At 37.5% G+C, this 72,089-nt stretch overlaps 3 protein-coding genes across 9 annotated transcripts; all 3 read left to right on the plus strand.

The window, feature by feature from the left end:
* The first annotated feature begins 12,677 nt into the window (after positions 1–12,677).
* Positions 12,678–19,344, plus strand: LOC128218679 (mucin-2-like). 2 transcript variants are annotated; one of them, XM_052926336.1, is made up of 5 exons: positions 12,678–12,820; positions 13,077–13,155; positions 14,480–15,658; positions 16,495–16,734; positions 18,278–19,344. In XM_052926336.1, exons 2-5 carry the CDS (start codon positions 13,086–13,088, stop codon positions 18,289–18,291), a joined length of 1,503 nt encoding a protein of 500 aa, XP_052782296.1. In that variant the 5' UTR covers positions 12,678–12,820; positions 13,077–13,085; the 3' UTR covers positions 18,292–19,344. The 2 variants fall into 2 exon arrangements, with proteins under 2 accessions (XP_052782296.1, XP_052782295.1); XM_052926335.1 differs by having other exon boundaries at positions 18,292–19,344.
* Positions 19,345–29,891: 10,547 nt separating this feature from the next.
* LOC128219993 (transcription initiation factor TFIID subunit 11-like) lies at positions 29,892–45,735 on the plus strand. Of its 5 annotated transcripts, none has more exons than XM_052928217.1 (6): positions 29,892–29,960; positions 33,405–33,490; positions 34,164–34,760; positions 36,675–36,857; positions 36,890–37,033; positions 43,157–43,750. In XM_052928217.1, the coding sequence occupies exons 1-6, from the start codon at positions 29,893–29,895 to the stop codon at positions 43,735–43,737; spliced, it is 1,659 nt and encodes a 552-aa protein (XP_052784177.1). In that variant the 5' UTR covers position 29,892; the 3' UTR covers positions 43,738–43,750. The 5 variants fall into 5 exon arrangements, with proteins under 5 accessions (XP_052784177.1, XP_052784179.1, XP_052784180.1 ...); XM_052928221.1 differs by lacking the exon at positions 43,157–43,750 and adding an exon at positions 45,251–45,735 and having other exon boundaries at positions 29,896–29,960; XM_052928218.1 differs by having other exon boundaries at positions 29,920–30,060.
* A 15,812-nt stretch (positions 45,736–61,547) lies between these two features.
* LOC128220208 (sporozoite surface protein 2-like) lies at positions 61,548–70,765 on the plus strand. Of its 2 annotated transcripts, none has more exons than XM_052928496.1 (5): positions 61,548–61,745; positions 68,129–68,202; positions 68,909–69,448; positions 69,722–69,859; positions 70,027–70,765. In XM_052928496.1, exons 2-5 carry the CDS (start codon positions 68,130–68,132, stop codon positions 70,359–70,361), a joined length of 1,086 nt encoding a protein of 361 aa, XP_052784456.1. In that variant the 5' UTR covers positions 61,548–61,745; position 68,129; the 3' UTR covers positions 70,362–70,765. The 2 variants fall into 2 exon arrangements, with proteins under 2 accessions (XP_052784456.1, XP_052784457.1); XM_052928497.1 differs by lacking the exon at positions 61,548–61,745 and adding an exon at positions 61,754–61,936.
* Positions 70,766–72,089: the final 1,324 nt, after the last annotated feature.

The following is a 72,089-nucleotide window of genomic DNA, read 5'->3' on the forward strand; positions in this document are numbered from 1 at the left end:
TTCCATTCGCATAAAAGGTTCTCCTATACGCTAAAATGCCACCAAAATACCTTAAAATTGGGTACCTAGTGTCGAAGGTATTTCAGCATCCCAGCACGTGCGGAGGTTGGGACTAGTGTTGTCCTTTAGGGGACCCTATTCCCTACATGATGTAACCATCGGGGTGCCTGTGACTTTATTTGGTCATCGGTTTCTAACGCCTTAATTGATTCCCTAACTCTACTTTTCATACTTAACCACAGGCTTCGACAGAGCTTGTAATGGGAAGTTAATGTCGAGGATATCTCCGGAACAACGAATGCTAGGAGCTCGGGACCGGTCTTTTTATTTAGGTCTCTCGAATCCCTACGTTACGCGACCGTCCGTGCATCTCTGACGTCATTGCGTCACCGTTTCCATTCGCGTACGAGGTTCTGCTACACGCTAAAATGCCACCAAAATACCTTAAATTTGGGTACCTATTGTCGAAGATATCACCGCATTCCTGCACGTGCGGAGGTTGGGACTACTATTGTCATTTAGGGGAACCTATTCTCTATAATATGTAACCGGCGGGGTGCCTGGGACGTTATTTGGTCACCGGTTTCTAACGCCTCAAAACGTCACCAAAACGCTACTTTTCATACTTGTATACGGTTTCCGACAGAGCTTGTTATTTGAAGTTAATGTCGAAGATTTCTCCGGAACAACGAATGCTAGGAGGTCGGGTCCAGTCTTGTAATTTAGGTCTCTCGATTCTCTACGTTACTCGACGTCCGTGTATCTCTGACGTCATTGAGTCACCGGTTCCAAACGCGTACAAGGTTCTCATATACACTAAAATGCTGCCAAAAATACCTTAAAATGGGTTACCTAGTGTCGAAGATATCTCAGCATCCCTGAACGTGCGGAGGTTGGGACTACTTTTGTCCTTTAGGGGACCCTATTCTCAACAACATGCAACAGTCGAGGTGCCTTAGACGTTATTTGGTCACCGGTTTCTAACGCCTCAAATAATCCCTAAAACGCTACTAACTTGTCAAAGGGCTCCGACAGAGCTTGTAATGGGAAGTTAATGTCGAAGATATCTCCGGAACAACGAATGCTAGGAGCTCGGGACCGGTCTTGTAATTTAGGTTTCTTGATTTCCTACGTTACGCGACCATCCGTGCATTTCTGACGTCATTGCATCATCGTTTCCATTCGCGGACGAGGTTCTCCTACACGCTAAAATTCCGCCAAAATACCTTTAAATTGGGTACCTAGTGTCGAAGACATCTCAGCATCCTTGCGCGTGCGGAAGTTGGGACTACTATTGATCTTTAGGGGACCCTAATCCCTACAAGATGAATTCGGTGGGGTGCCTGCGACATTATTTGATCACCGGTTTCTAACGCCTCAAAATGTCACCAAAACTCTACTTTTCATATTTGTCAATGGGCTCCGACAGAGCTTGTAATAATTAGTAAATGTCGCAGATTTCTCCAGAACCACGGATGCTAGGAAGTCGGGAGGTCTCTTGATTCTCTACGTTAAGCGTCCGTCCGTGCATCCGTGATGTTATTAAGTCACCGTTTCAATTCGCTTACCAGGTTCTCCTATAAGCTAAAATGCCACCAAAAATACATTAAAATGGGGTACCCTGTATTGAAGATATCTCATTATTCCTGCACGTTCGGAGGTTGGGACTACTTTTGTCCTTTAGAGGACCCTATTCCCTACTAGATGCAACCGTCGGGGTGCCTGGGACGTTATTTGGTCACCGGTTTCAGGCACCGAAATGTGTCCCCAAAACGCTAGTTTTCATTCTTGTCAAGGGGCTCCAACAGAGCTTGTAATGGGAAGTTAATGTCGAAGATATCTCCGGAACCACGAATGCTAGGATGTCGGGATTGGTCTTGTATTTTAGGTATTTCAATTACCTACGTTACGCGACCTTCCGTGCATCTCTTACCTCATTCCGTCACCGTTTCCATTCGCGTACAAGGTTGTCCTATACGCTGAAATGCCGCCAAAAATACCTTAAAATGGGTTACCTAGTGCCGAAGATATCGCAGCATCTATGCATGTGCGGAGGTTGGGACCAGTTTTGTCCTTTAGGGGACCATATTCCCTACAAGATGCAACCGTCGGGGTGCCTGAGACGTTGTTATGTCACCGGTTTCCTACGCCTCAAAATGTCACCAACTTGTCAAAGGGCTCCGACAGAGCTTGCAATGGGAAGTTAATGTTAAGATATCTCCGGAACCACGAAAACTAGGAGGTCGGGATCGGTCATGTAATTTAGGTCTCTCGATTTCCTACGTTATGCGACCTTCCGTGCATCTCTGACGTCACTGCGTCACCGTTTCCATTCGCATACAGTGTTCTCCTATACGCTAAAATGCCGCCCAAAATACCGTAAAATGGGGGTACCTAGTGTCGATAATATCTCAGCATCCCTGCACGTGTGGAGGTTGGGACCAGTTTTGTCATTTAGGGACCCTATTCCCTACAGGTTGCAGCGGTCGGAGTGCCTGGGACGTTGTTTGGTCACCGGTTTCTAACGCCTAAACGTGTCCCCAAAACGCTACTTTTCATACTTGACAACCGGCTCCGACAGAGCTTGTAATGGGAAGTTAATGTCGAAGATATCACCGGAACCACGCATGCTAAGAAGTCGGGATCGGTCTAGTAATTTAGGTCTCTCGATTCCTTACGTTACGTGACCGTCCGTGCATCTCTGACATCAAACGTCACTTTTCAACGTGGCATCCCATACTTTATAATGTGAAGTTAATGTTGCAGATATCTCAGAAAGTTCGAAACGGTTTGTTTTTTTAGATTTCTCGATTCCAGACGGAAAGCGACCGTCGGGGCACCTCCGACGTAATTGCGTCACCGTTTTCATTCGTCTACAAGTTTCCCCTATACGTTGCAAATGGCGACAAAATAACAACTAAAGATGGTGTTACTCCCATGGTTTACCCAAGGCAAATAAAAACTGTGTCACACATATGGTTCACCCAAGGCAAATAAAGACAGTGTCACACATATGGTTCAACATAGTCAAATGAAGACAGTGTCACACATATGGTTCACCATAGGTAAATAAAGACAGCGTCACACATATGGTTCAACATAGACAACTGAAGACAGTGTCACACATATGGTTCAGCATGGACAAATGAAGCCAGTGTCACACATATGGTTCAACATAGACAAATGAAGACAGTGTCACACATATGATTCAACATACACAAATGAAGCCAGTGACACACATATAGTGTAATATAGACAAACGAAGACAGTGTCACACATATGGTTCGACAGACACAAATGAAGACGGTGTCACACATATGGTTCAACATACACAAATGAAAACAGTGTCACACATATGGTTCGACATACACAAATGAAGACAGTGTCACACATATGGTTCAACATACACAAATGAAGACAGTGTCACACATATGGTTCAACATACACAAATAAAGACACTGTCACACATATGGTTCAACATAGACAAATAAAGACAGTGTCACACATATGGTTCAGCATACACAAGTGAGGACAGTTTCACACATATGGTTCAACAAACACAAATGAAGCCAGTGTCACACATATGGTTCAACATACACAAATGAAGACAGTGTCACACATATGGTTCAACATAGACAAATGAAGCCAGTGTCACACATATGGTTCAACATAGACAAATGAAGACAGTGTCACACATATGGTTCAACATAGACAAATGGAGACAGTGTCACACATATGGTTCAACATACACAAATGAGGACAGTGCCACAAATAGGGTTCAACATAGACAAATGAAGCCAGTGTCACACATATGGTTCAACATAAACAAATAAAGACAGTGTCACACATATGGTTCAACATACACAAATGAGGACAGTGTCACACATATGGTTCAACATAGACAAATAATGACAGTGTCACAAATACGGTTCGGCATACACAAATAAGGACAGTGTCACACATATGGTTCAACATAAACAAATGAGGACAGTGTCACACATATGGTTCAACATAGACAGTGTCACACATATGGTTCAACATAGACAAATGAAGACACTGTCACACATATGGTTCAACATAGACAAATAAAGACAGTGTCACACATATGGTTCAACATAGACAGTGTCACACATATGGTTCAACATAGACAAATAAAGACAGTGTCACACATATGGTTCAACATAAACAAATGAGAACAGTGTCACACATATGGTTCAACATAGACAAATAAAGACAGTGTCACACATATGGTTCAACATAAACAAATAAAGACACTGTCACACATATGGTTCAACATAAACAAATGAGGACAGTGTCACACATATGGTTCAACATAGACAAATAAAGACAGTGACACACATATGGTTCAACATAAACAAATAAAGACACTGTCACACATATGGTTCAACATAAACAAATGAGGACAGTGTCACACATATGATTCAACATAAACAAATGAGGACAGTGTCACACATATGGTTCAGCATAGACAAATAAAGACAGTGACACACATATGGTTCAACATAAACAAATGAGGACAGTGTCACACATATGGTTCAACATAAACAAATGAGGACAGAGTCACACATATGGTTCAACAGAGACAGTGTCACAAATAGGGTTCAACATAGACAAATAAAGACAGTGTCACACATATGGTTCAACATAGACAGTGTCACACATATGGTTCAACATAGACAAATGGAGACAGTGTCACACATATGGTTCAACATAGACAAATAAAGCTAGTGTCACAAATATGGTTCAACATGGACAAATGAAGCCAGTGTCACACATATGGTTCAACATAGACAAATAATGACAGTGTCACAAATACGGTTCGGCATACACAAATGAGGACAGTGTCACACATATGGTTCAACATAAACAAATGAGGACAGTGTCACACATATGGTTCAACATAGACAGTGTCACACATATGGTTCAACATAGACAAATAAAGCCAGTGTCACAAATATGGTTCAACATGGACAAATGAAGCCAGTGTCACACATATGGTTCAACATAGACAAATGAAGACAGTGTCACACATATGGTTCAACATAGACAAATGAAGCCAGTGTCACAAATATGGTTCAACATAGACAAATAAAGACAGTGTCACACATATGGTTCAACATAGACAGTGTCACACATATGGTTCAACATAGACAAATGGAGACAGTGTCACACATATGGTTCAACATAGACAAATAAAGCCAGTGTCACAAATATGGTTCAACATGGACAAATGAAGCCAGTGTCACACATATGGTTCAACATAGACAAATGAAGACAGTGTCACACATATGGTTCAACATAGACAAATGAAGCCAGTGTCACACATATGGTTCAACATAGACAAATAAAGACAGTGTCACACATATGGTTCAACATAAACAAATGAGAACAGTGTCACACATATGGTTCAACATAGACAAATAAAGACAGTGTCACACATATGGTTCAACATAGACAGTGTCACACATATGGTTCAACATAGACAAATTGAGACAGTGTCACACATATGGTTCAACATAGACAAATGAAGCCAGTGTCACAAATATGGTTCAACATAGACAAATGAAGCCAGTGTCACACATATGGTTCAACATAGACAAATAAAGACAGTGTCACAAATAGGGTTCTGCATGCACAAATGAAGACAGTGTCACACATATGGTTCAACATAGACAGTGTCACACATATGGTTCAACATAGACAAATGGAGACAGTGTCACACATATGGTTCAACATAAACAAATGAGGACAGTGTCACACATATGGTTCAACATAAACAAATAAAGACAGTGTCACACATAGGGTTCAACATAGACAAATGAAGCCAGTGTCACAAATAAGGTTCGGCATACACAAATAAAGACAGTGTCACTCATATGGTTCAACATTAACAAATGAAGACGTTGTCACACCAATGATTCATCCTAGGTCGACGAAGAAGTTGTCACAACAAAAAGTTCACCCTATGCAAATGAAGACTGTGTCACATCTATTGTTTATTTGACGCCGGGGTGATTTCCGGTGCCCGGATGATGTCTGGAAAAAAACGGGAGGTTGAAAAAGTACTGTTTGTTGCTACTTTTTATATGAGACTGGATGAAACTTCCTGTTCTCAAAACACTTTCTTGCCAATGACCTGTCCGCGAGTCTTGTGCATCATTTAAAAATACCAAACTCACATTAGTTAAAGATTTTTAAGGCACGCTTGCTATCCAATTTCTAAATTACAATAAGTTAAGACCAAAGAAATAAAACCTTATCCAATAGGCAGAGCTGTGGGACCACTCAATATGTCATTCCTCGTAGGGCCCGCGGCATTTGGGGTTCAAACTTACTCGTTTGGCGAAAATACCACAAAACGGTGGTAATAAAACTCCCTCTTTGGCCTCAAAAATATGTTTCAGTCACACTTGGGGATGTGACGGGGTCAAGCCATAATGCAGCCACTATAGGGCGTGGGCAGACCTTTATAAACCCAACAACAACAACAACAACTACTACTACTTTTGACATTAAATAAAAATAAATGTCCCATTACAGTAAATCGTTAAAGGTGAAAATAGCAACACTTGTTTAGGACATTTTAGAACTTGTCAAAGATAAATTAAAATAAACATTATTGGAAGGACAATTTCACAAAATGATGTCATGTTAATGATCTCTTTGTATGTGATATCTTTGTATGTTTGCCACATAATTATGTACCTCACATCTTGCGTGTAGATTTTGTCTTTGTCTGTTACCTTAAAGGGACTAGAGACCAAACTTGTCAAAACATATAGATTAATATACGGTTGTTTATTATATGCCTTTCGATTTCCGTTTCGATTTCAGAAAGTAAAAATACAGCACACCGTATTGAAAATTCCGTATCACCATACTGTCGTTCTCTGATTCCGTGTCATGCTATTACGGTATGAAGTCTAGGAACTACTTTGGCGTGACAAAAAAAGTGGTGAAACCTGTCTTATTTTAGATACAAATTACAAACCTTATTTTACTAACACCACAAGTACCATGTACATATTACAAGCAGATATACAAAAAAAACACTTTTTTTAACATGGGTGACAACGGGGAAAATGCCATCACCGATTTCCGTTCTTTGGAATACTTTCCACCACTTGGATAGGACTTTTGATACGCTTATCATGACATATTTATAAAAATAAACCAGTTGAACGGAATTCTGTTGCAATTTGTGTGAGGTCATGTCATATAATGCTTGTACTATATCCAGGAGCATGGTTTTCAAAGAAGCATGAGGATAAGCACGAATCAGAGAATAGTTCTGATCAATGAAAACAACTAGTTGTTTGCCAATTCGAAGATCATAAATTGTCACGTCATTAACATGAGCCGGTCGCCAATACAAAACGGCAAATTCGCGTCATCGATAGTGAAAGCGATTGACTCAGGAAACTGCACTCAGTGCTGCATTATATTCATCGCCCAAAATCCTACGAACATTCCTTTTTGTTAAAATGGCCGCGTGATGTTCCCAGGAAGTAACGATTTCTTTACACTCGTAAAAAGGTACCGTTTATGGTTTTTTCTGCTGTGACATTTAATAATTGTTTTTGAAATATCATTTGTTTATTTTGCTGGGATAATAAACATTTTCCTTTTATTTTGCTGAATGAATTTAATTTTGTAACTACTGACTTGTTTTGCTAGAGTAGCCTCCCTTGACTTCAACTCGCGAAAGTACGTAACATATTCATACATATTCGTAACATTTACATATTTGCTAGCCATTCTTTGGACACTTGACAGATTAAAACCGAAAAATAAAAAGGAATAAATAGTTAGGTATATGATATATGGAACATGGCGTTTATCTAGTGATCCAGCTGCATCACGTCTCGTTCGGTGAGTAAACACGTGTCACTATAGGTATCATACTACGCTCCATATATAATTTCTATTGATATTACCACCAAAATCATTTGGTTTGTTATCATCTTACAACTATGCACTATGACTTTTTGAATCAATTTTTTTTCTTTTTTTCTTTACTAATTGTTTATTTAGTATATTTACAACAAAATATAAGATCAACGCTCGTTAAACAATGTACAAAACTCGTGAATACATAAATCAACTATATTATAAAACAAATTCTGCTTGAAATAAAGTAGTCCGCCGTGCTTACAGGTTTGCACATGGTCTGACCGAAAACATCTATCTTTTCATTCATGCACGCAGTTATGCTTAACAAAATCGATAAATTTATATCCGTAAATTTTCACGGTAAGATCTGTATTGCATCTATTTTTACACATGCTCGCCTCGTTAAAGATGCACTCTTACTCCCAAATTAGATTTACCACAATTAGTCATATTGTTTTAATATAAAAAAAGGATGAATAATTGTCGAAGGCAACGGTTCTTGTGAAGGATACCGAGTTTAATTTGAAATAAATGAGCATAAAACACGGTAATTCTACCTTATGAGACTATAGTATATCACAGTATATCTTTTAGCACTCACCAATCATTTAATATTTTTGTGCTTTCTGCTATTAAATAGACAGTAATAAATATTTTACTTAAATGCATTATATAGTAAGAAGTTTACTTAAAACTTATGTTTGTTATATATGTGTATGTATTGATTTTGAATAAGAGTGTCACTTTAAATAATAAAGTATCGTAGACTACATCTGGATATTAATTATCTTACAGTTTTTCATGATATGTTTGTTATAGTCTGTGTTTTTTTTAGATATCAAATATACCACACATAATCAGGTTGAAATCTGTGTCAAAAACATATTATTTTTTTATATAAATCATTTTAAATCCTTACACATAAACCTTCTGATTTTTGTTTAACAACCTGTTGGCGATGTTTAGAATACAACGTAGTTTTATTTATTTATTTAACTTGGTCTAAACAATCTGTCTTGTTTTCTTGGAGGCAAATCATCACAAATGTGTTAACAAGAAAAATGAATTCCATGAAATTTTGCTTCGATACCATGCCCAAGACGTTTAATTCGAAGTTTCAAAGTTTATTGGCAATCGAGATAATTTGCCTTACAAACACATATGTACATATTATCAAATATGTTAAATGAATATAATACTAAATTATGATAATGATATTGTAAATTGTGACAGTTACAAGTGTAAAGTATATATAAAGTATATATTATGTGCTACTATGCTTAGTAAAGTAGTCTATATATACTGTATATAAAGTATCAATGAAAACACGGTATATATTTAAACCAAATATGTTGACTGTACAGATGATTATTTCTAAGAAGCAGATAAAGTTTTTAATCTATCTTCTCTAAGTTTCATAGCATGGTACACAAATTTCGCGATGTTGTTAACAGTTTTCTCATTTTTAATGACAATCGTTTAATTTCAATAGTTTGACCTATAATTTGACCATTCGACGTACATGTACTTGCATCATTCGAAGTCTGTTATGAGGGTTGAACACTTCTGTCTTGGTCTTGTCGTTCTGTGTCGCTGTTTACCGTGGCGATGTCGGTTTGAGGTCCGGCGAGGTTCTCTGTGGTCTCGGACTCTTTAAGACGTTTAAGCAATGTTTCTTCAGTCGGGTGAGGGACTTAATTATCGGCCTGCTCCGTTGCGTATGTGAACTATAGCGGTTTGGTGTGGCAAAGTTCAAACGACCATGTACAGTGTGGACATACCACGTAGTTTATGACGTCACATTTTGTTATAACGTGAAGCAAAATACCGCTCGATCGGAAATGATTATCGCTGTAATTTGATATTTTCATATCAATTTTTATAAAACCTAGTGGACGGAGGCTAAGCGGAAAAATGTACACTATACTCGGTTAATGAGCGATATGTTGAGCAATTTTGTAGTTTTTTTTCAAAAATCGTGGGCAAATGCTGATAATGTACAAAATATTGTTTGTTACAGCGAAAAGCAAATTACGTGTCTGCTCCGAAAAGTTGTTTATCTATATAGTCTGCATGTTTGCCTTAAAACGGAAGTCTCGGAATGCATATTCTATCCCCAGGATATATTCATACCTACAAATGAGACACACACTACATAAAAATATTAAATGTTTTTATTTTGTTACAACGAAAAGCAAAAACTATTTGGTTATAACGAAAAGCAGTTTTTGGAGGAACAATTGCCAACCTTCCTCCTTCTTGCCATGAGCCCAATTAAAACCCGTTTTGCAATATCAGTTTACATAGACAGTAGTTCTGTGCATCGGTTATGTTTTACATCAATTAAAAGACATATATATGACAACTAAATGTCACCATCATACTGCTTAGTATGTCACTCAATCTATCTATCAGGAAACTTCATGATTCCACCAATACGGGTGTTTTTTGACAAAAATGGAGTTTATGCGTCGTCGGTAGGTATGTCCACACTGATACATATGCAGGGATGGGGCGCCATTTCTGATACTGTCAATTTGCTCCGGGCGCTTTGTTTTTACGCACAACAGTGCCCCGTGTCTGCGTGTTCCGTTGTATAGGGTACACAAGCGTCTCAGTTTTGGGGCGTCTACTTTTCTTCCAAATGTACAGGTTTCCTCGTACTAAACAGCACTGGGGAATTGCTTTCTGGTTTCTCGTCACTGGGAACAGCTGCCTATGGCGTTTTCGAACTCGGGAGGAAATTGTTCATTTATGTAATACTAAATGTTTCATATTCAGTTAGATGCCTGTTTCATGGATAAACTCGCGATCTCTGTATCGTTCGAATTGCCACCATCGGTCTGGTCTGTACACCTCCGGACGGTTTTCTTATTAATGTACCCGATGCACATTCGGAACTCCTCGGCCATTTTTTTTTTCAAAAACAACCTCGGATGTATGCCGGTACATCAGTTGAAGTAGTTCGTTTTTTAAAATATATCGTTAATTAAATTTAGTGTTTTAGAGTTGTATTAATTGATATAAGTTAAAATTGATTACCAGTGAAGTGTATTATTGCAAACATAATTAAGATTTTCAAGAGTAAAGACATAAAGTTTAACTGCTAACTGCTAAATAAAATTACTACGCGATCTACTTGCAGCGGACTTAAACGTACCTCTTTTTGTGTATGTAAGCCGTCCAAATACATCCGAGGTTTATGTTTATATCAATGTTCGTATCAATATCATATGTAAAGCTACAGTCACACCAAGGCGGGACCCAACACGGAACACCCCGATCAAGAGATATCTTGATCCGGGGTGATCCGAGGTGGTCCTCGTTGAAATTGAGTCGACCGTCTCAAAACATCGGATCAGCAAGGACCCAACACGGTACAACAACGGATGAACACGGTGCCACCACGGCAGCATAACGGATAGTCTCGGACCTTCCCGTATCAGCTACGAACAGTCCCGGACCCAACACGGACAGCCCCGGGATGATCCGTGTCCAACAAAACATGCCGGATCGCCAAGATCAACACGGTGTCACTACGGACCTTCATAGTGCCAACACGGTCGCTATATGGATCTTCCCGGATTACCCCGGATTGAAAAACACTCCCGGAATCACCACAACAGTTTTAAATTGCCGGGGTGTTCTCCCTCATCATTCAGGACCATCCCCTACTGTCCCCAGATCAGCCTGGACCCAACACTGATCTTATCAAAGAGCGGCTAAATTTTAGTCCGGGACAGTCCGGGAGGTCGGTAGGACTGGGGCTTAATGAATGAATTTACGGAGAGTTTGCTCAGTGATATTTGTGCTTGACTCAGGTTCAGAGTGGGTGAAATTATTTTCGCGAAAACCAACATATACAAACTTGTCATGCATACTCCTGCATTTTATATGACGGATTTCTTCAGCCTGGGGGATTTCATGCAACCAGTGTACGAATATCCGCACCCATAGTAGAATTCTGGGCTTGAATGTCCTTACTGTCACTGGCATTATGTTGTGTATGTCGGTCTCAATCATATATAAAATCACTTACAGAGTTTCTGAAGACTCAAAGCAGATTTCAAGGAATTGTCTTATTGTCTGATGTTAGCAACTTCCGTTTTGACGAGTCATTTCTTGCTCATTCCTGATTCAATGGGTTGCATTTTATTATCAAGTTGCGCGGGCATATACTCATTTTAGGGTTAACAGCTTATTATGACCTGCTATCCCTTTTGTGTTAAAGTCAATCGTTTTTGCGTTTCGCCTGGTATTTGCGAGTTGGGGTTTCAGCAAAAAAAAATAATGGATTTACCAAAATGTTTTCTGTATTCAATCTCTTGACATATCTGATTTTTTAACGGATGAAATATCAATTACCCGCTCGCAATCCATATATAAAAATGATCAGTTATCTAGTACGTACATGGTGATAATTGTTTCGCAAGTAATTTTCGATAACCAATCACTGAAGGTATTTCATTGTAAGCACTACTGTTTCTTCCCTTATACTTTCGAAAATTACGTAGATAATGACAGAAGGCAAAACGAATAACTTATAAAACAAACACATTTATAATGTTGATGTCATGCCAACCATTTTTGAGCTTGTTAAACCCGGCCTTTACCAGATAACACACATTTTATAGTAAAGTATTGAAGTTTTGTGTACTTTCAAACAGTCACATTACAGATACATACCATACTACCGTGTAGCGTGACTTCCACATTCAATTAATCATTTGTAAATAATGTCAACGTATACTGCCGTACCGCCGTTAACGCAAGTTTACGTCACGTGTGGTGTGAAAAACGTAAGGAGTGTTTTTACAGACGGTGATATAAGTACATGCGGAAATAAATGGCTGCAAGTCCATTGTACAGATAGTGTGTTAAGTCTTAACTTAAGGATATTTTGCATGTAAGAGTTTATTTATAATTTTAAACGCTAAAATCAACAAAATAAATACGTTTAATATATGAATGAACGCTAGATGTAATTTATATCTTTAAACAAATAAACGAACATCATAAACGATACGATTAAATGCAGTATAAATGTGGTATCTTATAATTTGCTAAAATGAAAAAGTTACTGATACTCGACTTTATTGTGCAGACTTATATGAGAACGAGATATATATTTGTTATAATTGCTGTTGGTTATACTTTTACAGACCCATAAAATGGCGTGTACGTTACGCAGCTGCCTGCTATTAGCCACAATTTGGAGTTCCTTCTCATTCGCTAATGCTGGTAAGTCAATAATATTCTGCAATAATATCAAAGGGCATGATAATAATCTGACAACATAACACTACAGTCATAGTTCATTATTAAGGTTACAAACAAAAAAACTTATCAGAGATTTCTGTTCCTGTAACTTATGGTGGCATATTGCTGCCGTTAGATAACATGTTAACGTTCGTATGGTGATATATTCCTGCCGTTAGATAACATCTTAACGTTCGTATAGTGGCATATTCCTGCCGTAAGACAACATGAAAACATTCGCGAATTGTTTTGTATTAACCATCTGTTTTTATATATATTTCTAGCTATTCAGTTAAAACTCGCGAGACCTTTTCGGTAAGATAAATATCACATGACTAAAACCAGGCTTGAAAGTGCCCAAAACTGCCATCTGTTAACTTGCTGTTTAACACTAACAGGTTAATATCTAGTTATGGTTTACGAATTCCACTTAATACGTAACATAATAACAGGTAAACTAATTGGATTCGTATTTATGGCTTCTTGCACTAACTGGTTATCTAGATATGATTTGCGAATCCCACATACAAATTAACATGATTAACTGGTTAACTAGATAGCTAGATGATTAACCCGAGAACGAAGTGCTTAACTAGAAACAATTCGCGAACGTTTCATCATCTTACGGCAGTAGCATGAAGAAGAAGAAGGAAAAAGATAATTCAAGGAAATATAACACAAACTATAAATAGGCCAACATGACCCGTCAGCAAATTCATAGAATAAAATGGCTTACGTATACAATTAGCAAACATGTAGACTATAAAATCTGTTCTGTTCTGTTCTGTTCTGTTGTATATATATATAACTATTGACGAGACTGTTGGGGAAGTGGATTCAATCACAGTGGCTTGATGACAAAGGCTCATTAAAGTCACAATAAATAATTTCAACTAGCCAAAATTATATTTTATACATACTTGAACATGTATATTATCAGTATAATACATTGCCATAAACATAAAATGATATTTGAAAAAAAAAATACCCTATACTGTAATATGTATAGGGTATTTTTTATTTTTTTTAAATCTCATTTTATGTTTATGGCAATTTATTATATTGATAATATACATGTTCAAGTATGTATAAAATATAATTTTGGCTAGTTGAAATTATTTATTGTGACTTTAATGAGCCTTTGTCATCAAGCCACTGTGGATTCAATGAAGGATACAACTTTCCATTGTATCCCCCGATGGGGGATGGGTGTAAATCGGTAGTACATCCTTAACCCCTTTTCGAAAGCTTTTGGACAATGCCGTTCTTGTATAACACTATTCTTTAACATCTTTTATTTTTTCAGGCCTTTTACAAAACTTTCAGGATTTCGCGTTCTTAAATCCAGTGGAACCGTGGGAGTTTCCTACAGATGATGCATTTCCATCCGACTCCTCGTTTCCGTCGGACATCGGTTTCCCGCCCGTGTCCCCCCAAGATAATGCTTCGTCTACCGACATGGCTTTTCCGCCCGTCGGCGGTATTCCTCCGGATTCCAATTTCCCGCCTAACAACGCCGTTCCGTCTGGTACCGCCTCCTTTCCAATTGTCGGGCCTCCGTCTGCTTCACAAACAGGAACCGGAGGCGATTCCAAAACAGAAACAGGAAGTGGTGTGTTGATTTCGCCAGTGGAGCCACCAACCGAAAACACGGGTACACAACTTGGCGGCGCAAACATTGATAGTGGTATGCCAATTGGGCAAAATGATGTACTCGTTGACCCGAATTTAAAAGTACCACGTTCGTCTGACCAAAACACAGATCGTCTGAATCCAACAAAAAACCAGAGCCAGATAACAAATAATCCAGGAAATACACCGGTAATAGGTGTTACAGGAAATGAACCCAATGCCCAGGGAAGGGGAGAGTCGACAAAAATTGACTGGTTTCTTCCACAGATGCCCAGTGGGGAATCGTTTGTGAATCTCCAAGACGGGACCGCAAATACCTTCTTTCCCACAGAAAACTGGCTAGGCAGAGGAGCAGCTGTGGGATCGTTAGGTCAGGTCGATCAACCACCACAAGAGCCTCCGGTAAACGAGATTGCGGCTGGTGGTGGTGAGGTTGTTGGACCTATCGATATCGGACCGGTAGGCCAACCTTCTACAGATTCAACAACAACGCCAACTACTAATACGTTTAGAGACGGAAGTGCCATTGGGTTTGCCGATTTGGTTCCATTTGGTGGCGGAATGGGCTTAGGGCCGATCGATTTAACCCCTGTTGACCTAAGGCCCGTGGACCCACTAGTACCGGTTTCAGAAACACCCACAACAACCACTACAACAACGACAGAATCAACAACGCCCAGTTCAACCACCATCCAAACAACAACTCCTCTCCGTACTACAACACCGTTGACGACCACCGTGCAAAGCACGACCCCCAAGCGTGGCGTGGTTGCGAGTATTGCTAGTTGGTTGGGATTTTCAGGTCGTAGTGTCCAGGGTCAGGGCCAGCCCAGAGGACCAGTCATTCAAAAATGTAAGTTTTGTTTGTCTTCATGTCTATTGCTAGGTCATCGTCTAAATTGGTCATCATACTCTTATGCAAATCTAAACTAAAAGGTTATGTCACTAATATACAATGCTCATAGTTTCTCGTAAGATTCCGACAAACGCGATAGTTATGTTTACGTCCATCTTAACCATACAAAAATGAATACTATTAAAGTGACACTCTTATTCAAAATCAATACATAACACATGTAAAACACACATACATTTTGAGTGATAAACCTTTAACTACTTACTAAATGCTAGCAATGCATTTGTTGAAACTATGAATTACTGACAACAAGGTTGTAATCGTGTAATTGACAGCTGAAAACACAAAAATATTAAATTGAGTGCTAAAACATTTACTGTGATCTATTATCGTGTCGTATGTTAAAAATACCGTTTTTTTTCGGCATATTTCTTTCAAATTTAACTCGGTATCCTTTGTAAGAACTATTGTTTCGACATTTATGTATATTTTTTGGTAGATTGAAACAATTCTTTTAATTGAGGTATGCCTTCTTTGGGAGTTAGAATACATCTTTAAAAATAGAGCATGGATGGGTAGTAAGCTTGGACACGGGTACACGTTCAGGAAACACCGATCTGTACATGTACTCGTATATGCACCAGCATACACGGTAATCAATAAACACGTACCATGCCCGCTGTTACCCGGGTAACCTTGCATGCTCTCAATAAAAATGCATGAAGAAACTAAAGAGAAAATCTTTTTGAGAAATGTTTTTAAAACAAGCAAAACATAAATGAACAATAACTGTAGTCTATATTCAATGAACCATATTTGTTTCCTTTCAACAGCCAACTCAGAAGCGGCCCGAACGGCAGCCAATATCGAGGCGGAACTGTCTCCCACTTGTCGCATCCTTGGGATGGCGTCCCTCACAAGCCTGGGCCGTGACAAGCAGCGCTACCGGTTGTTACGCCGGGAGTGCGCAGAGGAGCGACGGCGCGCGCGACAAAGGATACGCGAGCAGCAGAGGCAGACGAGTATTGACAGCCAGCGTGGACAGGCCTTGGGAAATCGCCAGGGGAATACTGGTGAGTTGTCATCTGATAATATAGCATTAGAAACAGAAACATTTAGATCGTACGCCATAAAGCATAATGTAGAACCTAACTGACAATGTGCGAATTTATTTAAGGCAGTTTGACAGCTGCAAAATTGAATTAATTAACAAGTGTATACAATGGTTTAATGCTCAATAAGATACACGTGATAGGAAAAAAAACTATTTAGGTGAATTCATTTAAGGATTTATCGCATTGTTTCGTTTGTTAATGCTTTGTGAACGCACGAGAACTCGTGAGCAAAAATTCAAATAAGCTTTTATCATGAGGGAAATGATCAAACTATTCTACAGCTGAGTATGCGTCGTTAACGAAGGGGTTTCAACAACACGCTTGTATAGAATAATAGTCAAATTTTGTAGTCTCGTAGCTCAAATCCACTCAGAGTGCAATATTGAAATAAGAAATGACGTCATAAACCCTTGAGCGTTATTAATACAACATATTTACACCTCGGCTTCCAGTCCTTAAATGAACTGCCTTTCGGCAATTGCGGTTATCATCCGATGAACGCAACATATACGGATATGTTCGGATCGCGAATCATATCATAACAATATACATGAAAACTGTTGATCTTGTTTTTGTTTGTATTGTGTCAGCAGGTCCCTTAAAACATAAATAGACATTTTAGAAAGTGTTAATTTATGATATGTTAAATGTATTGTTTCCATTAGTGTTTCAATTTTACGTTTAAAAGTGATTTTAAGTGATTGATGTTTTGCCGCGTTATTGTGACGTTATTTGACAAACTGTTACCGGTTACGGTCGGGTCGTTCTATTTACAGAATGGGTGAGAATGATTACTGTAAGGCATTTACGTTGAAGCATTTTTTCAATTCTTGAATGAAATAATGAACTATTGGTGTAAATATAATGAATGAATTGCGGGATTGATGTCATTATCGGGGATATGAACGCAGTTGGGCTCGTTAAAGTACGCGTGGAGTCCTTTGGACTCTACACACTTAAACATCCCCAATCAGATAATGACACCAATACCGCAATTCATGCCTTAAATAAACGTCAAGTTTTCTCTAAGCAATATAATAATACAAATAGTTATCACATGACGGCGCTTGTTTCGAGTGGTATCTAAAAAAAGTTGTAAGTCTTGCATTTAATACAAGAGGTTGTAATTTACTCCAAAAGGTTTTTGCAGATTTCACGAGAAAACACGAACAAACTTTAAATTATTTATATTAATTGTCTTAAAATATCGTAGAAGACAACTTAAGACGTCTCAAATTTTATTTTAATAAAATAATTATTTGTTATCTGACGTCATTTTACCAATGCGCAATAATTCTCGTTTCATTTGTATTTGTACTAAATAGCAACTCATGTTAAGTATTTAACATATACACGCTCGTAGGCTATCTTTTTCCTCACGTGTCAAAAATCATTTTCAGGAATATATATCACTAATTTTACATATACAACCATTGAAATTTTACTATATACATGTAATTGAAAAAAGGATCATATAATTATTTAGCTTTCTATGTTGCAGTTAATTTTTTCTAGATACCATGAGTCCAACTGTAGCGCGGATGGTGTTACCCCCACAAAACAGACGACTATCGGTTAGCAGAGGACGCGGGAGCGGTCCTCGCGGTTGAGGCAGACTACAAAAATGATGCAGACATTTTTTTTGTGCAACAATTAACATATACCACGTCATATTGGCGTTATAATCGCCAATGATAGTATAAAGCGTATTGGTATCCCATTAAGAAATATTTGTGGCTTAATCAAAGATATTAATAATGTGTTCGCATCAACAGTATGGTAGTGTTTTTTTTATACCAATCAATAAGTCGAAACGATTGGTTTCTATAATATTTGAGGTTTTATATACATCGTCCCAAATGATTATCAAATCATGATACTGCCTTTCAAATGCAAATAAATAATTTTATATTAAGAATTCTAATTTCCTCATGCATATCTTAACTACAATTTATCGCCTCAGTTAAATAAAACAGACGAGAACCTGCGTAATAAATGCGCATATATTATTGCCTTGCGGTTTTGACGGTTTGGATGTGAGATTGCCGATAACTAAGGACGCATAACGTATATATACGTAGCCGTTTTAGCTGAAGTTAGTAAACCGTCTAGAGTAACGATTAGTCAAACTCATCTGAAATGGTAAAATGAAAGACCAATATAAAATATTGTATTTCGTTTATTAAGAACATGTGAACCAAATTGTTTTGTCCTTTTCTGTGGTAAAATAAACCTATTAAGGTAATTTGTCCTAATAATTTTCATTTTTGTTTATTTTCGAAAGAATGAAAATTGTGGATTGGACGAAACTGAGCAGACATCATCATTTATTTTGATGTATGTGCGTGTTTGTTGGTATATGGTCATTAAAAATGCGTTAAGTTAAAGTTGCAAGAGATTTTGTCGTTCCACTTCAACACATTACCGTACAGTTTGTTATGTTTGATGTATTAGCATAATTCATTGTCTCGTATGTGATCTATATTTTGAAATCCCTTATTTATTCCGCGTGATTGTTTGTTACAATTTCAGACCTATGAGATGTGTAATTAAACGGAAACAATAAATTGACTTGTTTACTTTTCAATTAACCCGATTTTTTTGCAAACTGGTGTACAGTACCCGTACAAGGGAATATCTTTCCCCAGCACGCACCTGACGTAAGTCGCACGAAGGGTTCAGGACGCGACATCGCTGAACATAAAACAACGTTAAATGACGGCATTGTCTGATCTGACCAATATTGGCGTCCTATGGATGTCAGCGTGTAATTGACATTAAAGCTGCACTCTCACAGATTGAACCTTTTGACAACTTTTTTTGTTCTCGGAACGAGCCATTTTATGCGGAAATGCATGGAAACGAGTGATATAAAAATGCTGACAAAATATCAGATCGCAGATTTTCATATTTATGTTAAAAAATGATGTTTTATGCATTCTTCTTAAACCGTTAGAAATGGTTTAAGCCATAAAACATTAATTCTTTAGCCCAAATATGAAAATCTGCGATCTGATATTTGGTCAGCTGTCTTATATCATTGGTTTGCTGATATTTACGCAAAAAAATGGCTAATTCCAAGACAAAAAATAAAAAAAAGTTGTCAAAACGGTAAATCTGTGAGAGTGCAGCTTTAAGACTTACATATCATAAATGGAAATGTTGCCTACTCGTTTGTCTCAAGAAATATTTTAGAATTTGAGATTTGTGTAAAAGTTGGTAAAAGGGAGTTTGGCGTGATCTGAGGTGCCGAGGTATTTGTTAGATATGTCTCGGTACCGTCACCAATAACGGTGTTGAGAAAGTGTGCACGTGGCCTGGAAGCTCAGTCGGTAGAGCACCGACCCTGTCAGGAAGGGTTTCGCGTCCGAGCTACCGTCTGGATACACAGTTTTCACATCCCATTACATATATACATTTGTTTTACAAAATCCAGCTCTACCGGAAATGCAAAAGTTAAAAAATCAAATATTATTGACGCTTGATGGAACTTCACATGGCGGTGTAGCAGCTACTATTTGATGGCTTTAACTGCTGAAAACGACACAATCATACATAACTCCAGTTCAACCGAGTTAAAAATTATTACTTTTACATTTGGAATTGACAGTGACATATATTTTTAATAAATAGGGGTTATTTGTTGATTTCAGTGAAATATCGTATTCAATATCACGAGTGTCAATGAAAAATATATTTTAAAGAGTTGCGAGGCCACCGGTGAAAACATAAATCTTCTTTGATCATCATCGGATAAAATACGATCTTACACTGAAACCAACAATTTTCGTGTTTCTGCTATGCTTGTTTTCAGAGTCTAATCGGTATTTTAATCCATGTTTCTAAATACCACCTTTTTAGTATACCAGAGCACAAAGTGGTCAGCGTGAGCTATTGTGATAGGGTGATTGTCCGTTGTCCGCCATCAACATTTTCCTTTAAACAACTTCTCTTAAACCACGGAGACAATTTTAACATAACTTCACAGGAATGTTCCTTTGGTGGTACTCTTCTAGGTTCCTTCAATAAAAATGGTTCCATGCATTACTCTGGTTCCCGAAAGTAAAACACTTTTGTCAGAAGCCGCTTGCCCGATCTCAAATAATTTCACAGAAATGTTCCTAAGGTGACCTTTTATCAAATTCCTTCACCCTATGTTGATTCATAAAAATGGTCGCCAGGGGGCGGGGCTTCTTTTCACTATACGTCCATATGAACATCTTTGAAAATCTTCTCCTCAGAATCCGCTGTCCCGATTTGAAAATCATTTCACAGAAATGTTCCTTAGGTGATCCTTTATCCAATTCCTTTACCCCATTGTGATTAATATAAACATGGCCGCTATGGGACGGGGCTTCTTTTCACTAGTTGTCTATGCGGAAATCTTTAAAATCTTCTCCTCGGAATCCGCTGGCCCGATTTTAAAACAATTTTCATATAAATGTTCTAAAGTTGACCTTCTTAAAAAAAACATGGCCGACGGGGGCGGGGCAACATGTCACTATATGCCTATATGGAAAACTTTGATATTGTTTTCTTTCAGAAACTATTAGCCCAATTTCTGAATTATTTAAAAGCAATGTTCCTATTAAGGTGACCTTCTGTCAAATTCCTTCACCCCATGTTGAAAATATGGTAGCCAGAGGCGGGGCTAGTTTCCACTATAAAATATGGCATAACTTCTTCTCTTCAGAACCATTGACCTGATTTCAAAATAGGGCGTGGACAGTTTACACTATATGCCTATATCAAAAACATTGAAAATCTTTTCTCAAAAAACCATTTCCTCGTTTTCAAAACATTTTTGTTCCAACTGTGTTTTTCAACTTCAAACCTCATGAACGTATTTCGCAGTAATGACATTGAATGTAAAACAACCTAGGATGTATGCCGGTACATCAGTTGAAGTAGTTCGTATTTTTTTTTAAATTATATCATTAATTAAATGTAGTGTTTTAGAGTTGTATTTATTGATCTAAGTTAAAAATGGTTGCTAGTAAGGTGTATTACTGCAAACATAATTAAGATTCACAAGAGTTAAGTCATAAAGTTTAACTGCTAAAATGAATTACTACGCGATATATTTGCATATTGAGTATGTAAACCGCCCAAATACATTCGAGGTTGTTTTCGATAAAAATGGCCGAGGAGCTCCGAATGGAATCGAGAAGGAACCAGCGACTTCCGCAATCGTATTGACTAGCTGCTTGACACGGAATTCGGATCGATCATAGCGTATATTATGACGTTAACTGTCAAAGGTAACAACTATCTTATTCGACCCAAGAATAAAGGTAGCTATAGGTTCAGAGAGACATTGGGCCGTAGTTATTTTCGAAAAAAGGGGTCGGGTTAGGGGTCAGGGTCGATGTCGGGGCGAGGGGATTTTCGATAGGCTACGTCAAAACAGCAACACGGGAGATATTCTTGAGCGGATTCTTATCACAGATTTGAGACAATATCACGCTTAGTACATCGAGTGAAACAGGGAGTTTGTCAGACAGGCCGAGATCAGGTGCACCACGCGTGACGTCAGTACGTCATAGCAATTACATACGTACACGACATCTCCGCGATCGGTTTGTAACAGCGCGTTCAGCGTCGAGCCTTAGGCAATAGAGGAAGAACAATCGACCGCAACACAATGAGAACTCGGCTTCTAAAGCGGGGCATACGCTGCAGGAGACCGTATCGCGACATGATTCTCACTGAGCGTCACGTCAAGTTCAACGTCAGAGGGCGGTCGACAATTGTGCTCGTCTATGGTGTTTCGGGATATTTAGTGATGAACAATGATTTGATATCAATGATGCTGACGGGAGACTGTGTCATGAATGCAACGCACGTAAATGAATAGTGCAATGTAACCGTTTCGGTGGCGGATTGGGTGGCAATCAATCACTAATTCAAATCTCACCTCTGTTTCGTTCAATGGACCATGACTGCATGAAGATATATTGATCAAATATTTTCACCAGTAGTCTTGGTACGTCAACGCCCTTGGTAATTGTTTTAGCAAGACAAAGCATGTCCTCATACAACACGGCTTAACGTGAACTTTTTACACGTTAACGGCATAGATACTCTTCCGTGGCCCTATGTTTCACTTCATTGCAACCCAATATAACACATGTAGGATGTTTACGTCAGCGTCCGCAGCAGCCATGGGACGTTCAAGAATTGAAATTTGTTCTTTTGGAAGAGTGGGACCGCATTCCCATGAACCTAGTGCGCAAGTTGTGTGGGTCTATGAAGCATAAACTTGATGCAGTTGTTGCCAATCGTGTAGGTTATACTCGATTCAGTTGGAGTTGTATGTCTGATTTGGATCTAAGGTTGATGTAGCTATTCGGATCAAGTGTTATAATAATCAACATTTACAATGAATAATGACTGAAAATGATATTGAATTCCACCATTGATGCGTTTTAAACGGGGGTCAGTTATTCAAGCGAGAAAGGGTCGGGGTCAGTTTTGATCAGTAACCAGTTGGAAAATGACCCATATGTCATCTGTGATTTCATACTTTCAAACGAATTCGATTTGGTCGCTATCACCGAATCATGGCTTGGAACTTCAATTGACAAAGTATGTCTGAGTGAACTTTTGCCAGAAGGCTATCAAATCAAACATGCCCCGCGCCCTGGTGGTAGAGGTTATGGTGGTGTCGCCGTGATTAATAAGTCAAACATTAACGTTCAGGTTGTAACCTCAACTCCTGATAGTGACTACGTAACATTTGAACATTTGGATTGCAAGATTACAATTAAAAATTATTCAATGAGGTTAGCTATTGTTTATCAAAAACTTGTGTATTTTTAGAAGATTGGGCAACATTTCTAGCAATATTTGATGTACGTGAAGTTAGCGGCCTAGCGGCCTAGCGGCGTGAAGTTAGCGGCCTAGCGGCGTGAAGTTAGCGGCCTAGCGGCCTAGCGGCGTGAAGTTAGCGGCCTAGCGGCCTAGCGGCCTAATATAGTATCTTATTTTAAAGTAGGAATATATGCTTTTTCTTATAAACAATGATAAATTGAATGTTTTTGTGCACGAAATATCAATTTCAAGCGATTTTCAACAATTTTTTCAAAAAAGTCGATCAAGCGATCAAGCGGCCTAGCGGCCTAGCGGCGTGTAGTTAGCGGCCTAGCGGCCTAGCGGCCTAGCGGCCTAATATGGTATCTTATTTCAAAGTAGGAATATATGCTTTTTCTTGTAAATAATGATAAATTAAATGTTTTTGTGCACGAAATATCAATTTCAAGCGATTTTCAACAATTTTTTACAAAAAAGTTAATCAAACATTTTTCTATTTTATAGCATGCAAACATGCCTGCTCTGCTAACAAACTGATATATTTGCTGTTTATATGCACCAATCATCAGTCTGAAACGATTTTCAACATTTTTTTCAAGAAGTCGATCAAGCGATACAGCGGCCTAGCGGCCTAGCGGCGTGAAGTTAGCGGCCTAGCGGCCTAGCGGCCTAGCGGCCTAATATGGTATCTTATTTCAAAGTAGGAATATATGCTTTTTCTTATAAACAATGATAAATTAAATGTTTTTGTGCACGAAATATCAATTTCAAGCGATTTTCAACATTTTTTTCAAAAAAGTTTATCAAACATTTTTCTGTTTTATAGCATGCAAACATGTCTGCTCTGCTAACAAACTGATATATTTGCTGTTTATATGCACCAATCATCACTCTGAAACGATTTACAACATTTTTTTCAAAGAAGTCGATCAAGCGATCTAGCGGCCTAGCGGCTTGAAGTTAGCGGCCTAGCGGCCTAATATGGTATCTTATTTCAAAGTAGGAATATATGCTTTTTCTTTTAAATAATGATAAATTAAATGTTTTTGTGCACGAAATATCAATTTCAAGCGATTTTCAACATTTTTTTCAAAAAAGTTTTTCAAACATGTTTTCTATTTTATAGCATGCAAACATGCCTGCTCTGCTAACAAACTGATATATTTGCTGTTTATATGCACCAATCATCACTCTGAAACGATTTTCAACATTTTTTTCAAAGAAGTCGATCAAGCGATCTAGCGGCCTAGCGGCGTGAAGTTAGCGGCCTAGCGGCCCAGTGGCCTAATATGGTATCGTATTTCAAAGTAGGAATATATGCTTTTTCTTCTAAACAATGATAAATTAAATGTTTTTGTGCACGAAATATCAATTTCAAGCGATTTTCAACAATTTTTTCAAAAATGTTTATCAAACATTTTTCTATTTTATAGCATGCAAACATGTCTGCTCTGCTAACAAACTGATATATTTGCTGTTCATATGCACCAATCATCACTCTGAAACGATTTTCAACATTTTTTTTCAAAGAAGTCGATCAAGCGATCTAGCGGCCTAGCGGCGTGAAGTTAGCGGCCAAGCGGCCTAGCGGCCTAATATGGTATCGTATTTCAAAGTAGGAATATATGCTTTTTCTTCTAAATAATGATAAATTAAATGTTTTTGTGCACGAAATATCAATTTCAAGCGATTTTCAACAATTTTCACGCCGCTAGGCCGCTAGATCGACTTCTTTGAAAAAAATGTTGAAAATCGTTTCAGAGTGATGATTGGTGCATATAAACAGCAAATATATCAGTTTGTTAGCAAAGCAGGCATGTTTGCATGCTATAAAATAGAAAAATGTTTGATAAACTTTTTTGAAAAAATTGTTGAAAATCGCTTGAAATTGATAGTTCGTGCACAAAAAACATTTAATTTATCATTGTTAAGAAGAAAAAGCATATATTCCTACTTTGAAATAAGATACCATATTAGGCCGCTAGGCCGCTAGGCCGCTAACTTCACGCCGCTAGGCCGCTAGGCCGCTAGATCGCTTGATCGACTTCTTTGAAAAAATGTTGAAAATCGTTTCAGAGTGATGATTGGTGCATATAAACAGCAAATATATCAGTTTGTTAGCAGAGCAGGCATGTTTGCATGCTATAAAATAGAAAAATGTTTGATAAACATTTTTGAAAAAATGTTGAAAATCGCTTGAAATTGATATTTCGTGCACAAAAAACATTTAATTTATCATTATTTAGAAGAAAAAGCATATATTCCTACTTTGAAATAAGATACCATATTAGGCCGCTAGGCCGCTAGGCCGCTAACTTCACGCCGCTAGGCCGCTAGATCGCTTGATCGACTTTTTTGAAAAAAATGTTGAAAATCGTTTCAGAGTGATGATTGGTGCATATAAACAGCAAATATATCAGTTTGTTAGCAGACAGACATGTTTGCATGCTATAAAATAGAAAAATGTTTGATAAACTTTTTTGAAAAAAATGTTGAAAATCGCTTGAAATTGATATTTCGTGCACAAAAACATTTAATTTATCATTGTTTAGAAGAAAAAGCATATATTCCTACTTTGAAATAAGATACCATATTAGGCCACTAGGCCGCTAACTTCACGCCGCTAGGCCGCTAGATCGCTTGATCGACTTCTTTGTAAAAAATGTTGAAATCGTTTCAGAGTGATGATTGGTGCATAATTATAAACAGCAAATATATCAGTTTGTTAGCAGAGCAGGCATGTTTGCATGCTATAAAATAGAAAAATGTTTGATTAACTTTTTTGAAAAAATTGTTGAAAATCGCTTGAAATTGATAGTTCGTGCACAAAAACATTTAATTTATCATTGTTTAGAAGAAAAAGCATATATTCCTACTTTGAAATAAGATACTATATTAGGCCGCTAGGCCGCTAGGCCGCTAACTTCACGCCGCTAGGCCGCTAGGCCGCTAACTTCACGCCGCTAAGCCGCTAGGCCGCTAACTTCACGCCGCTAGGCCGCTAGGCCGCTAACTTCACGCCGCTAGGCCGCTAGGCCGCTAGGCCGCTAACTTCACGCCGCTAGGCCGCTAACTTCACGTACATCACAATTTGCTGTGACTGATAAGAACATTATAATAACCGGAGACCTGAACTTCCATCTGGATATCCCCACTCAATCGGACACAATTAAATTCACAAGCATTTTACAATCATGTGGAATGGTGCAACATGTACGAGAACCAACTCATGTGCTTGGACATACACTTGACGTCGTCATCACTAGAGACACGGACACATCAGTTTCGAACATCAATGCTGTTGATCCAGGGTTGTCTGACAATAAATCGGGAAAAGTGACAAAAGATCATTATGCTGTTATATTCAATACCGTTGCTGAAAAACCGCCACCTATCCGAAAGACAGTGACATATAGAAAACTGAACTCAATTGATATAAACTCCTTTAAAAGTGACATTGAATCATCAGAAAGTTTACGTGACAATCTTGAAAGCACATATCTCGAACAACTTGTAGGAGTATATACAAATGTACTATCCACCTTACTCGAAAAACATGCCCCGCTTCAAACAAAGACAATAGTGTTACGACCTTCTTGTGCTTGGTATACTCAGGAGTTACATGACGCAAAACATCTGCGGCTTAAGTTAGAAAGAAAGTGGCAATCATCTAAACTGACCGTTGACCACGAAATATACCGAAATCAATGTGCAAAAGTAAATAATATGCTGGTAGAGGCTTAAGCGAATCATTATTTGGATAAGGGAGCAGCTTGTGGTCGAGATCAAAAACAATTGTTTCAAATCACAAAAGATCTACTGAACGGTCAAACTGAGACATCTTTACCTACAAACATAAAAACTCAAATTGCCACAAGAGTTTAGTGACTTTTTTGTTAAGAAAATAGGAACCATCAGAGATGAGATAAAATCAAAATTAGTTCCTAACCCAGTCGAATCAGAAACAGAACAATTGAGTGTTGAAAATAGTCTGACTCACTTTGAAACAGCATCAGCAGAAGAAGTTAAGAAAATAATCAATAAATCTTCTAATAAATCATGTGAACTGGATCCGATACCAACATGGCTTTCAAAATCATGCCTCGATGATGAACTTTTACCATTTCTTTCGAACATTATCAACATTTCGCTCAGCCCAGGAAACGTTCCATCAGAGTTTAAAGGATCTTATGTTCGACCTCTTTTGAAAAAAACAAACACTGGATCAAAATATTTTAAAAAAAATACAGACCTGTTTCAAATCTATCATTTGTATGAAAGACACTAGAAAAGAGTTCTCGCATTGATGAACACTTGACAGAAAATCAACTTCAAGAAAAACATCAGTCAGCCTATCGTAAATTCCATTCGACAGAAACTGCACTTATCAAAGTCCAAAATGATGTTCTTAAATCCCTTGACCATGGTAATGCAACCATCTTAGTAATGCTAGATCTATCAGCAGCTTTTGACACAATCGATCACAAAACTTTGTTACAAAGACTTGAAAATGTGTTCGGAATCGCTGAAAAACCACTGGAATGGATAACATTATACCTTCAAGATAGAAAACAGACAGTATACATTGATGGGGTGCTGTCAAACCCGGTCACACTGAATTTTAGTGTTCCACAGGGTCCGTATTAGGGCCGAAATTTTATACAATGTACACTAAACCCCTTGGTGCCATTTGCAAAGAGCATGGGCTGCAATACCATCTCTACGCCGATGACTCACAGCTGTATCTATCTTTCAAACCATTAGATGGCATTTCTAAGGGAGAAACATTGCAACTCATTCAATCGTGCCTTCGAGACATAATATCATGGATGAATATAAATATGCTCAAACTTAACACTGATAAAACAGAAGTCATCATGTTCTCATCTCCTCATAACTCCAAACACATTGAAGATCTATCTGTAACCGTCGGTGACTCGAAAGTTAAACAGTCTGTTAATGTAAAAAATTTAGGTGCTATCTTTGATTCAAACATGAACATGGAAGATCACGTTAATTCAGTATGCAGATCATGTTATTTACATCTTAGACAAATAGGCAGAATTCAGAAATATCTGACAATTGATGCATCTAAACAACTCGCGCCTAGATTACTGCAATGCACTACTGTATGGAGTATCTCAGACATTAGTCAACAAACTGCAGATCGTTCAAAATACAGCTGCCCGCATCATCACCAGAACCTTGCGGTACGATCATATCACACCTGTACTTAAAGAAGTACACTGGATTCCAGTGCAATACAGAATTCAGTTTAAAATTTTAACGCATACCTACAAAGCTTTACACGGAAAATCACCAGAATATTTGGAAGAAATGCTATGTGTTTACAAACCACGAAGAAATCTGCGATCTCAAAACAATGCACTTACTTTAGTGATACCAAAAAGTAAAACTGTAACCTACGGCGACCGACGTTTTGAATACGCAGCTCCGAAACTGTGGAACGACCTACCATCCGGTGTGAGAGACTCAAGTTCATTGTGTTCTTTCAAACACACTATTTCAAACGGGCGTATGAGTAGCATTTTTACCAGGAATAATCTGTGACAGTGATTTACGAAGACTGTGTGACCATTACGCGATTTTAAACATAATTTTACAACCTGTTTTAATTCTACCATGATCTTTTGGTACAGTTACATATCCTATGTAAACTGGTTTAGACTATTGATACAATATATAAATGCAATTTAGGTGTCGGGCGTAAATTATATTAATATCATTTTTAATTTTTTTCAAAGTTTCGCTAGACTATTTTTTTATCGTATGATATTGATATTTATTGTTTTTAATTCAGACGACCAGTTAAATACCACATTTCATTTTATTGTGTTTCATATTTTTAGTATGTTATACATTTATTGTTCAAAAGCTGTCTAGTATTTTAATGATATTGCTTGTAGTTAGCTATCAGATTATATCGTTGTAAAGCGCCTTTGAACGTGTATATGAAAAGGGCACTATATAAGTTTGGTAAATAATAATAATAATAATAATAAAAATAATAATAATAATATTATAGGGTCAATATCTAACGGAGTCAAAATTGAATGTTACACCAGCATCACATATACCACAATCATCAACATGGATTTATTCATTCTATTTTTAAACATTAGAACAAATGCAAGTTACAAAATGCGTCATTTTTCATTATATTTTATTTTTAATTACGCACGAATTGAATGATGGGTTTTGTTCACTGTACAATTAGTAATATTGTTTATCAAGATGTTTTCACCAATGAATGAATTCGTAAACACCAAAAAACGGGTTTTGATGGATTGCCCGTGTTTCATAAACCAGTACTTACCAGAATATTTTGAAATAACTATTACCATACATATGTACGTAACTAGATTTATTTAAAAATAGCATAGTGCCATATGTATTAAAATATAATATGTTGGTGTGTAATAACTGATTTGTTCGGAATTATATATCAGCGTAAGTTAATTCAAGTTTTAATATAAAGCTATTTAGGGACTCTTCCATCTTTATAAACTCCAAGTTTTATTTCACTTAACACATAAACATTTGAATAGAAGACATGACATATCAAGACATTAATAAGCTAGGCTTTCTGGGTCAGATGATTTAGCATATAATATTGAAATATGAAAAGACCTAAAATACACTGAATAAGAATACGACTAGTTAAAGCAGAATTTTTCATATTTTTTTTATTGAATTAGGTAGGGCTACATCGACAGGTGATTTTCATAAAGTTTTAAATACAACTGGGGTATATTTGTAGATAATATTAATTTTCAAAGTAGGTACATTTAAAGAATATGTTAGAGTTCATTTAGGCGATCTTCAGGCAATGGAGCAAGCGCAGTGAGGCCGCAGGTCAAGAAATCACGCACCATTTGTTGTAATACGCCAAAATGAACTCCAACTTATTCGGTGTTCGCACTTATTTGACTCACTAGCTCTGCACTGTATGTACTGACGTGGTATTTTAAGTTAAATCGCCCTGGCGTTATTAGTCATCGTCCAGAAGGGCGCCGACTATATTTGATATTACTTAAGAAATATTTCAACTTAGGGACTAGTTCATAAATTGCAGAACAATGCTTGCAATAATTTCCACGTTGTATGATAAAATATGAAGTTTAGTATGTTTTATGAACCTTTACACTTGAATTGATAATGAAACCTTAAATTATAATAGCCTTGCTTATCATTTTGAAAATTTTGATTTTAAATACCAACTCAATCATAACAACTCGGCCATCTCCGAGATAGATACAGGCCGAGGAGTTCCGATTGATATCAACGTCCGCCCAAATAGATGAAGGTTACACGGTACTATTACAATATCCTTTATGTTTGTAAACCTCCAACGCAGTAATCTCCCTTGGTGACAGCAAAAATGCCGAGTTTTGAAAAATTAACCTTGAGCTTAATTGTTTGTTTTGAAAATGTCATTCGAAAGAATGAACTCCAGATAAATCCCTCTTGATGTATAGTATTTTTATCCTCGTTCTATATACTCATATGAATGAAATGTGTTACAAAAACTTATAAAAAATATAAAGCAAGGAATTCACATAACATGCTGGTACAAATAAAAGGTGAATTTCATTCTTTTGAAATCTATGTATTAGACCATTGACTCTATTTCTTCCGAAGAAACGTATGTATATTTTTGTTATAATTTAATACCAACATATCGCACACCATTTTAAAGGTAATTGACTCTTCTTTCCATGTCACTTATTTAAAAATGGATTGTTTATATGTTGGTTGAGAAATTTGCATAAAACTGGACTCTACCGTGAAATCGAGTAAATTTGAGTTACATACCTTGTTTCTTTTTTGTATATCAAAGACACTAAATATCTTCAGATGTGTTGTTTATCTCATTGTATGTACCCAAAATGGTTTTAAACAACATTTTAGTGACAAACAATGATTCAGATGCCTGTGCATTGAACTACATGTAGTTGTTTGCCATTTCGAAGTTCGTCAATTGTTGCATAATCCATGTTTATTATCATAAATATGAGCAGCTCGCCAATACAAAGAAGAAGGCGAATTCGCGTCATCGATAGAAATAGCGATTGACTCACGAACTTTTACTATATTTACTTTGTTAAAAATGGCCTCGTTACGTCTACAGGAAATGACGATTAGTGCATACTCGTAAAATGAGTACCGTTTATTTGTGCTGTGACATTTAATAATTGTTTTCGTATTAGCAATTTGTTAATTTTGCTAAAACATAAAATATTTTGTTCTTATTTTGCTCAATAAAGTGAATTCTGTAACTTCTGACTTTGTTTCGCTGTAGTAGCCTCCCTTGACTTCATTACACAAAACTACGTTAACACATTTGAATTCATACGCGCATTTGACAGATCGCGGTAAATTTAAATCGAATTGAAACCGAAAAATAAAAAAGGAATAATTAAAAAGGCAGGCATATGATAAATGGAATATTACGATAACACGCTTTTCTGGTGACCTGCATCACGTCTAGTTTGGTGAGTAAACATGTATCCGGATACATGTTTACACATCGAACTCGACGTGATACAGGTCACCAGAAAAGCGTCCTATCATAATATCCCCTATATAATGTATAGCTTTATTTTTTTTACATACATGTACTTTTTATCTTCGCCTATTGGTAGATTAAGAATTTCCAGCATGCACAAATATTTGGATCTTGGGTGGGAGAAATTGTTTACCATGGGGCTTTTCCATTTACCAAACTGAATCGCTTGTTGCGTTTATATGAAATAAAAAATCCACAGTGACATTTGTTAACCCTTCCTCCAGTTACCCCCTGCGGTGAATGTATATGTTTATATGCACATTTGGCCATTCGGGTAAATTTCCCCACGGTGCCAAATTAGCCCCGGGGGCTATATCTCCTCATATAAACGCGACAAATATTTACAGTCAGGAGGAATATGCCAAGAATAAACTAACACATTTGATATATTCTATCTAATTCTTTGAAATTTTCTTGAACATTCGTGGGATCAAACTATGATCCTTGTGTTGGGTTTTGTTTTGGTATTAATGTTTAAAAAGTTCTTATTTTAAAGACTTTTGAGATACTTTAAGAAAATTATTTTAAAGATTTTCAAATCTTAATACGTGTATGTTTATAAGTTTACAATACAAATTACTTTTATGGTTGGATAACTTCTATAATATTGTTTCTTCAAAAAATGTTTCACGATTTCATTAGCATTACAATGCAGTTTTTTCAGTTGTACTTTAATTTTTTTGAAAACGTTACATTGTTTGGTTTGTAAGGCCCTGTAACGCCGCATAACAGCATCGCCGGATAAACGAAATCGATCACGTTAATGCGGTGATTTTCAACGAATCCATGGAAACAAGTTATATAAGACTGCTGACAAAAACATAGATCACAGATTTTTAAAAGAGGTTCAAAATTGATGTTTATTTCATTTTTCTTAAACTGTTATGCACCAGTCAATTGTAACCACGCCCCCCCCTCCTAGGTCCGGGGGTATACCGGGGATAGCCGGGGAAATGGGCCGTGTTTTTACCTTTCAGGTAGCCCCGAAGTGCCGGGTGAATGCGGTGGTTTTGTCTTCGCACAAAATATAGCGGGGAATGGGCCTTACCTAGGGTCCCTGGGGTGCGGGGGAATTTGGCAGGGATTTTACCATCAGTTCGTCCCCGCAGGTCGGGGATTTTACCCGGTGTTAGCTGGACCGAAAGTCAAAGTCCCTGCTATTCCCCGGACCCTGGGGGGGGGGGGGGCTGTTAAGTAACAGTAGGAGGTGTGTTTTTTTCTTCAGCAAAACCGGGATGTCCCGACAAATATTCAAACTCGCCGTCACAATACTGGCCATCTGGCAGCTTAACTTTCAACATGCGGAAGCAGGTAAAAAAAACAAACGTTTTGTTCACATATACCCATATACTCAAAACAATACTAGACTTTAAAGGAATGGGATCAGTAGATTTATGACTCATCATCATCATCATCATCATCATCATCGCCGTCGTCGTCCGTCATCATCATCATCATCATCATCATCATCATCATCATCATCATCATCATCATCACCACCACCACCACCACCACCACCACCACCATCATCATCATCATCATCATCATCATCATCATCATCATCATCATCAGCAGCAGCAGCAGCAGCAGCAGCAGCAACAGCAGCAGCAGCAGCAGCATCAGCACCATCATCATCATCATCATCAACGTCGACGTCGTCGTCATCATCATCATCATCATTAGTTTTACGCATTTACTATATACATAATATTTTATTTTTTGTCAACTAGTACGATAAGTAATAAAGAGACCGAATTTAAATGTTGAATTTGTTTTCACTGTATTCGTTTTGTTGTATATTGAGCAGGTTTTTTCCAAGACAATGGATGCGTCATTTGTTTTGTTTCCTATATTTAAAATCAAACGCCAACTGTTTGTTTTTATTACAAAAAAATAGTATAATAGCTTGGTAAAACCCTGATGATGTATGTTGTTAATTGCCTTTAATATTGGTAGTATATTCCACGAGCACGTTCTCTTTCAGGCTTAATGAACCAATTCACAGACTTTGTCGACTGGCCCCCGATAATAGATCCAGATATCCCCCAAGATCCGAAAATCCCAGCCGATCCCGATCCTAATACCACACCTGTTTCACCTACTAAAATCGTTTCTCCACCGGAAACTCCATCTGATTTGCAAACTGGAAACACAGACGCAGCTTCTCCTGGACGTCCAAGAGACCCCATTCCGCCGCCTATGGGATCCTCGGGTTCTGGGGATGGTACTGCATCCCTGGATAACGGAAAGTCACCAGATGCCGTCGATACGCAGACCGATTTTCTTTTTCCAACCGACGCACAAATCGGCGGAACCGATGGGGGTCTTCGCGGGCCTCTTCTACCTCCTGGAGGCGGCACTGACACCAGCCCACAGGGACCAATTGTCGACGAAAGTTCTGCACTACCAAAGGTTCCAGATCCTGTCGACCCAAGTCTACCAGAGCCACCGGCGGACCCGGACACCCCCCGGGACGTGTCGCCGATGGTAACCGGTTCTAAGGTACCAGATTCTCCACTGGTATCTGGGACAGGGTCGGAAACTGGGGGATTGACACCGGGTGATTCTTCCGGAACAGGAGGTAAGATTTGGCTAATATAAATTCTAGTTCTGACTTGATGAATGTAATGTCAATGTGGGTCAATTCTAGATGAAAAACTATCAAACTATTTGTTTGCTGGTCGTTCTGTCAATAGATACAGAGTATGGGTGTACTTAATATCTGAGGATTGCAATTACCGGTACACGAGCTAGAGCAAAAGAGCGGACATTATGATAAAAAGTAAATATGACTGTATAAATATGTTTATTCATTCATTTCTATATGTATATATAAGTAGGCAGGGATACTTATAATGCGTAAATGCCTTTATTTTATCTATATTTGAGCTATATTATGATACAATGATAATGTTTGACAATATCTGCGTCTAAAAAGGTTGAAGGATTATAAAAAAGTGTTCCACTCGTCGAACTCCTGACCTTTCGTATTAAACAATTATTAAACTCAATCATATGCTATATTACGATTGCGTTAAAGTATACAGTTAAATAGAGCGCTGGTAAGTAAACCTTGATGGTCCAGGAACCAATGAATTATTGTAAGAATACACTAAAACTAAGCCAAGCTTGCGTGTAATGTCGGTAAATAAGTTGACGGAATTTAGCAGATTGTTTACCAGTTTGTCGTCCATTTTCTTGGACCCAATACAAGTACTTATTTTGGAGTCTCAGAGCTCCCTTCCCAAACGAAAAGTGGGCTTTTCAACAAAACTCGCTTAAAACCACTTATAAGCGGGGGTTTTCTGGGCTTCTTCATAAAATGTGTGTTTTAAGCGAGTTTTTGTAGAAATAAGTAAGTTTATAGTGCATGGGGTTTTCACAGCAAGGGCGAGTTGTAAGGAAAATAAGTCGGCTAACACGGGTCTTTTTCTTCTAATATGAGCAAAAAGTGAAACTTTTACATTTGAAGTGAGCAAAAAGCGAGTCTTATACAATAAAGTCTGGACGTGGGTTTTCAGACAAAGAAATAAGTCTTTTAAATAATGTGATTGAAAAAGTGGGTATTTTCAAAATAAGTGAGTCATTCACAAAAGGAAGACACCATAAAAAGAATCACTTTAACTCGCTTCTTAAAAAGTGGGTCTTTTTGCAATGCTTGTATTTAGAGAATTCAAACATATCTCTGTACTGTTTAAGCATCCTAAAACATTCTTGTGTTGATTTTTTTTCCCTTTATAGCAGATGGCAGTTAAAATGGTCAAGAAACAGTATCTTAATATAATTATAGAGGTTGTGAAAGAATTATTAAGCCCCGTCGACATTTCTGTATCAGATGAATTCCATTAAATACTCATAAATATATGGATATTTAAACAGGTCAAGCAATATCTTAATACTAGTTATTAAAACAGAACTTCAAGTATTCCGAATATGCCGAGTTGAGTGTATTATTATATCGCGTATTGGCTTAGCCTCCACGCCTTGACTCAAGCTCCCTGGCTTTTTGGTCCAAGCTCAAACCAGAAAGAGTTTTAACATGCTTATTTTGATAGAGCGGTGGTCTTGTTTATTCCTGACAAAATAAAAGCACTGGTTTTATCTTTAACGTTAACTTCTTAAGTGAAAGTCGGTTAACTAGTTTTTAGTTGCGTTTGTAAACGCGTTTGAGTAGGGAAGCAGTTACATTACTTCATAAACAGTATGTTTAAAAAATTACCGAAATACGTGTGGAAATTTCACATATTTATATGGCACTGTATTCGCTGAGTAAGCCTCAAATAAGCCTTCATAATCATGATCAGGTACAATAACGAGTCATACTTACTTTTTATCATAATGTCAGCTTTCTTGCTCTAGCTCGGACGTGTCATTGGCTCTTTTTCATATACAGTTCGTAAATGAACTAGAGGTACTGTTTCGCACTCGTGTGGTATTTATAATCAATGGGGATTTTATATTTCCATTTTGTAGGTTATTGTTTGTCTTTATACAGACGCGCAAATAGGAAGTGACGTCAACATATACATATCGCCCACATGCAGGCTGCTTGGGACAATGTCGATCGCAAACTTTGGGAAGAACTCAAAACGGCACCGGATGTTGCGCAAAGAATGCTCGAAGGAGAAAAAACGCGCACGACAACTGCAAAAGAAAAAGGAAAAGAACAAACAATCGGGTAATTATCACATATTTTTGTTTCCAATGCAGGTCCAATTGAGCCAAATATTGCCACAATGGTGAGGATACCTGGGCGTGTGCCCAAGGTAAAGGGCCAGGGACGTGGAAATCCTCGGGGCAAGAGGGCGGCTAAGTGCAAGGGCTGGCAAAAGAAGCAAGGCTTGTGTGGCACAGGTAATTGCGGAAGACAGGTTCCTGCTGAATTGTGGTCTCGAAAAACAATCGAAACTACAGCAGTGTGTGTATACCACGTTATAAATACCACGTGATAAATTGTGTCATAGGTGCTACGCCGGAAGGCAATATTTTGCTTCGAATGAAGACTTTAAACAAAGATATCTTTCCTATTTATTCACCATTTTAAATGAAACATAGCTCAGTTTAAGCCGCTTACGGAGTCCCGCATTCGGTCTTTTACCAGAGTTTGATTGAGAGTTTAGTTTCTTAAAACACTTCGACAAACCTTTTCATAATACGGCCGTCTGACGGAGCACTGTCAAAACATTATTTTGGAAACAGGTTTCTCAAAGTCTTTGATGAAACTAATCACCTTATCAAACTCCGGTAACAAAACGAAGGGGTGGCTCTTTAAGCGGCATAGACTGCCCTTTGTTTTATTTAAAATGGTGTAGTAGAATTAAAGTTATCTTTGATTTAAGTATTTTTAAGCAAAATGTTGCCTTCTGACGTAGCATATATGACGTAATTTATCACGTGGTATATACACACTGTACAGGGACAAGCACAGAAGCATATTATTTCAGGTTTAGAGGCAATGCTTAGGCCAAACAGCCTCTCAACGCGAGACACACAACGGCACTAAAATAAGGAAGACTGTGTGGACACATGTATGTCTTTATCAATATGTTGAGGTAACACGGTCAGCAAAACAGGACTTGACTGTCTATCATTTCTGGAGTACTTAATCTAACACTTACAGGAGTGAGAGTTGTCTAGTGCTAAAGAAAGTCTGCTACATTAAACGGGGTTGGGGTTGTCTGGCGGTAAAAATGTCTGATACACTTACAGTGTGAGAGTTGTCTTATGGTAGAAGTGGCCACAACACTTACTGGGGTGGAAGTTGTTTAATAGTGAAAATGTGCGCTACTCTTACAGGTGTGAGAATTGTCTAGTGGTAAAGGTGTCCGCTACACTTACAGGGGTGAGATTTGTCTAGTGGAAAAGATTTTCGCTACACTTACAGGGGTGAGAGTCGTCTTTTTTAAAAGGTGTCCGCTACAATTACAAGGGTGAGAGTTGTCTAGGGGTAAAGGTGTCCGCTACACTCACAAGGGTGAGAGTTGTCTAGTGGAAAAGGTGTCCGCTACACTCACAAGGGTGAGAGTTGTCTAGTGGTAAAGGTGTCCGCTACACTTACAAGGGGGAGAGTTGTCTAGTGGAAAGGTGTCCGCTACACTTACAAGGGGGATAGTTGTCTAGTGGAAAAGGTGTCCACTACACTTACAAGGGGGAGAGTTGTCTAGTGGAAAAGGTGTCCGCTACACTTACAAGTGCGAGAGTTGTCTAGTGGTATAGGCGTCCGCTACACTTACAAGTGTGAGAGTTGTCTAGTGGTAAATGTGTCCGCTATACTTACAGGGGTGAAAGTTGTCTAGTGGTAAATGTGCCCGCTAAACATGCAAGTGTGAGAGCTGTCTAGTAATAAAGTTGTCCGCTACCCTTACAGGGGTGAGAGCTGTCTAGTGGTATGTATGTATGTATGTATTTCTTTAGACCTTGCGGTCAAGGATAACCCGTGAAAGTGCAAGCTCTTATTTTCAACAGGGTCCTTTGTTTTTGCTGAAGGGACAGTGGTGGGATACAAGGAAGTCCGGGTGCGATACCCTAGCTCTTTTTCGAAGAGACCCCTAGGATCTATTACGTGCTCGGTGTAAAGCACCGATACACGGGGTACAACATTCCTGGGTTAAACCAGTATTGAGTACACCACTTTTCCAAGCACTACCCTTTAAATGCCAAGCGCCAGGCAAGGGAGCTACTTGTACCAACTTTTAACGTCTTTTGGTATGACGCGGCCAGGGATTGAACCCACGACCTCCCGCTCCGTAGGCGGACGCTTAACAACTAGGCCACGGAAAAGGTGTCCCCTACACTTACAGGTATGAGAGATGTCTAGTGAAAAAGGTGTCCCCTACACTTACAGGTATGAGAGTTCTCTAGTGGAAAAGGTGCCCCCTACACCTACAGGTATGAGAGTTGTCAAGTGGAAAAGGTGTTCCCTACACTTACAGGTATGAGAGTTGTCTAGTGGTAAAGGTATCCCCGACACTTACAGGGGTGATAGTTTTCTAGTGGTAAAGGTGTCCGCTGCACTTACACGGGGTGAGTGTTGTCTAGTGTTAAAGGTGTCCGCTGCACTTACACGGGGTGAGAGTTGTTTAGTGGTAAAGGTGTCCGCTGCACTTACACGGGGTGAGAGTTGTCTAGTGGTAAAGGTGTAAGCTACACTTACAGGGGTGATAGTTGTCTAGTGGTAAAGGTGTAAGCTGCACTTACACGAGGTGATAGTTGTCTAGTGGTAAAGGTGTAAACTACACTTACAGGGGTGATAGTTGTCTAGTGGTAAAGGTGTAAGCTACACTTACAGGGGTGAGAGTTGTCTAGTGTTAAAGGTGTCAGCTACACTTACACGGGGCGAGAGTTGTCTAGTGGTAAAGGTGTAAGCTACACTTACAGGGGTGATAGTTGTCTAGTGGTTAAGGTGTAAGCTGCACTGACACGGGGTGAGAGTTGTCTAGTGGTAAAGATGTAAGCTGCACTTACACGGGGTGAGAGTTGTCTAGTGGTAAAGGTGTAAGCTACACTTACAGGGGTGATAGTTGTCTAGTGGTAAAGGTGTCCGCTGCACTTACACGGGGTGATAGTTGTCTAGTGGTAAAGGTGTCCTCTGCACTTACACGGGGTGAGACTTGTCTAGTGGTAAAGGTGTAAGCTGCACTTTCACGGGGTGAGAGTTGTCTAGTGGTAAAGGCGTAAGCTGCACTTACACGGGGTGATAGTTGTCTAGTGGTAAAGGTGTCCGCTGCACTTACACGGGGTGATAGTTGTCTAGTGGTAAAGGTGTAAGCTACACTTACAGGGGTGATAGTTGTCTAGTGGTAAAGGTGTCCCCTACACTTACACGGGGTGAGAGTTGTCTAGTGGTAAAGGTGTAAGCTACACTTACAGGGGTGATAGTTGTCTAGTGGTAAAGGTGTCCTCTGCACTTACACGGGGTGAGAGTTGTCTAGTGGTAAAGGTGTCCTCTGCACTTACACGGGGTGATAGTTGTCTAGTGGTAAAGGTGTCCTCTGCACTTACATGGGATGATAGTTGTCTAGTGGTAAAGGTGTCCTCTGCACTTACACGGGGTGAGAGTTGTCTAGTGGTAAAGGTGTCCTCCGCACTTACACGGGGTGAGAGTTGTCTAGTGGTAAAGGTGTCCTCTGCACTTACATGGGGTGAGAGTTGTCTAGTGGTAAAGGTGTCCTCTGCACTTACACGGGGTGATAGTTGTCTAGTGGTAAAGGTGTCCGCTGCACTTACACGGGGTGATAGTTGTCTAGTGGTAAAGGTGTCCTCTGTACTTACACGGGGTGATAGTTGTCTTGTGGTAAAAGTGTAAGCTGCACTTACACGGGGTGATAGTTGTCTAGTGGTAAAGGTGTCCTCTGCACTTACACGGGGTGAGAGTTGTCTAGTGGTAAAGGTGTAAGCTGCACTTACAGGGGTGATAGTTGTCTAGTGGTAAAGGTGTAAGCTGCACTTACACGGGGTGAGAGTTGTCTAGTGGTTAAGGTGTAAGCTGCACTTACAGGGGTGATAGTTGTCTAGTGTTAAAGGTGTCCTCTGCACTTACACGGGGTGATAGTTGTCTAGTGGTAAAGGTGTCCGCTACACTTACAGGGGTGATAGTTGTCTAGTGGTAAAGGTGTAAGCTACACTTACAGGGGTGATAGTTGTCTAGTGGTAAAGGTGTCCCCTACACTTACACGGGGTGAGAGTTGTCTAGTGGTAAAGGTGTAAGCTACACTTACAGGGGTGATAGTTGTCTAGTGTTAAAGGTGTCCTCTGCACTTACACGGGGTGAGAGTTGTCTAGTGGTAAAGGTGTAAGCTGCACTTACACGGGGTGATAGTTGTCTAGTGGTAAAGGTGTCCGCTGCACTTACACGGGGTGAGAGTTGTCTAGTGGTAAAGGTGTAAGCTACACTTACAGGGGTGATAGTTGTCTAGTGGTAAAGGTGTCCTCTACACTTACAGGGGTGATAGTTGTCTAGTGGTAAAGGTGTAAGCTGCACTTACACGGGGTGAGACTTGTCTAGTGTTAAAGGTGTCCGCTGCACTTACACGGGGTGAGAGTTGTCTAGTGGTAAAGGTGTAAGCTACACTTACAGGGGTGATAGTTGTCTAGTGGTAAAGGTGTCCCCTGCACTTACACGGGGTGAGAGTTGTCTAGTGGTAAAGGTGTCCGCTGCACTTACACGGGGTGAGAGTTGTCTAGTGGTAAAGGTGTAAGCTACACTTACAGGGGTGATAGTTGTCTAGTGGTAAAGGTGCCCGCTGCACTTACACGGGGTGAGAGTTGTCTAGTGTTAAAGGTGTCAGCTACACTTACAGGGGTGATAGTTGTCTAGTGGTAAAGGTGTAAGCTACACTTACAGGGGTTAGTGTTGTCTCGTAGTATGTAAGATGTCCGCGATACTTACAGGGGTGAGTTTGACTCGTGGTATGTAAGGTGTCCGCTACACTTACAGGGGTGATAATTGTTCCGTGGAACTTCTGCATAATCATTTATACAAAAACAAACGGGAAACCAAACTCTGGCGACTTTCTTCATGGACTGGTATTCCCCCTTTTCACGAAACAATGTATCCTTCATTTATATGACTCGTTTTTCACTTATGAGTTTATTTCTAATTAATGGTTTCAATGACTGGCGTCTCCATGTACTCTTTGCAGGTGTTTTAAAACACATCTTAAAATGTTCACTTTGTCCATACCCTGTGGTTAAGGCAGAACTTTAATGCGTATACAGTATGACCATTTTAGCCGGACAATATCGATTTTCACAATTCTCTTTTCAGAAAAGCTCTGTTTTACAGGGAAGTTAAACAATACAGGATAACTGCTTAGATATAAGGTGTACATAGACTCTTTCTTACTAAACATTTCCCCGTCGTAAAAAGATTAAATGTGTGTCAAATATGTTACGTCCTTTCCTTGTCCCTGTCCCACATTCTCGCTTTTTTAATTCTAAATGAGCCTTTGCGTAACTACACACACACTTGATATTGTGCTTGGCTTGATAGCATTGGCCTGTAGGGGAAAATAATGATAAGGCGTAGAAAAATGATATGTTTGTTTCATGTTTCATGCCCCCACCCCCACTAAAAAGGATAGATAGGTCCAAACAGTTATATTAGGCAAATTGTTTCTTGAGACTTTTCTGGTGACAAAAACTATAAATCATATGCTAAGGAACATCTCTACAATCAGATATTGCAAAAAGCCAAAACACTTCATTTTAAAAAACAACAACAACAAATGATAAAAGTAATAACAAAACAATTTCTCAAAGTTATAAAAAGGTTGGAGTCGAGGCAAATTAATAGGGTAGGTCGAGAAACCTGAAACAAACATTTTTTTCAGACCTAAGTTAGAAACACACATGTCCGCCTGAAAATACAACAATGTTTACATTCAACGCAAAATAACGTGGTGTGTATGTCGTGGTATTGTACATAACTATAGTACTATTCTATTCGCTTATTCTTTGTTCAATGGATCGAACTTGGACTGTCGGTCATGCCCATCATGTGGTTCATCATGCTAAATGTAACAGCTGTTCAATGCAATCTGACAAGCATAAACACGAACATGAAACACAAGGTGAATGCTGCGAATATGTCTCTTTTGCCTCTAGTCTCTCGATCATACACACTTTCCATACTTAAGTATCTCGATTCGTTGATAACATCCCATATATAACCCATGTATAATCTGGTCAACATAAAATGCCCAAAATGTCACAAAAAACAACATGGCATAGATAGTATCATTCCTACATAGCCAAACATGTTATAAACCAACACCATAACATAGATGAAAAGGATTTCATTGGAATTTTTCCTCTAAACTTTTTAAAAGGAAGAAAAAAAAAAAAAACGGAAATTATTGATCTTAAGCTTTAGCATTTTATATGGGAGATAATAAGATAAATTGGGACTACATTTTTAACTGTTCTTGAATTCGAGAGTCGACGCACATTCATGAATAATATAATTGAAAACTACAGGGATAAACGCAGTGGTCACATTATTCCAACGCCGTCGAAAAGGACTTGGGGACAAACACGATGATAATGTTGGTGTTGTTGGTGGTGATGCTGACGAGGACATCGACGATGATGACAATGATGATCATAAGAATGATGATGATGATGATGATGATGATGATGATGATGATGATGATGATGATGATGATGATGATGATGATGATGATGATGATGATAATAAGGATGATGATAAGGGTGATGATGATAAGGATGATAATGATAAGGATGATAAGGATGATAAGGATGATGATGATGATGATGATGATGATGATGATGATGATGATGATGATGATGATGATGATGATGATGATGATGATGATGATGATGATAAGGATAATGATGATAAGGATGATGATAATAAGGATGATGATGATAAAAAGGATGATGATGATGATAATGATGATGATACTAACGATAATACTAACGATAAAAATACCGATGATGATGATGATGATGATGATGATGTTGATGATGATGATGATGATGATGATGATGATGATGATGATGATGATGATGATGATGATGATGATGATGATGAATAAAAGTAATGAAGCCTGTCATTTTTTGTCCTCAGGAATGATTCATACAAAAAAACACCGAATGAACTATCTGCGGCATGTTTAACAGCTTAATATTTACACCTCAACTTCTCATCCTTAAATGAACTGCCTTTCGGCAATTGCGGTAATCATCCGATGAACGCAACATCTTCGGATATGTTCGGATCGCAATTCATCGCATAACAATACACATGGATATTGTTGATCCTGTTATTGTTTGTATTGTGCCAGCAGGTCGCGTAAAATATAAATCAACATTTTAGAAAGTGTTAATTGATTATATTTTAACGTATTGTTGCCAAAAGTGTTTCAATTTTACGTTTAAAAGTGATTTCAAGTGGTTGATCTTTTCCCGCGTTATTGTGACGTCATTTGAAAAAAATGTTTCCGGTTACAGTCGGGTCGTTCTATTTACAGAATGGGTAAGAAACGATTACTGAAAGGTTTTCTTAAATGAAATGAAGTATTTTTTTAAACAATTTTTGAATGAAATAATGAACTATTGGTGTAATTATAAGGAATGAATTGCGGGGTTGATGTCATTATCGGGGATATGAACGCAATTGGGCATGTCAAAGTACGCGTGGAGTCCTTCGGACTCCATACACTTTTATCAGCCCAATTGCGTTCATACCCCGATAATGACATAAACCCTGCAATTCATTCCTTAATTGGTCAGCACAAACAAATCGCGCTACATTCCTAACCATCCCGAATATAGTTCGCAGACGACTAACTGAACTCATTGAACGAATATTCTGCACATGGTTCAGCCGAATAAACACTGAACAAGAGACACACAGACACACAAAACAAGATGAAATGTTTTTGTTAGTTTAAACTTTATTCATTTTACAACGGATGCGAAGAAAGTTATAGAACAGAACACAGAACACAAGTTTATTTCCTCACAGAACATCACACATATATACATCAATGAAGTAGACTATGATAGTCCATAATCACTCATAAAATTATACGGACTTATGCTTAGTCATTCTCGTTGGTGTGATGTTGCACGAGAGTGTGGTTTTGTGGTTTGCGAGAAACAGGATCACCCGAAGAAGACGCACTTGATCAGCTTGGCAACCACCATTAAACTTCGTGGGAAGCCAGACATCCATGTATTTTGTCTGTTACTTGGCTATTCCTTTAGTTAACAGAACACCCGAAGTCGGGTAAAGCTGTTCCCAAAACTTTTTCTCTTTAAAGACTTCCGCTATATTTCACAAGTTATCGTACACCATTAATGTATTGAGTTTATTCAAAACAATTAGATACACTTTCATCTGAACACCTTAAATCTGAGCTGTAGACTGTCTGGCGAAATACGGGTAGCATGCACAGTAAAACAAAACAAAATCCAGGTCAAATGGCCTGTCAGACAAAGAATCATCAAACAAACTTGAAATTGTCAAAAAATTGTTTTACTTATGACAGTTGTCATTGCCATACAACATCTGGGAAATATATCTCATTATTTCATTTACTACAGGGAGCGACCCCGGTGCTACAGGAGGCGGAAAAGGGAAAGGGAAAGGTGGCGGCGGTGGTGGCGGGGAAAAAGGAGGCGGCAAAGGTGGTGGCGCGTCGTTAGATCCTAAGGTGAAAACCATTAAAACTCTCACCCCCGTCGACATTAACACCGACACCGGAACAGTGATTGGCGGGAAAGGTAAAGGCGGGGGCGGTGGTGGGGGTAAAGGAAAGGGCAAAGGTAAAGCTGGAGGCAAAGGCGGAGCGAACCAAACACCGGAAACGACTACCATTGATTTATCTAATACGGAGCATATTGCTGGATTCGGATTAATTAAATGGAATAAGTAGATGGACTGAACTAATTCAAATTTTCAATAAACTTGAGTGCGTTATTGAAACGTAGATGAAGATATTAAAGGGACTGTACACCAGATTGGCACCAAAAAAGTGTTTTTCTGTAACGAATCACAGGACAATTATTTAATAAAATGTTTAACTCTTTGTTATCATAATTGTAAAAAAAAAAATCACGCATAAGGAATGAATTCTACTAGGTACACAATCCTAGTAATCTTTTTTAATGGAAACATACGGAAAAACTTCGAAAAATAAATTAATTGTAAACTATGTGGAACTTCAGTTAGTAAGTTTCAATGCATTGTACAAATCGATACCAAGTTTATGTCTGTTTTCGACAATTTTCTTTTTTTTTTTCGCTATTTCATCATACGGAGTACAGCCCCTTTAAGATGTGTTCGCATTTGTTCATTGTGTTCCGTTCACTTTCTTTTGTTAATTCTTACTTTTAATTAGTTTTTTTATGGTGATGATTACATGTTCACTTATTGTAATTTTATTCTATATATTTATAACATATCCCGACGATTGCCTCATTCTTCTTTATAGTGACACTCTTATTCAAAATCAATACATACACATTGTATAAAACATAATTTTTGATTGATTAACCTTTAACTTATTACTAAAATAATGCATTTATGGAAACAAATAATTGCTGATAACAAGATTGTAAACGTGTATTTAATAGCTGAAAACGCACAAATATTAAATGATTGACGAATGCTAATAGATTTACTGTAATCTTCTATAGTCTCATAAGGTAGAAATACCGTGTTTTATGCACATTTCTTTCAAATTAAACTCGGTATCCTTCATAAGAACCATTGTTTTCGGCATTTATTCATCCTTTTTGGAACATTAAAACAATAGTATTAATTGTTCTAAATCTTATGTGGAAGTAAGAGTGCATCTTTAGGGTCGGTATAGCATGTGGCCACTGTCTGCGTCCATGACGGAAGATGACCTTCGTCCGCATTTTAAAACAGAAACCATATCCCCATGTGTCCGCAAAAAAAATAACGATTATAACATTCGCAGCCGATTGTATAAAAACGGTTAATTCTTTGGTTTGGTTCAAATTATACGAAGTGTTAATTGATTGGTCAATATTTGCCCAATGATGGCTCGTGGCCAATCAAATTACTTGCATGTGCAAACTAACCGGATACGTTCTATACAATTGGTCCCTGCTAATAAAAAGACGTTTTATTTAAATACTTGTTAATATTGTTTTCCACATTTACAGATACAAATGTTTGATATGCAATCTTAAACTAGACTTAAATGACAAAGATACGCTGAAAATCCGACACTAGAGATGAATGATTGAGATGAAACCAAATAGTGCTTGAACATGCGGATTAAAGTAAGCTTTAATCTAGCATGGCTAAATTATTGGATCTACTTATCTGAGGTGGGAGAAAAACAAATCCATGAATCATGAAGCCGCGTGATGAAGTCAATCTTCCTTGCTGCTTTAATGTTGATGGATTACTAATTACTAAGTATTGAAGTACTAAATACCATCGAATGTTATAATGTTTTCAGTTCATCAATACATCGAACTGTACTCTGAAATTAAATTCAAATTTATGCGGTACGAATATTTTGTTGTTTTTAAATCCAGTTTATAAAGGTAAGCATTGGGTTTTTAATAAATAATTCAACATGAAATCTCATTCTTCACATTACAAAATTATTATTTACGTGCAATTGTACCAAACATTTGCCTTATGGCCACGGTTGAAGATTACATGTTCTATTAACTAATCTATTCTGTTAACAAGGTTTTATTCTTGTTAATCTTTCTCAATATCCGAGAATAGGTTTAGGATAAAGCCTTACCTATATACTATCTATAGAAAAAAGTCCAAATAGCAAAATTGAGCTAACATAACGCTAAGGCGATATGAACAACAAGGTATGTTACCAATCACTTGCGTCTATCAGGCTAGAGGTTATTGAGACGGGCAGACGGACGGGCGGGTGGACGGACGGACGTCCATGGGAAAATAATGATAATTATATATCTGCCGCTCAAGATGCTGCTGCTGCAACTGCTGTGGCAGTTCATACTGAAAAAGGCTCCCAGATTCTGCGGCTGGTGGGAGCAACACGTAAGCCTTACAAAGATCACCCTGAATAAGATACTTGGTCGTTTATATTTATATATATATACACATGTGCTATCTCCAAACAACTGTCACGGAAATACAAACGACCTCAAACGAGCGTCTAGTTACATACGTTAACTTAGGTAATGATGATCCCAAGTCATTGGCATCAACCCATCTACTAGTATTTCGCGGCATGAAGGACATTGCTCTTCTACGGTTCCAGCTGTTCCAGTTTCAACTCCGAGTATGGCACTTACTGACTTGGACAACTTCTTTGCCATTTTCGGGACATTTGGAAAAATAAATATATTCGACAGCACCGAGGGTCGAATATGACTGCGCAACAGGCCTAAACGACCTGAATGCTCGTTCACAATGAGACGCCTTTTGAGATTCTTTGGAACTTTAAGTCGTTGGCGAACTCTTACTGGGAGGAGACGGCCACTCGAGATTGAACATCGACCAGTCAAGGGGTAACCATCCGACAGATTACCAAGCTGTTTCCCCCTTATTCCCCGAGGATGGACTTCTTGAGGCTGGACTAATGATGTGAATCCTGCGCCGACGTACGAAGCTATGCGCGTGGACTTTGACACCGTCCTTGCTGACGCCATTTTTATTGTTTGTATTTAAATTGTCTGGTTCCCTGCATAATTTACGCCGGTTTAAACGTCGGCTACCGTTGTATGAGTTAAACGTTTGAAATATACAAGCCGATAATATAATTGTGATAGCTCTTCCCAGACCAACCAAACCTTAGATAAAAAGCGCATCCACAATTGCGGGGTCGTCATTCGGGTAAAAAAAGTAAGATTTCAAAGTCCATTCGAAGACAATGATGGATTAAGGGAATTTAAATAAAATGTTGACGTATGAAACTTGAAAACGACGTATTTACGTAAGAGAAACCACAGTATAACACATGAAAACAAATGAAAACCGCGATGCAGTGTTTGTATTTTTGCACAATTGATTACGATTATTCATCACCATGTTTTTATAATGGATGACTTCGTAAAAACAAAATTAACATAGTTAATTACTTTCATGTAACAATTTACATCAGTTCAATGTATTCGTAAGGCGTAGCAAAAATTGTTGTTTTCACGGTATTCCTTAACTGCCATTATGATTTGCCTCTCAACCACCCTTTGTTTTTGTGTTTTTTATGACTATATCTTTTCGGTATGATTTTATGTCAGAAAATGATACAGTCGAAGCTCGTTGGCTCGAACTCGCTTGACTCGAATTCCTCGTTGGCTCAATCTGGATTTTGAAGGACCGATTTATTTATAATGAATGAAAGCAATTCCGCTTGGCTCGAATTTTTCGAGGCTCGAAGTATTTTCGCCGGTCCCTGGGAGTTTCGACTGTATCGAGAAACTAATATTAAACAAAAAATATCTTTAGAATATATACTGGACGTATTTTTAAAAAAAAAAAAACAAGCTTGGCTTGGCCATGATGATATTGTCAAGATTGGTTTTGAATATTCCATAGACACGACAGAAGTATTTCAATAAAGCTAATTTTTAAATTTGGTTTTAACTTTTAACGTTCACGAAAATAAACTTCGAGGCGCGACAAAGTATCATGGACCTACTCTGAGCATGAAATATTAAACACAATTACAATAAAATATAATTTCCCATAAATTGCTTTCGTTTGTTAAAGTGACACTTTTATTTAATACCAATACATATACACATGCATCACAAACATGACTTTTGAGTGATAGACCGTTAAATACTTACTAAATAATGCAATTATGGAACATATAAATTACTTATAACAAGGTTGTAACTGAGTATTTAATAGCTGAAAACGCAAAAATATTAAGTGATTGGTGAGTGTTTAAAGATTTACTGTGATCTGCTATCGTCTCAAAAGGTAGAAATGCCGTATATTCTGCACCTTTCTTTCAAATTAATCTCGGTATCCTTCCAAAGAACCATTGTTTTGGACATGTATTCATTCTATTTGGAATATTAAACAATTGTATTAATTGAGGCAAATCTTATTTGGGAGTAAGAATGCATCTTTAAACCGTACAAACACTTACCACGTTGCACATTTACTAATATTCTAATTTCAAGTTATATCAAACCCAAAACTTGATGTTGTTGTTGTTGTTGGTATTGTTGTGAAATCTTTTGCAATGTAAAGAATACACGAAGGGGAAATGTTGTCTATTAGTTTCTTATGGTAGCATATTACTGCCGTAACATAACCTGATAGCGTTCGCGAATTGTTTCGTGTTAACCACTTAATTTTCGAAAAATAATCTAGCTATCTAGTTAATATTTGCAATACTTTTTTTTGGTTAGATAAATATCGTAATACTAAAAACAGACTTGAAAGTGCCCAACACTACCACCATAGCTACAGCTCCCTTAAATCACTAGACTTTATCACTTTGATCGTGCAAAACCTACGAACCATCAACATATGCGTCCTAAAGGCTCACAACGGTTGAGGTCATTATTCAAATACAGTTTTCATTGGTTAGATTAGACTGCGAGAAAGAAAGCGTGCTTCGACGGAGTGCGCCGTTTCAATTCCGATCTACCTTCCCTATGTTTCGGACAGTGACACCAGAAACGAACAAATATTTTATATCGGCCTTATAGGGGAAAGCTCTAAGTCTTACATGAAAATAAAACATTCTCAATATGTTTTAGCATGGACTGTTTGTGTCTGCTTTGGGATTTATTTTGAAACTATTTCAAGGAAAGTTACAAGCAATTGCAACAGGCAGAAACAGCAACTTGAGGTTCGATATATCTTTACTCGAAAATAGACTTACTAGTTATCACTGCTAAAATTATAATAGGGTTATTAGTACTGTGTTTATACTACGGGGGATGTATTTAAATTTCTTCAAATTACGGAATTCGAGTGAAATCAAAGTCTGCAAATACACGATAGTCGATCCGCGAAAAGTCCATTCCAGATCAAAATACAGTACATTTTACCCTTTTTTCATATACACTACTGGTTTTAATAAAAAAACATTGTTGTTACATAATAAATAATACTTTAATGTCGAAATGTTTCGTTTTATGACGTCAGATTGGAACACTGCCGTATAGAATTGGAGAGGAGTGGAATACGCACTTCTGTATATGTGTGTGGAATTAAGATGTGGTAATGATAAATGTATATGTATATATATATATATATATAGCTTCTGTCAATATTTCGGAATTAAAAAGCATCTTCAAACCTCAAGTTGAACACAGAGAAATTCAAACCATCACTCATAACCGCTCAATTGCATGTACGTTAAATGGTTGTTTGAAGTTATCTCAACAAACAGCATTCGGTATGTCATGCTGAAACGAATTTGGACATTCGACATTAAAAAATGAATGACTTGCTTGACAATCGACATTAAAAGCATTCGAAAAAACAAGGGACATTTTAAACACTGAAAATTTGAATGTCTTGCTAGGACGAAATTTGAACATTGGACATTCATAAAATGAAAAAAAATGAATGTCTTGCTGGAATTGGATTGGCAAAACATTGGATATTCGACATTTAATATTATCTGTACTTCGTGCGAAATTCGATATCGAACATGCAAAAAATGAAAAACTTGAATGTCCTAATAGGACATTGAAAGCACAGTGCGGTGTTGTTATGGCATGACATTGATCATTTTTTGAATGACCGATATCACTAGTCGTACGTTAAGCCAGCCTCACACATCTGTTTAAATGATACCAGTTTACGTGAAAAGCGTAGAAATGATTGCATTTTCGATGATTACGAGATCCCGAACAATCATGATATAAGCGATTTTACTTTTACTCCCAATTAAGATTTACCACACTTTGTAAGTTTTTTTTAATCTATCGAAAAGGATGAATATATATCGACATCAATGGTTCTTATGAAGGATACCGTGTTAAATTTGAAAGAAAGGTGTAGACAACACGGTATTTCTACCTATTGAGACAATAGCTGATCACTGTAAATATTTTAGGACTCACCAGTCATTTAATATTTGTGCGTTTTCAGCTATTATATACACGGTTACAATCTTGTTATCAGTAATTCATATTTTTCATAACTGCATTATTTAGTAAAGAGTTAAAGATTTATCATTCAAAATTTATGTTTGTTATACAGGTGTATGTATTGATTTTAAATAAAAGTGCGCGCAGGTAGTCTTAAGACCGCAAACTCCAAAGAACTACTTCCATTCATGTCGTTTTAACCCATTTTTTGTCTCAATGCGCTCTATGTTTAGCAGAATGACGTCGAAACCATACACATAGATTGGTTGTATTGCACTCCGAGTATGAGTTTTTGCTTGTTCGGCTATTTCCGCGCTGAAATTCTGTATCCCGGCGTTTTATTTTTAGCAGGATATAACTATTTTTAGATCGCTATATTTATCAGATTAATGTGGGTCAAAATAGTGGAGGCACTTGTAGGAAGGTGACATACATAATGATATTCAATCTGAGTTTAGCCCATGATGTTCCAGAAATAATTACCGACCGCAAGTGTCCCATCGCTTGCTGGGTTTGTTATTATAACCAGACGTGACCCTGAAGCACGCTTATTTGTAATGGTGCATTTATATTTGACTTTTATGAGATAAGAAATGCTATAATATACCTGCTACACAATAACAAGATATTATTCATTCTATGATTTTAGGCGTTTATATATCTAATAAGATGTTTTCATTTTTTTTTGCATAAAAGCTTCGTTCCGGTGTATTCTTGGCATAGTTTTAGACATTAGGCTTTCAATTTATATAAGCACACATGCCCTAATACGACAGTGAGTCATGCATACGTTTGGTGAAGCAAAGTAGTTCGGATTAAACCTGTAAAACATCCAAAGAGTACGAAGCATTTATAACAGCACTAGTACTATTTCTATATAGCGACTTACATAAAACATAAACAAATTAAATTTATCAATACACTTTTAAAAGCACAATCATATTCTCATTCATAGAACAGACAAGTTCCGATACTCTAAAAATAGTTTCAACTTCATTAACTGACCGATATTCTAAACATAGTTTCTACATACATTAACTGACCACATGTTTGTCCTCACCGCGGGAAAACGACCATCTGATGAGCACTGCATTTTGAAAGTTGTTCGTAAAATAAAATCATTCCTTAAACAATTTAAACGTGTATGTTCCTAAAACTTGCCTGAGATTGTGTTTTGGGCAACCGAGAGTTATTATCATTGTTTACTTTTTATTTATTTTTTTATTGCTTTTGACAGGCACGTACATCATAATTGTATTCACTTCTAAGTCAAAGCGGCAAAGTCGAGCGCGCTGTCTAAAGACAGCTCTTGTTAAAGTTCTCGTGGTCTAGTGGATAAGGAGTTGGTTAACAGATTTTTTTCTTGTTTAACATGTGTTTGGTTGCACCCTAATGAACCAAAAACGTTTTGTATACTATAACTGTATTTTGTCTGTAATTTCGATGTCATAAATTAAAATAATAAACAAATCGCTGTTTTCAATGAGGGTTAAAACAACAAAAAGGTTACGAGAAGTCATTTGGATATACATACAAAATATAAATTTACATCACTAAAACAAAATGGAACTCTAACAGCTTTTTCAACCCAAAATGTACTTATGGTGTATATTTAATGCAATAATAATACTATGAACTCGGGTTGTTAACAATATAACGGGCCTTTTAAATGTTAACGTCCTCAAAAGGTGTAATTACCCTTTACAAATACATGCCCCGATTTCTCGAAACTTCTTAAGCGAAACAGGCTTAAGTCGCTTATTTCAATTAGCCAAAATACATACTGAAAATAGATTTTGATAAATGAAAAATGGTTTATTCTCATTGCGGAAAATGGTTGAATATGCGGGAATGTACTGACACCCGTACACCCAACGTGTACGGTAAGTGTACGGAATGTTGAATATACGGGTGTGTTCGGACCCGTATATTCATAAAACTCGCATATCTTGAGTATGCGGGATTCGATGTACGGGCGTGTACTAACCCGTACATCAGTGTTATAATAAAAGAAGAATTCTGTTATCAATTTAGGTTTTTGGGTGTTTAATTTGATAGCATACTTGATATGAACGACATTTATATCATTGACTTAAAAAATCAAAGTTACGTAAAAAAAGGATGGTGTCAGTAAAAATCACCTTTGTAGAAAATTGAATGCTTTAATGGGTTTCGACAGCTTTTGATGAAATTAAAAAGGGTCTGATTGATAACAAATAAATACTAGTAAATTGGACAATACTGAGTTGATTGACTAACGACTAGTACTTAAAGTATTTTGATGGATGTACGGCACCTTACATCTCCGTATATCTTGAGTGTACGGGCATGTACGGTCTCCGTACATGTTGAAAATACGGGAAATTATGTTCTACCGTATATTTATCGTGTACGGTATTATACCATTCCCGTACACGATGAATATACGGGCGTGTCCAATTCCCGTATATTATGGATGTATAATGGACGGAAATATATCAGTTCCCGTACACGCTGAGTGTACGGAAAAGTAACAATTACCGTACACTATGGATATACGGAAATGTACTGTTTCCCGTACATCCTTGTTATAAAATAGTTTTGAATTTTGTAATCAAGTAAGGTAATTTGGTGTTATTGAGAGCATATATGATATGAACAACATTTAAACCATTGACTTGTATACATTTTTCCGTGTAAAGTAGATAAACAGCAATGTGTTAGCAAGGTATGGCTTTTATGGTTTTAACAGCCTTTGATGAATTCAAAGCTACATGTTAATGATAAAAAATGAGATTCGGCAATGCTGGTAGGGTTGATTTACGGCTAGTACTAAAAATATTTTGATGAATGTACGGCACCGTACATCTCCGTATATCTTGAGCGGACGGACATGTATGGTCTCCGTACATGTTGAGTGTACGGGCATTCATGCTCTTCCGTACACTTTTGAGAGTACGAGATTATTCCATCCCCGTACACGATGGATATACGGGATTTTACATTTCCCGTATATTATGGATGTACGGAAATATACAAGTTCCCGTACACGCTGAGTGTACGGAAAAGTAACAATTCCCGTACACTATAGATATACGGAAATGTACTGTTTCACGTACACCCATGCTTTAAAATATTTTTTTAATGTTGTGATAACAATTAAAAAAGATGCTTTGATAACAGTACCACGTACAATATTTTACACTGCGATTCTTTAGAAATATGGTACTCTAAATGTGCTGAGGATCTACGTCTTCATTTCCTGATTATATATATGCCTTCAGTGCTGTAAAAAATATGGACTGGCGAAAGTGAAACACACGTTTCGAAATAAAATGTTACAGAATTAGAATAAAAACTTTATGATCAATCAAATTTGTTCTTCACTTTATAATACGCACATTAATCAAGTACAACAGACGTAAGAGTTATGAAACTTCAGTGTTCCAGATTAGCGTCTGACAATCCGTTATGCAAATCGATTTTGAAATGATTACGATTAATAATGTCGTAATATTTTTGGTATTTAACTTGACTTAATCAGAGCGTTTCAATAGATATCGTATACAAAGATCGTAAATTTCCAGGCATATTTTTGTTACTTCGTTTCAATAAAAATATCGTCAAGGTTTTATCGGATAGGTTTTGCCATTAACTTTACGTGTGTCCCCGGAAACTCATAAGAAGCGTACTGTACGACTAAGAAATACTATAAAATACAGGCTCTGCAGAATTCCTACGTAAAGGCACAAAGGTTATGGAACAACAGACACCAAACAAGAGACAAAAATACACAGCGCTACAACACGACCCACATTAAACAAAATACATTGCGCTACAACACGACCCACATTAAACAAAATACACTGCGCTATAAGACAACACACATGAAACAAAATACACTGCGCTACAAGACAACACACATTAAACAAAATACACTGCGCTACAAGACAACACACATTAAACAAAATACACTGCGCTACAAGACAACACACATTAAACAAATTACACTGCGCTACAAGACAACACACATTAAACAAAATACACTGCGCTACAAGACAACACACATTAAACAAAATACACTGCGCTACAAGACAACACACATTAAACAAAATACACTGCGCTACAAGACAACACACATTAAACAAAATACACTGCGCTACAAGACAACACACATTAAACAAAATACACTGCGCTACAAGACAACACACATTAAACAAAATACACTGCGCTACAAGACAACACACATTAAACAAAATACACTGCGCTACAAGACAACACACATTAAACAAAATACACTGCGCAACAAGACAACACACATTAAACAAAATACACTGCGCTATAAGACAACACACATTAAACAAAATACACTGCGCTACAAGACAACACACATTAAACAAAATACACTGCGCTACAAGACAACACACATTAAACAAAATACACTGCGCTACAAGACAACACACATTAAACAAAATACACTGCGCTACAAGACAACACACATTAAACAAATTACACTGCGGAACAAGACAACACACATTAAACAAAATACACTGCGCTACAACACGACCCACATTGAACAAAATACACTGCGCTATAAGACAACACACATGAAACAAAATACACTGCGCTACAAGACAACACACATTAAACAAAATACACTGCGCTACAAGACAACACACATTAAACAAAATACACTGCGCTACAAGACAACACACATTAAACAAATTACACTGCGCTACAAGACAACACACATTAAACAAATTACACTGCGGAACAAGACAACACACATTAAACAAAATACACTGCGCTACAAGACAACACACATTAAACAAAATACACTGCGCTACAAGACAACACACATTAAACAAAATACACTGCGCTACAAGACAACACACATTAAACAAATTACACTGCGCTACAAGACAACACACATTAAACAAAATACACTGCGCTACAAGACAACACACATTAAACAAAATACACTGCGCTACAAGACAACACACATTAAACAAAATACACTGCGCTACAAGACAACACACATTAAACAAAATACACTGCGCTACAAGACAACACACATTAAACAAATTACACTGCGCTACAAGACAACACACATTAAACAAAATACACTGCGCTACAAGACAACACACATTAAACAAATTACACTGCGCTACAAGACAACACACATTAAACAAAATACACTGCGCTACAAGACAACACACATTAAACAAAATACTTTTCTCTACAAGACAGAACCCATTAAACAAACAACACAGCGCTACAAGACAACACACGTTAAATAAAATACACTGTGCTACAAGACAACACACGTTAAATAAAATACACTGTGCTACAAAACAACACACGTTAAACAAAATGAACTGCGCTACAAGACGACCCACATTAAACGAAATACACAGCGCTACAAGACAACCCACATTAAACAAGAGATACAGCGCTGCAAGTCAATACACATGCAAAAAAATACACAGCGCTACAAGACAAATTACATTAAACAAGAGATAAAGCGCTGCAAGACAACCCACATTAAACAAGAGGCACAGCGCTACAAGACAACCCACATTAAACAAGAGACACAGCGCTACAAGACGACCCACATTAAACAAGAAACACAGCGCTACAACACGACCGACATTAAACAAGAAACCCAGCGCTACAAGACAACCCACATTAAACAAGAAACACAGCGCTACAAGACAACCCACATTAAACAAGAAACACAGCGCTACAAGACAACCCACATTAAACAAGAAACACAGCGCTACAAGACAACCCACATTAAACAAGAAACACACCGCTACAAGACAACCCACATTAAACAAAATACACAGCGCTACAAGACAAATTACATTAAACAAGAGATACAGCGCTGCAAGTCAATACACATGCAAAAAAATACACAGCGCTACAAGAAAAATTACATTAAACAAGAGATAAAGCGCTGCAAGACAACCCACATTAAACAAGAGACACAGCGCTACAAGACAACCCACATTAAACAAGAGACACAGCGCTACAACACGACCCACATTAAACAAGAAACACAGCGCTACAACACGACCCACATTAAACAAGAAACACAGCGCTACAAGACATCCCACATTAAACAATAAACACAGCGCTACAAGGCAACCCACATTAAACAAGAAACACAGCGCTACAAGACAACCCACATTAAACAAGAAATACAGCGCTATAACACGACCCACATTAAACAAGAAACACAGCGCTACAAGACAACCCACATTAAACAAGAAACACAGCGCTACAACACGACCCACATTAAACAAGAAACACAGCGCTACAAGACAACCCACATTAAACAAGAAACACAGCGCTACAACACGACCCACATTAAACAAGAAATACAGCGCTACAAGACAACCCACATTAAACAAGAGAGACAGCGCTACAAGACGACCCACATTAAACAAGAAACACAGCGCTACAAGACAACCCACATTAAACAAGAAACACAGCACTAGAACACGACCCACATTAAACAAGAAACACAGCGCTACAAGAAAACCCACATTAAACAAGAAACACAGCGCTACAAGACAACCCACATTCAACAAGAAACACAGCGCTACAAGACAACCCATATTAAACAAGAAACACAGCGCTACAAGACAACCCATATTAAACAAGAAACACAGCGCTACAAGACGACCCACATTAAACAAGAAACACACCGCTACAAGACAACCCACATTAAACAAGAAACACAGCGCTACAACACGACCCACATAAAACAAGAAACACAGCGCTACAAGACAACCCATATTAAACAAGAAACACAGCGCTACAAGACAACCCACATTAAACAAGAAACACAGCGCTACAAGACAACCCATATTAAACAAGAAACACAGCGCTACAAGACAAAACACAGTTAAACAAGAAACCCAGCGCTACAAGACAACCCACATTAAACAAGAAACACAGCGCTGCAACACGACCCACATTAAACAAGAAACACAGCGCTACAACACGACCCACATTAAACAAGAAACACAGCGCTACAAGACAACCCACATTAAACAAGAAACACAGCGCTACAACACGACCCACATTAAACAAGAAACACAGCGCTACAAGACAACCCACATTAAACAAGAAACACAGCGCTACAAGACAACCCACATTAAACAAGAAACACAGCGCTACAAGACAACCCACATTAAACAAGAAACACAGCGCTACAAGACAAAACACAGTTAAACAAGAAACACAGCGCTACAAGACAACCCACATTAAACAAGGAACACAGCGCTACAAGACGACCCACAAGAAACACTGTAGCAGACAACCCACATTAAAAAAAATACACAGCACAACAAGACGACCCACATTAAACAAGAAACACAGCGCTACAAGACAACCCACATTAAACAAGAGACACAGCGCTACAAGACGACCCACATTAAACAATAGACACAGCGCTACAAGGCAACCCACATTAAACAAGAGACAAAGCGCTACAAGACGACCCACTTAAAAAAAGAGACACAGCGCTTCAAGACGACCCACATTAAACAAGAAACACAGCGCTACAAGACAACCCACATTAAACAAGAAACACAGCGCTACAAGACATCCCACATTAAACAAGAAACACAGCGCTACAAGACATCCCACATTAAACAAGAAACACAGCGCTACAAGACGACCCATATTAAACAAGAAACACAGCGCTACAAGACATCCCACATTAAACAAGAAACACAGCGCTACAAGACAACCCACATTAAACAAGAAACACACCGCTACAAGACGACCCACATTAAACAAGAGACACAGCGCTACAAGACGACCCACATTAAACAAGAGTTAATATTTAAATTGTCTGGTTCCCTGCATAATTTACACCGGTTTAAACGTCGGCTACCGTTGTATGAGTTAAACGTTTGAAATATACAAGCCGATAATATAAATAATATAATTGTGATAGCTCTTCCCAGACCAACCAAACCTTAGAGAAAAAGCGCATCCACAATTGCGGGGTCGTCATTCGGGTAAAATAAGTAAGATTTCAAAGTCCATTCGAAGACAATGATGGATTAAGGGAATTTAAATAAAATGTTGACGTATGAAACTTGAAAACGACGTATTTACGTAAGAGAAACCACAGTATAACACATGAAAACAAATGAAAACCGCGATGCAGTGTTTGTTTTTTTGCACAATTGATTACGATTATTCATCACCATGTTTTCATAATGGATGACTTCGTAAAAACAAAATTAACATAGTTAATTACTTTCATGTAACAATTTACATCAGTTTAATGTATTCGTAAGGCGTAGCAAAAATTGTTGTTTTCACGGTATTCCTTAACTGCCATTATGATTTGCCTCTCAACCACCCTTTGTTTTTGTGTTTTTTATCACTATATCTTTTCGGTATGATTTTATGTCAGAAAATGATACAGTCGAAGCTCGTTGGCTCGAACTCGCTTGACTCGAATTCCTCGTTGGCTCGAACTCGCTTGACTCGAATTCCTCGTTGGCTCGAACTCGCTTGACTCGAATTCCTCGTTGGCTCGATCTGGATTTTAAAGGACCGATTTATTTATAATGAATGAAAGCAATTCCGAGTTTCGACTGTATCGAGAAACTAATACTAAACAAAAAATATCTTTAGAATATATACTCGACGTATTTAAAAAAAAAAAAAAAACAAGCTTGGCTTGGCCATGATGATATTGTCAAGATTGGTTTTGAATATTCCATAGACACGACAGAAGTATTTCAAGAAAGCTCTAATTTTTAAATTTGGTTTTAACTTTTAACGTTCACGAAAATAAACTTCGAGGCGCGACAAAGTATCATGGACCTACTCTGAGCATGAACTATTAAACACAATTACAATAAAATATTATTTCCCATAAATTGCTCTCGTTTGTTAAAGTGACACTTTTATTTAATATCAATACATATACACACGCATAACAAACATGACTTTTGAGTGATAGACTGTTAAATACTTACTAAATAATGCAATTATGGAACATATAAATTACTTATAACAAGGTTGTAACTGAGTATTTAATAGCTGAAAACGCAAAAATATTAAGTGATTGGTGAGTGTTTAAAGATTTACTGTGATCTGCTATCGTCTCAAAAGGTAGAAATACCGTGTATTCTGCACCTTTCTTTCAAATAAATCTCGGTATCCTTCCAAAGAACCATTGTTTTGGACATGTATTCATTCTATTTGGAATATTAAACAATTGTATTAATTGTGGCAAATCTTATTTGGGAGTAAGAATGCATCTTTAAACCGTACAAACACTTACCACGTTGCACATTTACTAATATTATAATTTCAAGTTATATCAAACCCAAAACTTGATGTTGTTGTTGTTGTTGGTATTGTTGTGAAATCTTTTGCAATGTAAAGAATACACGAAGGGGAAATGTTGTCTATTAGTTTCTTATGGTAGCATATTACTGCCGTAACATAACCTGATAGCGTTCGCGAATTGTTTCGTGTTAACCACTTAATTTTCGAAAAATAATCTAGCTATCTAGTTAATATTTGCAATACTTTTTTTGGTTAGATAAATATCGTAATACTAAAAACAGACTTGAAAGTGCCCAACACTACCACCATAGCTACAGCTCCCTTAAATCACTAGACTTTATCACTTTGATCGTGCAAAACCTACGAACAATCAACATATGCGTCCTAAAGGCTCACAACGGTTGAGGTCATTATTCAAATACAGTTTTCATTGGTTAGATTAGACTGCGAGAAAGAAAGCGTGCTTCGACGGAGTGCGCCGTTTCAATTCCGATCTACCTTCCCTATGTTTCGGACAGTGACACCAGAAACGAACAAATATTTTATATCGGCCTTATAGGGGAAAGCTCTAAGTTCTTACATGAAAATAAAACATTCTCAATATGTTTTAGCATGGACTGTTTGTGTCTGCTTTGGGATTTATTTTGAAACTATTTCAAGGAAAGTTACAAGCAATTGCAACAGGCAGAAACAGCAACTTGAGGTTCGATATATCTTTACTCGAAAATAGACTTACTAGTTATCACTGCTAAAATTATAATAGGGTTATAAGTACTGTGTTCATACTACGGGGGATGTATTTAAATTTCTTCAAATTACGGAATTCGAGTGAAATCAAAGTCTGCAAATACACGAGAGTCGATCCGCGAAAAGTCCATTCCAGATCAAAATACAGTAAATATTACCCTTTTTATATACACTACTGGTTTTAATAAAAAAAAAACATTGTTATAACATAATAAATAATACTTTAATGTCGAAATGTTTCGTTTTATGACGTCAGATTGGAACACTGCCGTATAGAATTGGAGAGGAGTGGAATACGCACTTCTGTATATGCGTGTGGAATTAAGATGTGGTAATGATAAATGTAAATGTATATATATAGTTTCTGTCAATATTTCGGAATTAAAAAGCATCTTCAAACCTCAAGTTGAACTCAGAGAAATTCAAACCATCACTCATAACCGCTCAATTGCATGTACGTTTAATGGTTGTTTGAAGTTATCTCAACAAACAGCATTCGGTATGTCATGCTGAAACGAATTTGGACATTCGACATTAAAAAATGAATGACTTGCTTGACAATCGACATTAAAAGCATTCGAAAAAACAAGGGACATTTTAAACACTGAAAATTTGAATGTCTTGCTAGGACGAAATTTGAACATTGGACATTCATAAAATGAAAAAAATGAATGTCTTGCTGGAATTGGATTGGCAAAACATTGGATATTCGACATTTAATATTATCTTTACTTCGTGCGAAATTCGATATCGAACATGCAAAAAATGAAAAACTTGAATGTCCTAATAGGACATTGAAAGCACAGTACGGTGTTGTTATGGCATGACATTGATCATTTTTTGAATGACCGATATCACTAGTCGTACGTTAAGCCAGCCTCACACATCTGTTTAAATGATACCAGTTTACGTGAAAAGCGTAGAAATGGTTGCATTTTCGATGATTACGAGATCCCGAACAATCATGATATAAGCGATTAAATAATAGATTGCTTAAAGATACACTTTTACTCCCAATTAAGATTTACCACACTTTGTACGTTTTTTTAATCAATCGAAAAGGATGAATATATATCGACATCAATGGTTCTTATGAAGGATACCGTGTAAAATTTGAAAGAAAGGTGCAGACAACACGGTATTTCTACCTATTGAGACAATAGCTGATCACTGTAAATATTTTAGGACTCACCAGTCATTTAATATTTGTGCGTTTTCAGCTATTATATACACGGTTACAATCTTGTTATCAGTAATTCATATTTTTCATAAATGCATTATTTAGTAAAGAGTTAAAGATTTATCATTCAAAATTTATGTTTGTTATACATGTGTATGTATTGATTTTAAATAAGAGTGCCATTTTTAGACTATCTACGCATGCGCGCAGGTAGTCTTAAGACCGCAAACTCCAAAGAACTACTTCTATTCATGTCGTTTTAACCCATTTTTTGTCTCAATGCGCTCTATGTTTAGCAGAATGACGTCGAAACCATAAACATAGATTGGTTGTATTGCACTCCGAGTATGAGTTTTTGCTTGTTCGGCTATTTCCGCGCTGAAATTCTGTATCCCGGCGTTTTATTTTTAGCAGGATATAACTATTTTTAGATCGCTATATTTATCAGATTAATGTGGGTCAAAATAGTGGAGGTTCTGGTAGGAAGGTGACATACATAATGATATTCACTCTGAGTTTAGCCCATGATGTTCCAGAAATTATTACCGACCGCAAGTGTCCCATCGCCTGCTGGGTTTGTTATTATAACCAGACGTGACCCTGAAGCACGCTTATTTGTAATGGTGCATTTATATTTGACTTTTATGAGATAAGAAAAAAAAAAAAATTGTCTGAGTGTCAAAATAGTTGTATCTCAGGTTTCGCGTTGCTAATGCTTCAAATGCTATAATATACCTGCTACACCATAACAAGATATTATTCATTCTATGATTTTAGGCGTTTATATTTATAATGAGATGTTTTCATTTTTTTTTTGCATAAAAGCTTCGTTCCGGTGTATTCTTGGCATAGTTTTAGACATTAGGCTTTCAATTTATATAAGCACACATGCCCTAATACGACAGTGAGTCATGCACACGTTTGGTGAAGCAAAGTAGTTCGGATTAAACCTGTAAAACATCCAAAGAGTACGAAGCATTTATAACAGCACTAGTACTATTTCTATATAGGTACTTACATAAAACATAAACAACATTAAATTTATCAATAAACTTTTAAAAGCACAATCATATTCTCATTCATAGAACCGACAAGTTCCGATAATCTAAAAATAGTTTCAACTACATTAACTAATCGATATTCTAAACATAGTTTCTACATACATTAACTGACCACATGTTTGTCCTCACCGCGGGAAAACGACCATCTGATGAGCTCTGCATTTTGAAAGTTGTTCGTAAAATAAAATCATTCCTTAAACAATTAAAACGTGTATGTTCCTAAAACTTGCCTGAGATTGTGTTTTGGGCAACCGAGAGTTATTGTCATTGTTTACTTTTTATTTATTTTTTATTGCTTTTGACAGGCACATACATCATAATTATATTCACTTCTAAGTCAAAGCGGCGAAGTCGAGCGCGCTGTCTAAAGACAGCTCTTGTTAAAGTTCTCGTGGTCTAGTGGATTAGGTGTTGGTTAACGGATTTTTTCCTGTTTAACATGTGTTTGGTTGCACCCTAATGAACCAAAAACATATTGTATACTATAACTGTATTTTGTCTGTAATTTCGATGTCATAAATTAAAATAATAAACAAATCACTGTTTTCAGTGAGGGTTAAAACAACAAAAAGATTACGAGAAATAATTTAGATATAAATACAAAAGATAAATTTACATCACTAAAACATAATGGGACTTTAACAGCTTTTTCAACCCAAAATGTACTTATGGTGTATATTTAATGCAATAATAATATTATGAACTCGGGCTGTTAACAATATAACGGGCCTTTTAAATGTTAACGTCCTCAAAAGGTGTATTTACCCTATACAAATACAGGCCCCGATTTCTCGAAACTTCCTAAGAGTAACAGGCTTAAGTCGCTTATTTCAATTAGCCAAAATACATACTGAAAATAGATTTTGATAAATGAAAAATGGTTAATTCTCACTGCGGAAAATGGTTGAATATACGGGAATGTACTGAAACCCGTACACCCAATGTGTACGGTAAGTGTACGGAATGTTGAATATACGGGTGTGTTCGGACCCGTATATTCATAAAACTCGCATATCTTGAGTATACGGGATTCGATGTACGGGCGTGTACTAACCCGTACATCAGTGTTATAATAAAACAATGAATTCTGCAATCAATTTAGGTTTTTGGGTGTTTAATTTGATAGCATACATGATATGAACGACATTTATATCATTGACTTAAAAAATCACAGTTACGTAAAAAAAGGATGGTGTCAGTAAAAATCACCTTTGTAGAAAATTGAATGCTTTAATGGGTTTCGACAGCTTTTGATGAAATTAAAAAGGGTCTGATTGATAACAAATAAATACTAGTAAATTGGACAATACTGAGTTGATTGACTAACGACTAGTACTTAAAGTATTTTGATGGATGTACGGCACCTTACATCTCCGTATATCTTGAGTGTACGGGCATGTACGGTCTCCGTACATGTTGAAAATACGGGAAATTATGTTCTTCCGTATATTCATCGTGTACGGGATTATACCATTCCCGTACACGATGAATATACGGGCGTGTCCAATTCCCGTATATTATGGATGTATAATGGACGGAAATATATCAGTTCCCGTACACGCTGAGTGTACGGAAAAGTAACAATTACCGTACACTATGGATATACGGAAATGTACTGTTTCCCGTACATCCATGTTATAAAATAGTTTTGAATTTTGTAATCAAGTAAGGTAATTTGGTGTTTTTGAGAGCATATATGATATGAACAACATTTAAACCATTGACTTGTATACATTTTTCCGTGTAAAGTAGATAAACAGCAATGTGTTAGCAAGGTATGGCTTTTATGGTTTTAACAGCCTTTGATGAAATCAAAGCTACATGTTAATGATAAAAAATGAGATTCGGCAATGCTGGTAGGGTTGATTTACGGCTAGTACTAAAAATATTTTGATGAATGTACGGCACCGTACATCTCCGTATATCTTGAGTGGACGGACATGTATGGTCTCCGTACATGTTGAGTGTACGGGAATTCATGCTCTTCCGTACACTTTTGAGAGTACGAGATTATTCCACCCCCGTACACGATGGATATACGGGATTTTACATTTCCCGTATATTATGGATGTACGGAAATATACAAGTTCCCGTACACGCTGAGTGTACGGAAAAGTAACAATTCCCGTACACTATAGATATACGGAAAAGGCACAAAGGTTATGAAACAACAGACACCAAACAAGAGACAAAAATACACAGCGCTACAACACGACCCACATTAAACAAAAAACACTGCGCTACAACACGACCCACATTAAACAAAATGCACTGCGCTATAAGACAACACACATTAAACAAAATACACTGCGCTACATGACAACACACATTAAACAAAATACACTACGCTACAAGACAACACACATTAAACAAAATACACTGCGCTACAAGACAACACACATTAAACAAAATACACTGCGCTACAAGACAACACACATTAAACAAAATACACTGCGCTACAAGACAACACACATTAAACAAAATACACTGCGCTACAAGACAACACACATTAAACAAAATATACAGCGCTACAAGACAACACACGTTAAATAAAATACACTGTGCTACAAGACAACACACGTTAAATAAAATACACTGTGCTACAAAACAACACACGTTAAACAAAATGAACTGCGCTACAAGACGACCCACATTAAACAAAATACATAGCGCTACAAGACAAAATACATTAAACAAGAGATACAGCGCTGCAAGTCAATACACATGCAAAAAAATACACAGCGCTACAAGACAAATTACATTAAACAAGAGATAAAGCGCTGCAAGACAATACACATGCAAAAAAACCACTGCGTTACAAGACAAATTACATTAAACAAGTGATACAGAGCTGCAAGTCAACCCACATTAAACAAGAAACACAGCGCTACAAGACAACCCACATTAAACAAGAAACACACCACTACAAGACAACCCACATTAAACAAGAAACACAGCGCTACAGGACAACCCACATTAAACAAGAAACACAGCGCTACAAGACAACCCACATTAAACAAGAAACACAGCGCTACAAGACAACCCACATTAAACAAGAAACACAGCGCTACAAGACAACCACATTAAACAACCCACATTAAACAAGAAACACAGCGCTACAAGACAACCCACATTAAACAAAATACACTGCGCTATAAGACAACACACATTAAACAAAATACACTGCGCTACAAGACAACACACATTAAACAAAATACACTACGCTACAAGACGACCCACATTAAACAAGAAACACAGCGCTACAAGACGACCCACATTAAACAAGAAACACAGCGCTACAAGACGACCCACATTAAACAAGAAACACAGCGCTACAACACGACCCACATTAAACAAGAAACACACCGCTACAAGACAACCCACATTAAACAAGAAACACACCGCTACAAGACGACCCACATTAAACAAGAAACACAGCGCTACAAGACGACCCACATTAAACAAGAAACACAGCGCTACAAGACGACCCACATTAAACAAGAAACACACCGCTACAAGACGACCCACATTAAACAAGAAACACACCGCTACAAGACGACCCACATTAAACAAGAAACACACCGCTACAACACGACCCACATTAAACAAGAAACACACTGCTACAACACGACCCGCACTAAACAAGAAACACAGCGCTACAAGACGACCCACATTAAACAAGAAACACAGCGCTACAAGACAACCCACATTAAACAAGAAACACAGCGCTACAAGACAACACACATTAAACAAGAAACACAGCGCTACAAGACAACACACATTAAACAAGAAACACAGCGCTACAAGACAACCCACATTAAACAAGAAACACAGCGCTACAAGACAACCCACATTAAACAAGAAACACAGCGCTACAAGACAACACACATTAAACAAGAAACACAGCGCTACAAGACAAAATATTCTCATTGGTAAAAGGTGGGTTATACTGGCTCGATCAATTCATTTCGAAGCTAAGTAATGACCCACCAGGGGCGGGGGTAATAAACCGGTTTCCGGGCGAATTATCTCACAGTTTTAATCATGTATTGTTTTTGTGCTGATATAGTTGGCTATATGCAACTGTATTTGTTTCAGTATGACCGAAATGTCTCGGAAAATGTTTAAACTGGCGATCACTCTACTGGCTCTTCTGCCAAGGACTGAATCAGGTAAACTATTCTACTCAGGGCCCACGTTCATTAACGTCTTAAATACGCGCTAGGTCTCAGAATTAAGCCCCAATTTCCCCAAACTTCTTAAATCTTTTATAACAGGGTAAGGCTTAGCTCCCTATTTTTTTCAATAATATGCGTAATATTTTCTTCTTTAAGACTGTTTGTACATTAAATAAGAATTATCTTTATGATTATCAAAATAAACAATTTTAAATATCAAAATTCAATTTAAGTATTATTTTGGCTCATTGAAATAAACTACTTAAGCCTGTGAAGTTTAAGAAGTTTCGAGAAATTTGGGCAAAGCTTTGAAATGCAACAGTAACATTTATTTGACTCTTTTTTTATAGAAATAGTAAATAGTAGCGAAACGAGTCATTGGATTAACATATACAGCATATTTCGTATGTAACACCGTTGTATTGTAAGAGTTGGTAGTTGTGGTTAGTAGTAATAGAAGTACTGGAAGCAGTAGCAGTAGCAGTAGCAGTAATAATAAAATAACAATTTGCACATCTGCAATTCGCACTCATGACGTCAATGAATTTTGCCCGAATAAACAAAATAATTTAACATTTTAACACCTCTATTTAAATTACATGTTCTTACAGACGATAAACAACGTGTAAACAAAATTCATACCTATCAGCTAAGATGTTCTTTCCACCATATATTTAATGCATCAACTTTATAATTTCAGGTTTATTGCTCCAAATGGAAGGGTTTATTGATCTAAACCCACCCGACTTTGGTCCAGACCCTAACTTTCCCCCAGATCCTAACTTTCCTAACGATCCGAGTTTCCCTGGCGATCCGAGTTTCCCTGTCGATCCGAGCTTCCCTGGCGACACTAACTTAAATCTAGACCCCAATCTCCCTCAAAACACTCAAATCGATTCTGTATTCCCAACTGCTTTTCCGCCCGACAGCAACTTTCCACCAAATAAGCCGTCCGATTCTCAGAGCGGAAATATTGACAACACAAAACAATCAGCTTCTGAAGCTACCAACCCACTAGATGTAGCCAATGTGCTCAACGACCTATTCCTTCCCGGCTCACCTCTTACTACGGACCCACAAACCGGCAGTATGGTTGGCATGGGAGCACCGCTCATACCCTCCGGCCGACCAGAACAATCTTCCGTCCAAGAGGCACCGGTAGAGATCAAACCAAATGGTCCGTCACTTCCGATGAAACCAGAAACACCAGCTTTTGCCGGATCAGGAATGAATGAACTGGGTAGTATTTGTATTGTTGACCGTCCGTTAAGTATATCCGTTTCAGTTCAAATAACGCATTTCTCTGTTTAAAGCCATTACGTAACTATCTACCGATTTTTTCGGCACTTTCTGTATCAGCCCGTAAATCCAATTTTTTGGATAGCAAGGCGGAGTACGGAACGCTACCGGATGTTGCTAAGAGAATCTGGGCGGAAGAAAGGCGCACTCAAACACTAGAATGTACTTGAAAGTCTCTTTTGTTCTATTTCATTCCAAAATAAAAACGTTCCAGGTGCAGTCGAAACAGCGAACATGGTGGTCCCGGGGCAGGCAATTGCCAATGAAGGTATCCCGTTTGGAGGTGACACACAGGGTAATATGCCTGCACCGTGCATTGGCTGGCGTAAAAGACACGACATGTGTGAACCTGGTAGGTTTCGGGTGTAGTTTCCGGTTTTATTTAGGAAGTAACTGTTTTGTGCAGCGTTAAAGATAAGCTTTACAGTAAATTGCCTATGAAACATTTTCCTTTAGTAAGCAATTTAAATTCCTCCTTTCATATGCATGATATACGTAGGATATTCAATATCATTAAAGGTAACAAACTAACGCCGCGGGAACGGAAAAAGGCTCGTAAGCTGCGAAGATTGGAAAGGCGGCAAAGAAAAAAGGGAAAAAAGGCCGTCGGTGTGAGACAGCCAAAGGGTCCCAAAGTGAAAGTTATTAAAAAATTAAAACCTGTCGACATTAATACCGAGACCGGCGAAGTGATGGGTGGGCCTGGGGGCGGGTCAAAGGGCAAACGGAAGGGAAAAGTTCAGAGGAAAGGCGGTAAGGGCAAAAAAGGGAAGCAAGCTACTGAAACGACCACCATGGATACAACGAACATGGAGCTTATTGCCGGGTTCGGATATATTCAGTGGAAGAAGTAACGAATACACAGACGGATCAAAGCAACCCTAACTTGCATGAAAATTGAACGTGCCATGACTGAATGATAAACAGAGCTGTGGACGATGTTACATAACATATATAAAACAATTATCATAATAAACTATATGAACTGGACGTACATTTGTTATAAATGATATAATGGGTTTAATTAAACTGCTGTTGTTTTTGTGAAAGGTATGTGAAATTGAATATAATTATTATTCGAACGAACTATACAACCGTTTATTCATAGAAAACAGTAATATTATTAAATTGCCTGGTGAAGGCTCTAAATTATATGATATAGTTTTCGTTCAAAATTGAAAAAAATAAGAAATATGATTTTAAAGAAAAATATTTGTAAGAAATTGCAATATATAATAAACATTCTCCCTTTCGTTTATGCAAAGTTTGTTTCTCTTCTACTTGTGTAATTGAAATATTCCCGTTCTAACTAAATGTTTCTATGAAAATGTGCTTGTCCATTGTATTTATTATGTTTGTATACGGTATGTAAGTAAATTATATATAGTTAATATATAGTTCTGTAACCGAATACAAGATTGAACTCATATAACAGCTGTATTGTTAACAGACTAGGAACACAGGAATGCAAATACAAGATGGCTTTGCAGGCTATTCTTGCTTAATGGACATGCAGTTTTTACAGGGCCTGGCTTTCTGTTTTAACCACCCCGGGTAAAACGACTCACGTGCATGAACGCGTCATTTTAGAATACTTATTTTATGGATAATGATACTAAATTGATTTCTTATGAGATTAGAAGAGCGAGAGAGAGAGGGGGGGGGGGGGGGCATTCGCACACTCTAAAATCATTAAGTTTACTTTTAATTTCTATGAAGTAAAATGAAAAAATGTACAATTTCGGACTAAAAAGTGCCATAAAAATTCTAGGGCAGTGTCCCCAAACCATCGTGCCATCACTAACAACCAAAGCAGTTTCGGTTATGCGACAGGTGCGCAAGTGAAAAGCTACACCCTTTTGCTGCGTCATCTATATTACAACTAAATTATACGAAAAACATTTTTATGTAGGTGGTAAAATCGTACAACAACAATTTGCCGCCTACGGCTTTATTTGATCAATACATTGTACTGATTCAAGCATATGAAAGGTGATCAATAAAACAAGCAGTTCATTGTTCTTGTGAGGTAAGCCATCTATCATGAACAAGGTATGGTGACCACGAACCAAACTCGGGCGCATGTGAGTTTGGTTCGTGGTCACCAAGCCGGACAAGTGGGTTTTCTCCGGGTTCTCCGGTTTCCCCCACAACACAAGACCACACTCTCGTGTAAAAACGTGCCAACGAGAGTGATTACTATAATGTTGTAATAACTTGTTTCACAGTCGTTGTAAAATAAATATGTTTAAACTAAACTAAAAAAGATTACTGGGTATGTCTACCTCGTAGATTTCATTCCTTATGCGTGATTGGCTAGTCGATGTTATCACGTGATATTACCACGTTAGGTTTATCTATCTATCTTGAACACACAAACAACTGCTACTGATAATGTTTCATTTTAAAGTTACAAAATGGTAGGTTTGAATATTTTCTTGATATTTTCTTTCCTCATCTTCATCAAGAGCTTTTTTTTATATTTCAGAAACAATTTAATCAAATTGCTATTTAATTATAATTTTCTTTGTTTTATTACCTCCATTTCATTTATCATAATAGAAGCGTTATTTATATGGTGT

This window comes from Mya arenaria, chromosome 15, assembly GCF_026914265.1.
Source record: "Mya arenaria isolate MELC-2E11 chromosome 15, ASM2691426v1".
Taxonomy (NCBI): domain Eukaryota; kingdom Metazoa; phylum Mollusca; class Bivalvia; order Myida; family Myidae; genus Mya; species Mya arenaria.

Bases quoted from the DNA above. Each gene is read 5' to 3' on its own strand.
- LOC128218679 (XM_052926335.1), top strand. From the start codon at position 13,086: ATGGCGTGTACGTTACGCAGCTGCCTGCTATTAGCCACAATTTGGAGT. The intron at 15,659-16,494 runs GTAAGTTTTGTT...TCCTTTCAACAG, and splicing joins AGGACCAGTCATTCAAAAAT to CCAACTCAGAAGCGGCCCGA. The intron at 16,735-18,291 runs GTGAGTTGTCAT...AATTTTTTCTAG, and splicing joins AAATCGCCAGGGGAATACTG to ATACCATGAGTCCAACTGTA.
- LOC128220208 (XM_052928496.1), top strand. From the start codon at position 68,130: ATGACCGAAATGTCTCGGAAAATGTTTAAACTGGCGATCACTCTACTG. The intron at 69,449-69,721 runs GTAGTATTTGTA...AAAACGTTCCAG, and splicing joins ATCAGGAATGAATGAACTGG to GTGCAGTCGAAACAGCGAAC. The intron at 69,860-70,026 runs GTAGGTTTCGGG...ATATCATTAAAG, and splicing joins ACACGACATGTGTGAACCTG to GTAACAAACTAACGCCGCGG.
- LOC128219993 (XM_052928217.1), top strand. From the start codon at position 29,893: ATGGATTGCCCGTGTTTCATAAACCAGTACTTACCAGAATATTTTGAA. The intron at 29,961-33,404 runs GTACGTAACTAG...TTTTTTCTTCAG, and splicing joins ATAACTATTACCATACATAT to CAAAACCGGGATGTCCCGAC. The intron at 37,034-43,156 runs GTAATTGCGGAA...TGAAAACTACAG, and splicing joins GCAAGGCTTGTGTGGCACAG to GGATAAACGCAGTGGTCACA.